The following is a 72089-nucleotide window of genomic DNA, read 5'->3' on the forward strand; positions in this document are numbered from 1 at the left end:
AAATGTCACTTTCCCAAACTGTACCTTTTTTTCTCTCTCTTATTTTTCTCATTTTTTCTCTGTCTACCTCAAATCATTATTCCTAGTGCTTTCTTGGCCCCAGCATCCGTGCCCCTGAATGAGGCTGGAGAAAAACACAGTAGTGTTGGTTGCTTTGGCTTTAAATTCATGGCACTTCTCTTTTGGGCCCTTCATGCTGCAGCATAACCTATGACATATCTCGTCTGTTCACTCGCCACTTTCTAAAATGGTTGTTGAATACATTTTCTTTTCTCCTCAAATCTGCAACAAATTTTTTGACCATTTTTACTCTCGATGGATGTCCAAGCTTGCTTATTTATTTAAAAAGTAGAAACAGCTAGAAAACAGCTTCCATAAGCTCCCACCACAATATCCATTTGCTTTCTTTTTTGCCTACTGACTCTGACTTCAATTGCTTTACTTTAGATGAATGTCCATGGTTTCAAGGCCAACCTTTCTGCTTGAGCTCTGTGTTACTCTACTGATACCAAACTCTTCTACATTATCAATTTCTCCCTCTTTTATTGAACTATGTCCTCAACATACAAACATCTTTAAATGTCTTGCAATAGATGAATAGTTAAATAAACTGTGATACGTCTATACCATGGATATATGTATTTATTAGAAACAAAATGAAAGAAACTACTGATACACTCAACAGCTAGGATGGACCTCAAGGGTACAATGCTAAGAGGCGGAAAAAAAACCCAATATCCAAGGGCCACATACTGTATGATTCCATTTATAGCATAAAATGAAACTAAGTGGTTAACTTGGAGTCATACCTTTGATCTTCCTTAGTAGGGAGATTTTCATGGAATCAGTGCCATTTCATTTTATAATATTACAAAACAAGCAAACCCTTTATTTTTCTTCACTGATGTCCTTTTTTTTTTTCTTTATTGTTAGATTTCATAGTTATCTTTATTTAGAAGACTGTGAATAAATTGTTGTTCGGTAGTTTGGATTTTCATTTGGAAGAAATACATCTTTGGCTTCTGTGCCATATTGCCCTGTTTATAAAAACTTAGTCTACTTAAAGAGAAAGGTTAAAAATAAAAAAAAAAGGAATAGCAACCGCAATCTGGATATGACTTCTTCTGACCTCTTCCTCAGCAGCTGGATCCGGTAATAACACTTTTAATTGAAATAAATGTGCTAAAAACAATCAAGGTCGCTCTGTTGCAATGGAGAAAACATGCAGTCTCCCCTCACATGATACAACTGGGACATCCTTAAGAGCACTGGTTACCAAGGGGAAAACAGTTACTATTTTTTTGTTTAAATTTCTTGTTTTGAATTTTTAACGCTTGTTTTCTAGTTAAGCTTCTTTCGTCTTCTTTTTGAGTTTAAAAAGAAAACACGCAGAGCATACAGTTCTTAAACTGACAATTATGGCCACAAATTTTATTAAGAACTTTTGCTGTAGTGGTTTCTTAAGGGAGTTTTCTTTCTGCAAGAAAATAATATTTGGCTGTGAAAAATTCTTGACCCAGTATTAATGGTACTTTGAGCACTAAATATGAAGGCAATTTTTCTGAATTTTTCTGGGATATCTTCCTATTGTTAAGGTTGGTTTGGCTAATCATTTAGGTCTAAGGGAGATTCCTTCTATCTTAACTATTCCATGGATACATATAGTTTACCTTGTTGTTGTTGTTTTTAATTTTCCAGATACATATGGGATAATCTGTGGGTGTTAACTGCAAGAACTTTGGCTGCTAGAACCAGAGTTGTAAAACATCAGCCTACTCTTGCAGTTGCTAAGAGATAAATCCAGTTAATAACTCACAAGGCCATAGAAAGAAGCTGCTAGCAGCATGGTTATTGCATGAAAAACACAAATCCAAGCTTTCTTACCCAGAATATGAAAGATGTTTTCTCAAATATTTTAAATATAAACACATCTCAATAGCTGCCCGAGGCAATGGGCCTGTATATTCCTGCAGCATAATTATGAGAACTGGTTGACAGCACACACATGGCAGGTGTGATAAGCAACGTGATAAGTAAAGAGAAAGAGGACACATTTGCATTGCTTGAGAGTGTAGTTTGCCTTTGATGCCTCACTGTTTCAACCAAGTGGAAAAACGACGCCAGACATGGCTATTAAAAAAACGCGTTTCAGGTTCCCTGACATGATGGACTTTTAAACTGGCTCTGCCTGAAGAGATGCTTAATTTGGTGAAAGTGGTTGACCACGTGAAATAGCAATCTTTACTGGTCTGTTTGACATTGAAACAGTGTAAGTGATGGATTCCTATCTTACTAGTGTAATCTGCATTCTGCATAGGTGTAAGAAAGACAAAGAGAATTGTAGTTCAGGGACAAATATTTTGTTGTGTTCCAATTCAGTGTACAAATTTTACCTCACAATTTATGGAAAACAATATTGAGGCATCAAATTGCAAACAGTTATATAATCTGCAATGAATTTGCATTTATTATATTGTTATCAACATTATCTTTACTTTTAGAGAAATAACTGAGCAATTCCTAGCCTATCTACCTGAGTACAAGAACATTTAGAAGGAAGGAATAGAAACAAACATAGTCTAATGTAGTCTACCCATTTTTTGTGTTTCCATTGTGGCTACAATTTTTTTAGGAGGCAGAAAGAGGCACGAACCAGGCCAGGCCTTTAATGTTCTGTATTACTTCTACTTCCCAAACTCTTCGTATGCTTCTTACTGTCCTACTCGCTACAGTAGTGATGATCATTGGTGACATCCAAACTACTTCCAAGTATCCTTACAGGTTTTATTCATTGGAGGATGATGTTAATAATTTTACAGTCTTTTTTTTGGTGGGGAAGATCTATAATTTTCCAAAGACAGTAAAACCAGGTTTATTGTCTTAACATAAGAGTTCAACTTCTAGTTCCATCATGGAGCAGGGATTTTCTTGTATGGAGGGAAGATGTTTTCTATTTTTTCTGGACCGTAAAGAACCATGAGGGCAGTGACTGGGTTATTTTCATTTTTGTGTTCCTAGAGCCTAGCAAAAAAGGTGTCGCTATTGCTTATTGATTGAAAGGAAGAAAAAAAAAAGAAGGATGTTATTTGTTTTATTATTGGCTTCTAACATCAAGTTGGCTACTTTATGTAAAATAGCCCACAGGTCATAAATTTGGGTACTACTCCCTACTTTTTATTAAAAGTATAAATAATATGTCTTAGAGCAAATCTTTGGACAATGACAATCCTTTTATTTCCCCCCAACATTCACTAAAAAAGAACTGTGTGGTATACCTACCTGCTGCTCACCTATATTTCTGATTCACCATGTGATGTGTTTGGCCAGTGAGATGTGAACATAATGGCCTGAATTATGTCTGGTAAAATTGTCTTCTTCTGGTTTTCCCTCTATAGCTTTTCTATCATGGTATCCAGTGATGTGCCATATGATGCATCTCAGGTCCTTAAATGAAGGTAACATGTAGCTGAGAACCTCACCAACCTATCAGGGACATACAGCAAGGAATAATTCTTTGTATTTTACCACTCAACATGATTTTTGTTATCAATATAGTTAAGGCTCTAATAATTGCTGCCGTTAACTCATTATATCTGTCATAAATTTTGCAAGTATAGTTTTACATCTAATACTTTAGGATTTTTTCTGTGGCAGAAAATGTATTACTATATTTCTTATGATTTACAAATAATGCATGTTTATTGACAAAAATTTAGAATGCACCTAGAAACACTACCTCAAAATTTATAATCCCAGTTTTCTAAGGCAACCGCCATTAAAATTTGTATATTTATTTTTTAAGCGTTATTTCTAAAAGCCGTGTTAAATAGTGATTATTATATGTATATGCCTACATGTTTTCCCATACAAAATAATTTTAAGTATATATTAAAAGCTAATGGAACAAATAGTCTGAATTATTAAATTCTAAATTTAAGGACTTCCTTTTCCTCTCAAAAAACACATCAGGCTTCCGTGTTGAATGATAACTATATCCTATTTTTAGAAAGAATGATGTGAGATGACACTGTGTTTTATTTTGCATTTACTATATTTTGTTTATTTCACACTGGCATATCCATAAAATAAAAACTTTTACTGATAAAGAACTTCATATTGTCACTGTGCTTTCTCATTTTCTTTCAGTTAAACCCTTTAATCTATCCGTGCAATAGATGGGGCTGGCACTCTTTCTATTGCACATATGTGAAGGTGTGATTTGGCAAAGTCTGAGAGCTGGTGCTAATTGAAAGTCCAATGCTCTTGTATTCATTTTACTTGTCCTGACAGTGCAGAGGTTTCCTGAAAAGAAACTAATGATTTTCACTTGTCTTGGTAGAGAATGATAGACATGCAAATCTGTATATCATGTATTGCAACATTTTGCAAAGAGAGACACTTGTACATCCCTAAAGTTCCAGTTGAATGCATACTGTTAATGCAAAAGCCATTGGATTTGGTGAACAAGCAATGGATTAGGAATCAGAAGATTTGATTTCCAGATCCACTGAGCTCTTAATTAATCTTTAGGCAGTCATTTAATCTTCATTTCTCCAAGGTCTCATGTATAGAAATGTGTAGAATGGGGACAATAATAATGTCTTATCAAGTTTTTGTCAGAACATACACACACACAGCACACAAGCACGCACACACACACGCAGAGGTAAGGCACAGTGATGGATAAACAGTCTGTATCTGATATATGGTAGATATCATTTGTAAGCAAGAATTCCATTTTAAAATCACATGCAGTTCTTTTATTTCCCTCAAGTGTTGGAAGATTAAGTTCAGGTATGGGACAGACTGCTCCTTTGTTTTGGAAAAAATCATGTTATGGTCAAAGATAAAACAAAGATCGTACTTTTAAAAATGGAGACGGTCACTGCTCTGCAATAATAGCACAAAAGTTTACTGTTATGGGCAGACTTCAATATCTATAGATTGTTTCTTCTAGGAAAAATATTTCTTTTCTGTATAGGTGTTTAGGCTGCATCTTCTTGGAAAATTCCCTTCTAAAGCAGTTTCAGAATAATGTTGATGTTAGGGCTCTTCAGAGGGACAGAATCAGTAGGAGATACATACATATATATGTATGTACACATATATACATATATACCATATACATATGGGCACACAATTGTATATGTGTATATGTGTGTTGTATTAGTACGTTCTCATTCTGCTATGAAGAAATATCAAAGACTGGGTAATTCATAAAGAAAAGAGATTTATTTGACTCACAGATCCACATAGCTGGGGAGGTCTCAGGAAACTTACAATAATGGTGGTAAGCGCTTCCTCACAGGGTGGCGGGAGAGAGAATGAGTGCCGAGTGAAGGGGGGAGCCCCTTATAAAACCATCAGATCTCCTGAGAACATACTCGCTATCACGAGAACAGCATGATGGAAACTGCCCCCATGATTCAGTTATCTCCACCTGTTCTCACCTTTGATACGTGGGGATTATCACAATTTAAGGTGAAATTTGGGTGGGGCAGAGAGCCAAACCATATCATATGTGTATATGTATGTATGTATATATGAAGGGGGGATTTATTAGGAAAATTGGCTCATTATGAAGGCTGAGAATTCTCACAATAGGTTGTGTGTAAGCTAGAGAACCAGGGATGCTAGTAGCAGAGCTCAGTTCAAGTCCAAACATCTGCAAACCTGGAGGGGTCACGGAAGTAAGGACTGGAGTCCACATACCAGAGAGCCTGATGTCCAAGGGCAGGTGAAGAGTATACCCCAGCCTCAAGAGAGAAAGTGACTAATTCACCTTTCCTCTTTTTGTTCTATCTGGCCCCTAGTCAATTGGATAGTGCCTGATCATGTTAAGGGTTGATCTTCCCCATTGAATCTACTCAGACCGCTCACACACCAATCTCCTCTGAAAACACTGTCACAGACACACCCAAAATAATGCTTTATCAGTTCTCTAGGTATTTTTTAATCCAGTCAACTTGATACTTAATCACCACAGCATTGAAGAGGGAAATCTCTGATTCTACCTTGACATGAATCCCAGATTCATTGATCACTAGTTACTAGAACTTGGACAGGATACATAACCTATCTTTGTCTATAGGTATAATAACCGTGCCCATTTCATGGTGTTGTCAGAGCAGAGACCTAAAGACAGCAGTCAGGATGTGGAGGCAAGTAGTTACATCACGTAATTATAAACCACAATTAAGGGCACAATTGGAGATTCTGCAGTTTATGCTGGGCTGCTGAAGTCATTTCTGAGACAGTATTTAAGAATGAATTCCTGGCTTAAGAAATAATGTTAGATTTAGTGAATTGTCCTAATGGAAACTTTAGGCAAGACTGATTCATGTAGTTTGAGGATTGTGAAACATATGCATTCATGTTGTCAGGCATCCAAAAAAGAAGCTAATCAAAAAAAAAACCAAAAAAACAAAAAACAAGTAATCCTAGCACTGGCAAAAGGTGCATGACAGACAAGCTTTAGACTGAAGTGATGGGGAAATGTTTTTCTTTTTCCAGGACTCAAGTAATTGAGCACTTACTCTAGAGAAGATATTAATGCAAATAATGGTGTCAAGTAGTAGAGGGAGTACCACTGAGGAGCAAATGCCCAATGGAGTGGCCTAAGTCTGTTGACCTGAGGATGCTATAGCTAGGGTCCAGGTTCAAGTCCTCGGTTTTGTAATTACTTTGTGTTATTACCAAGCCTCTGAAAAATACCTATATGAGTTGTGCCTGGTCATCTGTCACTCAGAATGAAAGAAAATGCCAGCACCAGTGAGAGGGACAATGTGATACAGAGAAAGCAGCATTGGTCTGTAGGGCCCCAGTCTCAAGAAAGTAGGAGGTGACTTGTGGAAAGGGGTGCTGGTGGTCACATCTGGCTGAGATGCTAGCAAAATAAGAGAGTAAATCTGAGGAATGTGCGAGGATTTCTTAGGTAGCCTCAAGAAGTCTTAGGGATTGGAATCTAGCGGAAGACTAGGAATCTGCTAGATTAGGTTATAAAAATTTGAACATTAAAGGGAAGTGTGAGCTTAGAAATTGTTAAAGTATGGAATATTTGTTTAACAGCCCTACCACTATCATCATCATCATCATTAGTGTAACCTGACTGCAGAAATCTGTTTTCTTTTTAGATTTTTAAACCTCATTTGTATGTTTATATTAAATTATATCAGTGCAAGCACCTGAATAATTGGCAGACATCACATCTATCCAAGAGTCTCAGCTATTTTGGTGGTTTTTCTCAGGTTTCTGACATTCACAGCTTCTCTCAGTTCTCCTGCTTCAGCCTCCTTGTCTTGACCCTATTGCCGCCTCTTCTGCCTGCAGTACTGCCGCTTTATTGGCAGAGTCATTTCCTGATGGTGAGTACTGCTGCCACCACCAATCTGGCTTCTAGGAGAAGAAATTGATTCTTCTAATCACCCAGAGCATAAGCAAGGCGAGGCTGTAGTATTTTACGACATTACTAAATGTTCCAAGTACAAACTGAAGCTGCTACTTACATGTGTTTATTATCCTTAAAGCCTCAGAATTCCAAATCATAATCCGAATCACTGCTTCATCCCTCACAAGCTGCAGATAGCAGAAGCACACCCACTTGCCCCATAGCAATGGGATTCTTCTGCCCCATAACAGTTGCCACGTCTCAACTGCACATGCCCATCCCTGTCCTGAGCCTCTGTGCTCCATCCTCCCAACTGAAAACAGATTTTCTTTTGTCTTTCATGTCACGTGTTGCTTCATGTATTAGCTCAGCATTAAACATGTTCTAACATAGTTGACAGTAAGAATATCCATTTCCTTCAGAAGAAAACCCCTGTTCCCTTTCCCAGCATGTGACTGGAATGAGACATCACAATAGTGGATGATAGGTTTCCAAAAGTCTGGCTTAATAAATCTGAAAAAGCATCGCATGGAGAATACAGTCCTGTTTGTAGTCTGCTGGGTACAGTCAAGCTCCTTCCCAAAGTCCATTTTTCAGTGTGAAAGAAAAAGAGGCTCAGCACTGCTTGAAAAATTAATCAATAATCTGATCTTGGAAAAAAGACAAACATATATATTAAGAACTAAATATCGTTTCTCTTACTCCTTTGCAGCTTATTATTGTGAAGCATCACTATCCTTTAAGGTAACTTCTCACCGAAGTAACTCCACTATTCATAGGACTCCTGGTATGGTGTGAATATACATGTCACTCCAAAATTCATATGTTGAAACATAATCACCAAGGTAATAGTATTAAGAAGTGGGGCCTTTTGGAGATGATTAGGTCACGAAGGCTCTACCCTCATGAATTGATTAGCATCACTATGAAAGGACTGGAGGGAACTAGCTAGTTCTTTTTGTCCCTTCATTCCTCCTGCCATGTGGAGACAGTGTTCCTCCCCCTCAGGCGGACGTAGCATTTAAGGAAACAGAGATTGATCCCTCATCAGACATTGAACACACTGGGGCCTTGATCATGGACTTCCCAGCATCTGTGATTAAGGGAAATACATATTTGTTCTTTATAAATTATCTAGTCTCAGGTATTTTGTTATAGCACAAGGAAACGACTAAGACAACTCCTCAAACAGTCCTTCTTAGTACAAAGGAAGGTAGAATCCCAAGACAAATTGCAGTCTCCACTGAAGAAAACATAAATTATGACCAATCCCCCAAATGGTAAATTTCCTTTTCAAAATCTCTAAATCTGGACTCTGCCAGGTGGGCTTGGTCCCAATATGTCTAAAAATCATAACTACATGAAACAGTCCAATTTGTATTTATATAAGAAAAAATATGCAAAGATTAGTGATTCACAGTTGGAAAAAATCACGAATCATTTACTTGTGTATTCTTTAGTAGAACTAGACAGAATTTACTTATGTTATGCTAATATAGATTTCTGTAAGGGATACTAAAATATTCTCGGTTTCAGATTCCAAAAAGAATTATTTTACCCAATAATTCAGAAATACTATAAAATGATTCATTGAGAGTGCCTTCTCCCTAATCCTGCGATGGAAGCTTCCGCTTCTGTCTCACCAACATCTGATAATAATGAAATCAATGGGATTAAAGGGACAGTTTTGACTGTGGTCCAGTTTGGGCTTCTCTTTTTGCTTTGCCCTAATTTTGATAATAAGTTTTGTTATGCCTTTCAAATCTTGTCTCATGATATTCTGAGCTGGGATATCTTTCTTCAGAGCCCTTAATAATGATGGCGGATATTCCCTAATCTTTACATTTGTGAGTGTTCAAAGAGTACTTTATGAAAGCTCAGTGAATATATTTGAAAAGCTTGCTTTGCTCCAGTGTGCAATAATAAATGGTTATGCATGGAGGATAAGAGTGTCTACTTTGAAGCCAAATTGTCGATTTTGTATCCTGACTCTGTCACTTGCAAGCTATGCAACCTTGAAAAACGTAACTTTTTTTGTGTTTCAGTTTCTTTATTTTGAAAATGGTGATAAAAATAATATCTACCTCATAGAGATATTATGAACATTAAACAGGTGTGTGTGTGTGTGTGTGTGTGTGTGTAAAACATTACAGTTATGAAGTAGATCTTATCATTTAAAATTTTGATCGCACACTGATTTCTCAATATACTGAATAAAAATATCGGTTGCATGCTGTATTTCTGCATGCGACTTCAACTCCCTATCTTTAATTTGGGTATTTTGTCCTGCATTTTTTCCCTGTAGCCATATTTACTATTCTATTCAGAGGTAGGAAAGAAACATTCTAAATGAGAACATTTCAATTAAAACCTGGAGCTCGAGTTGAAACCAGATCTCATTTGCATCAGGCCCCAACACTGTAATAACGTCAAACACCACTCCCTCTTCCACCTGCAGGGGTGTAGCAGATCTAAGAAAAGCGTTCTTTCATCATTTCATGCTCAATATCATGTAGGCTATAACTGCACACTGTATCCAGAAACATTGCCCTTTTACTAGTAGGATCTGGTAACTCACTAATTTTGAACATTTAATTATTTTTGGAAACACAATAAATCACAAAAATCAACATTATTGTGTAAAATATGGAAAAATTAAAGGTCTTTATATGAAAGTCTTCTATTTCAGACTACTCATGAAATCTGACATGTCCAACTTCCTGTAATTATGCTGTCCATTCTAGACTTCTGTTTCTAATTATATTTGGCAGCTTTTCATCTGTTTGGCATTGACAAGATTACAAGAAAAAGATAAGGATAAAATACAATTTTGACTGATGGTATTTTATAGGTTACAGTTTTTGGTGTCAAGTTTTGAAGCTGCACCTTAAAAAGGAGGAGCATTGTTCAAATGCTGTAACAGTCTTGGGAGAAAATCATATTTTTGTTAGCAAAATTACACTTGGTAATATTGATGTGTGGTCTTTCCTATAGAAATGGCAAGGGGCATTGTGTGTAGTGTCTGTAGGCATATGCCCTGGAGCCAGATCACCTGGATCCAAACCCCCATAGACACTTTCAAATTGTGTGGTTTTAGTCAGATGACTTAATCTCTCGCTGCTACAGATTTTCTAGCTTAAAAATAGTACAATCATGATATCTAACTCTAAGCATCATTGTGAAATTCAGGAAGGTCAAACACACGGTAAATAGTGGGCTGGAACTAGTTGTTACCAGTAATTCTCATTGAAACACACCACGTCTGAGTTGGCATTCATATGTTAAGATGGAATGAATGTATTTTGCATGTGAGAAGGATGTGAATTTTGGGGGGCTAGGGACAGTAAGTAATGGACACATTCATGTGTCCCCCCCAAGTTTATATGTTGAAACCTTAATTCCCGATGTGAGGATATTTGGAGTTTCAGAACTTGAGAGGTAATTAGTCATGAGGGTGGAGCCCCTGAATTAAATTAGTGCTGTTATGGAAGAGGCTTGGGGAATTTTCTAGCCCTCGTTCAGGTGTGTAAGGATACAAAAAGAAGTTTGTAGTCTATAGCCTGGAAGAGGGCCCTCACCAACACCTGACCATACTGGTATCCTGATTTTTGAAGGACTTCCAGCCTCCAGAAATGTGAGAAATACATTTATATTATTTATAAGCCACTCAGTCTATGTTACTTTGTTATAGCAGCTGAGACTAAAACATCACTTTAAGACTGTAACAGTCATCTTTGAATTTGAAATCTTTCTTTCCCTTCATATTTAATTAGCTTTTACAGTCATTGATTTAAAAAATAATTCTTTCAAAATATTCCATTTCTTTTCGTTCTGATGAATGTCATCCCTTTTTAGTTTCTTATATCTTTATTGAACTAATGGACTTGTCTTCCATTTGATTTCCATGTCTTCAGACTTTCCCTACTTCACTGCATCCTAAGCACCACTGCCAGATCAATCTTCCCAAACGTCAGATCGAGTACATCACCGTTCAGCTTTGGATATTTAGTAGTGCTCTATTTCTCACAGCATAAAATCCAGACCCTTTATCTTTGTATCCAATCTCCTTGGTTATACCTAGTCTCTAGTCTCAACCTTGACAACCCTTGAATCACACTGGTCTGCTCGGTAGTCCCTTAACGTGTTTTTCCTTATTTCTGTTGCAAGTGTTCTTTTTCTCATTCCTCCGAAGTATTATCTTCATTCCTTTCCATCTACAATTCAATTTTAAGTGTACATATCAAGATAAATTATACATGTTTTGAAGGAAAGGAGGTAATGCTAACAATTTTCCCATTCAAGATACTATTGTTTCAGTGTTCCCGTTTCAAAATTCAGATGTTGCTAATAATAGTATTAGGAGATGGGCCTTTAAGATGTGGTTAGGTCAAGAGAGCTCCTCCCCTTGTGAATGTGATTAAAGCCCATTAAAAGAGGGATCACGGCGGGGTGTGGTGGCTCACTCCTGTAATCCCGGCACTTTCGGAGGCCGAGGCGGGTGGCTCAAGAGGCCAAGAGTTGGAGACCAACCTGGTCAATATAGTGAAACCCTGTCTCTACTAAAAAATACAAAAAAGTTAGCTGGGCATGGTGGCATGCACCTGTAGTCTCAGCTACTTGGGAGACTGAGGCAGAAGAATCGCTTGAACTCAGGAGATGGAGGCTGCAGTGAGCCGAGATCGCACCACTGCACTCCAGCCTGGGCGACAGAGCAATACTCCATCTCAAAAAATATAATTAATGCAATGTAATATAATATAATATAATATAATATAATAGGGATCATGCAGTTTTAAGTTCTCCTGCCTTTCTGCCTTCTGCCATGTGAAGATGTTATAAATTACCCAGTCTGTAGTACTTTCTGATAGCAGCAAAATGATACACAAGACTATCCATTAAACATTCCTCCATCACTTTGATCTAAAGCTCGTACGTCATTGATTTACATTGATATACATTTAGTGGGGTTCTCCTTCTAAAGGGTAGTGGATCTGTCTTAGATTTCCTTAAATTACCACATGAGCTTATTGGGGACTATTTTTTTTTTGGTGCATTCAAATTGCTATCCTATTATGTTAAGTAACTTCATCCTAAAGACATGAAAATTCTATAATATTTTGAGATGTTACATTTATAACACATTTCGTGTAAATTAATAATGTGTTCCTATTCTGTGCTGCTCATTGCAGTAAGTATTCTATGTATAAAATTTCATTTAATTCTTAGAACAACCCTGAGAATCAAGACAACCTATTATTATAATCCTTATTTATGTAACCTGAGGTTCAAAGGTTAAGTTTTGTCAAGTTCTGTCAGGCTACATGTAACTGAGATTATGACTCTCAAGTTATACTGTTTCAATCTAATGAAAGTAAGCAGTAACTAGATTTCCATTAACAATGGTTTTGAGATTCACTTCCCAAGGGCTGACTAGGAAATTTAGCTGAGAAGCTGCTATAGTCTGCAAGCAGGAGAATCTGGCCCGGAACTCTCTGTAGCCCTGTGTCTGATTTCTCATCTTCAAGAAATTTAGTGTATTATTAATTTTGGAATTTTATCAAGATTTGGCACTAAAATGAAAGGAGTGTTTAATGTGCAAGCTTGATGTGACAAACAAATGACAGGTAACATGCAGGCGGTAGAGATCTCTAAAGGTAGATCAATCCCCTTGCAGATGATGCTCTAAGAATGGAGGACACAATAGGTACTGGTATCCTAATTTCATCTGCAGAATAAACATGCAGAGACACTTATAAACAGAGTGTATGTATGCAAACTCGCAATACATGGCTTGCAAAAATAAGGTACATATAGCCTGATATGTGCTAAAGATTTAAAGAAGAATGTCTTCTGTCCAAATTAGAACATTCATCTCTACTTGAAGAGAAAGTTTAAAGCATTAGTCATGTCCTTCTTCTCCCCCTAAAAGGGAGAGAGTGTGTGTATGTGTAGATAGAAAGGTACTTTCCAAATTTCATTGTATAACAATACATCAATTGTATTTTCCAAAACCCCAGCTGTATGCTGTGTTAAAAATCACCATCTTATCAAAAATCTGTATTTTATTTGAAACAAACTATGTTGTCCAGTATAATTTGTGTGTGTGTGCGTGTGTAAATTCTGAATATAGACTTACAGATACAAAAGAATCAAAAGCATTCCCTCAAAAACACAGGAAAAAGTAATTCTTACATTAGAAATTTAATCTTCATTTTATGCTTTTGGGTGAATTGTTTTCCTCCCCAAAGTTGTCAGGTTAGTACAATACTTAGATAAAATTTATTTGTGAGTTTAAGTACACTGAAAAACAAGGTGACTGACATGTTAAATGAAGTATAATTAAAAATGTTGAGTGAATTGTACATGTGAATATGCACAATTATTTTTCTTCTAAAAGATGGCTTTCGTGCTTCCTTGGAGCAGTTTACAGTTGCAAATACGTGATTTTTAAAAAGAACAAATCAAAAGCCACAGATCCACCAAGGAGCAGGGGTGTCCGGTATGCCCTTTGGGTAGGCCAGCCTGAACAGATGGACCTTCAGTCTGTATTAAAGGTCAATTGATTTGTGCCTTTGCCAAATGAGTTTGGAAAAGAAGTTTCAAATTCTGTCTCTCCAATAAGTGGCTCACCACATATTTTCTGAAAATTCAAATTTAATTGCACAGTTGTTTCCAACCCCTTTCAGAAAATCCTAGAGGTCAACCCTGAAGCTTAAACAAAGTTTAAATTTCTTAGCTTGGAATTTGACATTCAAAATTTTCATACTGACTATGGTCCATCATTTCAGCCTCAACTTTTATTATACCTCTGCACAAATCCCTCCACTCCTAAAAAATGAGTCTCCTAACCAAGTCACAAATCTGTTCGATTCTCCGAATCTGAAGCGGTGCTCTCTGTCATGCCACAAGAATACCTTTCCCCATGTTCTAGTTTGAGTTGTCGCTCATATACAAAGCTTTCTTTGATCACTCTAGGGAATAAAATTGTGTCTGTTTCTAAAGTTCTTTCTCCCTTGCTGTGTAGTTCATTAATTGATTTTTTAGCATTTTGATGATGTTAGTTCTCTTTTATGTAACTGCTGTGTCTCCTCGTGTGGTATGTTAGAATTAGGACTGCTGTAATTCCTGTACTAGATAGTACTTTAACAAGCATTATGATCAGAAGTTTTTTCTTCACCTATTGGAAGAAAAGACAGTTGTCCTGAGGCTTTATCCTTATTCCATCAGTTCTCACTCTTCTGGTGGCTTCCTTAACCACTGAGCTTTCAGGCATGCCTTCCTAAGTAAGTAATTAGAGAGGCACTAGGAAGTTATTCCTTGTTTTCCTGGGTTTTTTGTTATGTTTGTTTACAAACTGAGTTGGCAAGTTGGCAACCAAGGTGAACACATTCTTATCAGACTGGACCAACCTTTTTGATTTTGCCTAACTTATCAATTCTAATAGCTAACATCTGCCTAGTATCACTTTGAATAACAAGCACTGAGTACAGAAGGTACACATATCAATGGAAGTCAAGTTCTACTAAATGTTTGTATTCATACTGAAAGCTTTTCTGGTCTCTTGGACTTATACATCTGAAGCTGTGTCACAAAATTAATGTTAACTCTAGTCCCAGGTGGGAGAACCTGGAGAGAGTTACAAACTATCTTAAAAGAAGGAGAAATAGTGGACTCCATGCCTTCTTAGCTCTATAGTGCTGAGTTTGTTTTCTATTCTATTTCTCACTATATTCCTGAAGTTTCAGTTAGTTTCCCTCAAGGAAGAAAATGTTGTGATGGAATGAGAAAAAAAAAAAAAAAGTGTTAGTACTTGAAGAATTAGAGATGACAAGTTGGGAAGAATGTGAAGAGAGGGTCAGATTAAAAGCAGTGGTTCTCTCTTCTTTATGTTCTATGCATTCTCTAGATCACAGGGGCAAATTATATGTTCATAGACTTCAAGAAGTTTTCCTTCAGCTGGAACATGTGTTTTGCTTGGTTCCCATGATACTGTTCTGTACAGTGTTTCAAAAATTTTGAAGGATATTTTAACATTTCAAAATTAAAAATTTTATACAAACAATTGAAATTTTGGCTTCTTTTTTGGAAAAAATCTTAATGCCTAAACAGGAACAATCAGCTTTAGTTAGGTAGTGGCTTTCCTTTTAGCCGAGGCAAGAACATCCTCAGGTTGAGGAAGGTCTTATCCAGCATCATCCCACTTCCTTCCTTTACAAAGCTATGTTGACCTTTAGGCATTAAATTCCTAATCCATCCACCGCAGACTGAAGGAGATGATAAGGACCTAGAAGTCACATATGCTAGGACTAGGCCTTGTGTGGTGTAGATTATAAGTGGGTTTTAAATTTTTTGAAATCTTTAATTATTATGTATACCTAATAGTTGTACATATTTACAGGGTGCCTGTGATGTTTTCCATACAGGTATACAATGTATAATAATCAAATCAGGGTAATTGGAGTATCTATCCCCTCCAGTATTTTTTGTTGTATTCATTAATAATGATACAAATTAAAAAACCTATAAATATTATCTAAAGGAACATGAAATTTATAAATATTCGATATCATTAAGACATCAAATAAATTTTCCCCTACTTTTGTAAGAACAATTGTTGAAAATGTCTAAATACAAATATTTAGCAATATAATTGATCACAAAATTTGGAGTCATTTAAAAATGGAACTGACCTTTACTTTTAGCAATTTGGAAAGTAATATACCTGGTCGTTTAAGTCAAAATATATTTTGATACAAATTGATATTATAATTTTGTGTTTTTTTGAGGCCAAGGAAGAAGTGCTGTAGAAAACTCATTCCAAATAACTTGGTCATGGCTGCAAAAATCAGAGGGGGGCCTGCGAAGATACAAGTTGAATGCATTGCTGAAATAGGGATTATCTGCTCCCCGTTTGGCTTGGTTTTATTTCCCTAAGTAGCAGAGTAAATGACTTGGGAGACCCTCTATTTGTAGACCAATGATATAGAAAGGGTCATATAAAAACACTGTATTCTAGTCAATATTGTCATTGCAGTTAATGAACATTTCAAGAGTCAATACTAACTTACATGAGATCACTTCTTAATGGAAACATTACATGTTCTCTGTGTCCTTAGGAATCACAGAATTTATCAAATCTCTCATGAACTAGAAGTATAAATCACTTTAACATATTCTTTCTTTTTATCCAAAGCTATATGGTGAAATTGCAGCATTATTAGTCAATTAAACATTAGAAGAGACTACTTCTACATAGTAGTGAAAACCTAGCTTATTTCATATTATCCTAGAAATATTGACATTAAAATTATCTTGTTCAAGTGTCATCTCGTGCTTGTATCCTTTCTGTATAACCTATGACAAGCTAAAATCCTCTGGTTTGAAATCACTCTGATGATAAGAGTTTTCTGCCATGAGGCAATCTCTTTCATTTGTGAACATCTCTGACTGTTGTAAAAATCCTCTTTATATAGTGTTGCAATTTGTTTTCTTGTATTTGAATTCTTTTGTCTTAGTGATTCCCTCTGAAAAAGTTGCACATTCTTCAACATGATAGCATTTCAGAAGTCCGGAGATAGCTAACTAGTTCTTCCTAAGCCCTTCTATTTATGGCTAAGTATCCACAGTTCCTTCAACTACTCCAAAATTGATGTAACTTCGAGTTCTTTAACTACTTTGCTCATTCTCCCCTATGTAGATCCTGATTTTTCGATATTCCTCTTAAATTGTGATGTTCCCAAATTTACACAGATTCCAAGATTGGTTTCAATCTATATAGAAATATAATGTGATTTTTCACTCTATCATTGTAGATTTTCTGTGTTGGTTTATGCAATTAAAATCGCTTTACCTTGTTTAACAGTCCAATCACATTGTCGATTGATTGTTTTTCTTGTTAACTATAGCACCCTAAATATTACTCCTTGTAGAAGTTAGTATAGTCTTTTCCTACCTGGTTCTATATTCATATTAGTTCTTTTAAATTCAAGTTTAGATCCTTACTTTTATCTTATATACTAGTTTTTAAATTTCTATTTAACCAATCTTTAAATAGATTTTAACTATTATTCTAATTCATTATCGGCATTTGGAACTAGACTGTGTTATTTAACATCCTGCCTTTCTTTACAAGCTTTATGACTCCACTAAATATAATATTGAATCCTTATAAATGTTTTGAACAGGACAGAGCAATGATCTAAGAGACATTAGAGATCTTTTAATACATATTATGGCTATCTTTCCCCAAAATCCATTCTAATTTCCCTTTTACCTATAGCAACTATGAGGTTGGGGAGGGACTGACCCACATCATCTCCAGGCATGAACCCTGACTGGTTAAAAATAACCAGCATAACTTAACTATCTACACCACAGTGACTGGCTCATGAACATCCCAATGAGAGTAAAGGATAGAATGTTAGTTAGAACAGGAGGAGAAAATCTCTTGCTCTGGAGGATGAGATTGGAATGTGGGGCCTAGAACTGCTTATAGCTACTTTTGATGATGAGGAATGCCAGATTTTCTATTAAGTTCTACTCAAACAATGTTTCTCTTTCTCTAAATGTTTTAGTTATATAAGTAACTATATAGGGCTGCTGCCCTAAAATCCCATGAAATATGAGTAGCTTAACACAACAAAGATCTATCGGTTATCTACATAAAAACTGGTGTGAGTTGTCAAAGCTTGGCCTCATTGGTGATTCAGGAAAAAAGTCTCCTTTCTTGTTTCGATTGTACCATCACAACCTGTGTCAGGGAAAAGAGAAAATAATGAAAATGAAGAAGGCTGGCTTTCAATTGGTTTGGTCTAGAAATAAAATATATTACTTCCACTCATAATCCACTAATCTGGACTAGACATGCAGTCCAAAATTAATTGGCAGGGAGGCTAGGAATTGTAGAAGAATATTTGAAATATTTAGTGACCATCAATCGTATCTTCTGCCTAATATAATCTCTTTAAGGAACGTAGTTTTCACAACGGACTGAAGGTGCCATTGATCTTAAGTTGTCTGCTTTCCACTTGCAACCATCCCAGAGGCAAGACTGTATTAATGACTTGGCTACTGGCTTAGAATAGTGAGAACACACACAAATTGTAACAATAAATTCTTCCAAGACACATTCTTTTCCTCCTAGTTTGAAAATCAGTATTAAATGTTTCTAACTCTGGATTCCTGGTCACATCTCCTATTTCCCCCAGTGGCTGCAAGATAAGAAATTTTCATTCATGCAGTTCACTATCTCATCTGCAAGTTTTTACCATACTCTGGTATGCAATCTTCTTAGGCCTGGAGACTTGAAATCATTTAGAGAAGCTAAATGCTATCTTATCATCTCCTTACCTATCTCTGGGTTCAATTGCTTTTCACCAATATTTATTTTGCCTTCTCCAGGCTAAAAATTATTCTCCTAGTCAGAGAATATGGAAGTAAAATAGAATTTTTATGATTTCATTTTGTATCACTTGGTCAATTTATAAAATCTTACCAAACATAGTACAGGTAAAATCTTTGTTCTTGCTCTGAATATAATTGTAACTTAGAAAGATTTTAGTTTCTTACACAGTTTTTTCACAAACCTTAACTCATTTTAGGTTTTCTGGTACTGTCCTCTTAGGCTCATGCTCCTTTAATATTTGTCTTTGGGTGTATGTTTCTGCATCCTTTTTCAATATATAAATTTAAAGTTAGAACCATCTAAGTGGTCCTTATGAAGCCACTATGAATGTTTAGACGCTATACTCCATGAGTTTTTAAATAATTTCATAGGTAGAAATTCAATTTCAAGTGATTTCTTAACTCTCTGAACTTTTCCATTTTAGAGTCTGAAACTTTATGACCATTTATATTTTTCACTTAAGCTCTTCAGTATCTTCCTACCTGAGGTTTAGGGTAGAATTTTCCCCTGGTCATCATGATCACCAAGTGTTTAAAATATCTTTGGTGCTAAATAAATTATTTTTGAATAAATTCATTTGAAATACACAAGGAAAGATTCCATTTCTATGAGAATCCTATCAGTTTTAAAATCTACTTTTAATCAAAACTGAATCTTTTTATCAGTTTTTAGGCAATGTTGATGATTCAGTTAAACTGTTCTTTTTTTAAAATAGAAATTTCAAACTTTTTAAAAATAACTTCTGACAAGCTTTCTATTCATGGAGGTTAAATTTTGGCTAAACTGTTTTGAATGAGTATTACACTATAACACTAGCAGAGTCAAAATTACAGGTTTAATATCCATAGAAGACAGTTATCATCCCACATACAATTATATGTCATTTTACATTCTTATCAACAGTCTTCATTGATTATCCAAGAGGTCAAATGGATATAAAAAGCTCAGTGTAATTCCATTACCATTGCTAAGGGTACACAATCTTTAATATATCTTTGATACCTGTTTTCCTAAGATTATGTAAGAAAAACCTAGTCTATATTCAATATTCTACAACTTTTAAAAAGTTTTACTCAAGATTTTTTCAAGAGTACTTCAGAATAAAGGAACACAGTGTATGTTAAGTTTAAGTGAATGTCATTAACATCAACATCACCATCAACAAAAAAGCAGATATTCATAAATCATAATCACAGAGATGTTACAATAAATAGAATAATTTTAAAGTTTAGAAACAAGAGTTTGCTCGATTCACAGCCTTCTACCATACATTTCTTTATAAAACCCAGGATGAATAGTTCTTACAATACTTCTAGAAATGGGAATCCTCTTTTGGTAATTCCTTTTTAAATCAGTCGTACTAGAACTTACCTTCCTAAGTGATCTTTTCTTTCTTGAATTTCAGGTCTTTTCTAGAGATCTGTTAAAGGTTATAAAATTACAGGTAAATAGAAGGAATAAATTATTGTGTTGTATATCACTGTAGGCTGACTGTAGTTAACAGTGTTATATGGTTTCAAAGAGCTAGAAGGAGGATACTGAATGTTCTTAATGCAAAGAAACTCATATTTGAAATGATGGATATATCTACTACACTAACATGGTCACTATATACTGTATGTATCAAAACATCACTATATATCCCATGAATATGTACAATGATTTGTAAATTAAAGAAACAAACTTAAAATAAAAATGATCCCAGCTCGCAGCTATCCCTTGGATAGGAAAAGAGTAGATCCATGCATTCGGTACCCCCAACTTCTCTGGGGCTGCCCCAAAACTAACATCTGTTTTACCAGTATTGGAGATCTGATTGGTCTGGCACAGCCTAGCCACCCAGAGAAGAACAGAGATAGTGATTTGGATTAGTGGACACCATAGATCCTCCCTCCTGCTCAGCCTAGAGTAAGTAGACAAAAACTTCAGCTCTCAGCTTCCCCCAGGGAAGGAAATAGTTGATATATGCATCTAATGTATGAACTTCTTCAGGGCTACTCACAGAACCGAAATTTGTTTTGACAGTCCTTAAGCGCTGATCAATATGATGCAGTCTAGCCACCTGGGAGAGAATAAAGATGGCAGTATGGACTGATAGATGCCATTACCCCTCATCCCCCAGCTCAGCATAAAACAAACTGAAAAGAAAGCCTATTATGTGCTAGACACTACACTATGTGATACAAATACCTTACCTTTAGTCCATTTATGCTGTTATAACAAAATACCATATACAAGATGATTGGTGAACAGTAGGAATTTATTTCTCACAGTCCTGGAGGCTGGGAAGTCCAAGATCTAGGCAGTGACAGAATTGATGTCTGTTAAGAATCTGTATTCTGGTTCACAAATGATCATCTTCTAGTGTGTCCTCATACAGTGGAAAGAGTGAGGGGGCACTCTGGGATTCTTTTGCAAGGGCACTAATTCCATTCATGAGGGCTTCACCCTTATGATTTAATAACCTCCCAAAGACTCCACCTCAAAACATCATTATATTGGTCCTCGTCATTTCCCTACTTATTTCATCCTTCTACTACATGCCAAAACCAGATGGTTCAGGTAAGTTACTTTAATGTAAGCAGGTGGGAGCTTTAATCACAGTTGCCTGGAAGAGCCTGGCTATTGTCAGATTTACTGGGTCACAAATTCAGGTATGAATACCACAACCCTTTAGGTAATAGAAATTGCACATTTGAGATTGGGCTGGGTTAGATCCAGAAGCCATGAATAATTATGTGAATATGTGGTCCAGACTCCCTTGGAACCTACCTCTGTTTCACTTCAGCTCCTACTTATAGCCTCATGGGCATTAACTGAAAGAGAAGTAAAACACTTGAATTTGATTCCAAAATGCCAGAACAAGATGGTGCTCACCTACCTTGCTCCATTATAGCCCCACTAGGAGCAGTGGTGAAGGGAAATCCACCCTCCTAATGGACAGAAATGAGAGCAGTTCATTCCATCATTCACCTCATGGAGGAAGTTGGGAAGAAGTGGTCTAAGGCGTGTGTGTGTGTATCCACACACATACATACCTTAGTGGTGGAAATAAAATAGCCTGATTGACCGAACAGATATATAAATGAACAAGACTAGAAGATCAGGACCAGGAGATCTGGAGAAGAGGGTGGTAGAAGGACCTATGGGGAAGGGCAGACAGAATGCAGACTTTTTAAATGTCCACCATTGCAGATGAGAATCTCACAAATCAATGGACAGAATGACATGATCTGGATGTCATTTGGTCTCTTAGTAACTTTAGTTCTTGTGTAATGGGTTCATAAAAAGAGTAGCTATGGTAGCAGGGATGAAGGTTATGCATAGACTCAATTGCATAGTCTTCCTTTTGCCAGAGTTTGCATAGTCTCCATTCTACCAAAAGCTACTGCTTCTTCTGACTGTCTAATCTGGCAGCATAAGAGACTGATGGTAAGCTCCTAAAATGGAACTATTCCCTGAGAAAACCAACTAGCTACTGATGACAGGGTTATTACACTTCACTTCTGTCCTGGAGGAGGTAGCATTTTTTTTCTTATTACAATCAATAAATACTTATACTAGATATGAGTTGGTGTTTCTTATCCACAGTGATGATGCCTCCATCATCACTACTATCTGATTGCTTATAGAGTGTCTTATTTATAAACTTGTTATCCTACAAGCCGTTGCCTCAAACCCAGGGTACTATTTGATGGAAAAAGAGGCACAAAAATCAAAAACATTGTTATAACATCCACTAGTCTTAAACATCCACCAGAAGCAATCAACTTACTAGAATGATGAAATGGGCTATTTAGCAAAGGAATTTGCTTTGAGACAAACGCTTCAAGGCTAGGACACTGATCTCTAGTAGGTTATATGTTTACTGAACAGTCGATTTTCTAGAGGGGCATCCTTCAAAGCTAAATTCTGTAATTTCTGGCATTCAGTGTGGGATAGAGAATAGGCTCCTGTCAACATCTCACTATCTTTGAAAATTGAAAATCCTGGTTTGCAGGGAAGTCACATTTTACATGGCTGGGGTTTATAAAATTTCACTAAACTGGATTCCATGAATAACATCAAACTGCTTTGAACACCTCATGAGAGCAGGCCAGCAAGCAAAATAAATAAAAAAAAAAAAATAAATAAATAAATAAATAAATAAATAAATAATAAAATGGAGGCACTGCATTACCTGGGTTGATGTCAGGCAGTGAGAGCGAAAAAGAGTCTCTAGAGCTGACGGGTTTCAGTAGGTTATCTCTTGGTGTTTTAACATTTCTGTGAAAAAGGTTAATAGTAAATAGCCATTGCATTAACTATGCCCTGTCAGGGGCAAGACAACCAAAGACTCAGAATCTTTGGGGAGGAGGTCTGAAAACCTCCATTCCAATTAATTTTAAAAATACACCAACAAATTTGCTATCTTGAGATTTTACGCATGAGTTGGTTTACTTCCAAGCTTCATTTAGACTCCAAGTTAGATTGTTTTTACATGTATTAGCTTTATTTATATGCCTTTATTTTCCTCCCTTTTCTTCCCATGCTGCTCTTAGAATACCTTCCCATATATGTTTACATTTCTTTGTGAAGATAATTTAAAAATGTTTAAATTAAAAAGTCTGAGTTTTCTTTATTAATAAAAGTATGGCAAGTTTATATTTTCTTCCTAAGTTCACCATCAGTATTATCAAATGATAGAAACATAGTCTTTGTATTTCTTTTAAATCCTTTAAAATACATTTCTAAACATTTTTCAAAGAAATGGGGCCTTTCCATTGTTGTTCTTATTATTTCTGTGTGGAATCTTCAGAAGCAAAAAATGTCCTATAGTTAAGTGAGTGAATCCTTTTCTCCTTAATATCCCTTCCTTCCAAATAGGGTTAATAACACCTATAACATCATGGAGGAAGCTCTATGGAACATTATAGCTATATTACAAATAATTTTGGGACTTTTTTATATGTGTTGAACATAGAGATATATAGAAGAATGTCAGAGATAGGAAAAAAGGCATTATATCTGCTATCATGGCCATGAAAATAACAGCTGGTTATGTTTACCAGGCATCTGAGAAATAGGCGACAGTTTCAAAGCTGGTCTAGATTTGCTTTGACAAATTTTAGAAGTTATAAACATGGATTCACAGTAATTGGGAAATTGGAAAACTATTTTCCAATATTAATCAGTGTGTTCCACATTGAATAATTTAGTCACATAATGCAGTGTATCCACAGGCAAACTGCTATGCAATGTAGAAATATATTTTAAATAATATTTTATTATTTGAGAGGACAAATTTTGTTGGCATAGAAATAAATGAGAAGTTTAGGTTAATAACTTAATAATTCTATTGTATTTTAATAGCCTATTCTCTGGGTCTGAACGAGAAAATATTTTAGAATTTAGATGCTTTTAAACATTTTATTCTAGCTCTGAAGATGAAGTAATCTGAGATCTTGTTACCTTCATGTCCTCACAAGTTTACGGTACCCACAACTTCATAAGTACCATAAAGGCCTTGTTTAATGTGTTGTGTCAAATGGTTAAGAATATTACTTTCTAATCCATTATGAATAACCTGGCATGACCTTCTAACACACCTATCAGTTTGACGCCTCTTAGAAGAACTTCATTCTAAAACTAAACCTCTCATTAAAGCCTTCAAGTCAAATTTTTGGTACTAGAAATAAGTGAAATAAAAGTATTTTCTTGAACAAATTTGTGGGATCTGATGATATTCTCTGAAGAACCCTCAGGACGTTAAGTAGTTGACCTTGACATCTCATTATGTCCTCAAGGAGGCAAACATCCAAATTTCTAACCACAGGAAACATTAAATGTAAACAAATCGAATTCAGAACCATTTCTTAGTAACAAATCTGTTACACACTTTTGCAACCTCTCATTTTCCCACATTACTATTTTTATTATTTTCAGCAATGGTTAAGCCTTTCTAAAAGCACAATTCTGGATAACAGGCAGAGTGTGAAAGTTCACTTCTGAGCAGGTGAAAGGGATAGGGAAACCACACAAAAATGATCTCTAAAATTGCACGTAAGGATTACCTGCTATTCTATACACAGGTCCTAGGGATTTGTTTTGAGCTCTAGGGCTAGAGAGCAGCTCTGGCTCTTCACACCTGAAGGAGAATAGAGCCAGGACATGACAATCGGCAGAGCTAAGTGCCACGTGTGTGTGTGTGTATGCACGTTCGTGAGAGCCAAGGGTTTCACTGTTTGGAGGTCAGCAATTTACCTCATGGCAGGCATTCTATCAGTCTTTACTAGGGTGTAGGAAGTTTAAGCGCAGGAGCAAGCTTTGCATAGTCTCTCTTATGTTGTTGCCTTGCCCAGCTGCATAATCTATATTACATGCACGTTATAAGATAAATAACTTTTATAAATGAATAAATAAACTTTAATTTGCCATGTCATGATCAATGAGACTATCATTTTTCTCTTTCCTTAAAATTATGTTGAAAGTGAATTTAAAAAAGCAATAATTACCGCTTTTTCTATGCTTAGCTATGCTTTTCTTTGGAACAAATAGAGGGCTTTTCTAGTGGATTCATAAGTTAGAAGGGAGATTTTAAAATAATCTGTCTATGGACAGATATGTCCCTTTTAGTGGTCTTGAGAATCTTAATATTTATTTTTTCCATTGACTTCGAATCTGTAAAATATCTATTTTCTTATCAAAGTAAATGAATGCAGATTTTAGATAAATTTGGTTATGATCTTTATCAGAGAGGTCTTAAAGTCTTTTAATAATCAGAAATAAACTAGGATACTTATTTACACAGTTGTTAATTATAAGAGATAAATGTTAAGACGAACAGAAGTAGACATGAGCATTAAAAGACTTGGGTCATTTAAATCACCAGGTTGTCTGGGATGCTGGCTCATTAGCAAACACACTCCCTGTATACTGTATTGTAAAAGGAAGCTGAAGAGTTGGCAGCCCTCTGACAAGACAGTAAACTTACACTGTTGTCTCTGACACATAAATGCAAACTGTTTGTGATTTTCATTACTGAATTTTGTAGAAAATAAATTATTTGTTACATACGAGGTGCTAAAACTTGTTTTGAGTTGTGTCCTTGAAGATACCCCACATGCAGCCATAGCTGTGATGGGCATTGCTATCTGATTAAGTTTTCAACATAATCCACTGTCATTCTCTATGATCCTTCAGGCTTTTGCACTGACCGGACAGGCTAGTTACTTGGTAGTGTGCTGGAAAACATGATCCTTGCATCTCTTAAATTTTGACGGTGGCACTAATCTCTGTCCTCCAGGGATGTGGCATTTTGGTTTACTGTCTTCAAGAAGGGAACATCTGTTCCTTGTTCCACATATTAGGGAATCAACATCAAAATTCTGCCATTAAATTTACCCTATTTCTACTGGATGTTTGAAACCACTCCTGGAACAGCTCAAGGCTAACTCTGACTAGTGAAACTCTACGGTATTTTGAGTCTCTGAGTATAAGCATGAATTCAAAACCACTAATTAATAACCACTAAGAAATTCTGAAGTATGGACATTTCCCATTCTATAGTTATGTTGTTAACTGGTAAGGGGTATATTTGGGGAACCCAATGCAGTTTTTTTTTTTTTTTTTTCCCAAACCTATCAGACTCAACCTTTATTATGGGATGGGCTCTGAGTCTTAAAATGCCTTAGGTGAGATATCTAAGCTGTGAATCTCTCTAAAATGGCAACTGGGGTTAGATTTTTGGCCACCAAATCTAGACTTTATAATCCTATGTATTTCAAGAATCACTTTACTGGATGTCTAGGGATGAATTTATTTCATTTCTGGGACTCTGAGTAATTAGCAATAGTCACAGATTTCCATGAGTCAGGACACTATGGCAACCATTTTCTCTCTTTGGTTTATTGTATAATGACACACACCTTTTCTCTAATAGTTAAATGTCTCCTCCTGCATTCAACCACCCTAGAAGCCCATTATTACCACTGAGATCACAGAGACAACTTACATTACAGCATCTCATGTTGGTGTCTCTGGCCCACAAAGTATAATCACCAGAGAGGTCATCAAGAATATTCATGCCTCCCTTATGCAGACATCTCTTAATATCTTGTTGAGGGAATGTCTTTCCAGATATTCCAGGATGATGAGGCTAAGCAGTGACTGAGAGGATTCCACATAATAAATCCATTCCAACTCTATTACCTTACAATTTAAGACTTCTTCCTTTAAAGTACAATAAGGGAGCTTTTGCCTTTCAACTTCATTAATTACAACTCTTTGTTGAGGAAAATCTTAGATTAGCCAAACTAATAGAATATTAGTGCCATGTATGAGTGCTCAAGTGTACAACATTGAAACCAGCATGAATATACCTATGCTGATTAATGATGGCATGCATATGCCTAATGAATCTTAAATTATATCTGTGATCTAATACACTTAGAACCAAACACACACATATTTCCCCGTCTCCCATCAATTTAGACTTGTGAGGGCTTTTTAACTCATTTGGTGTAGAGACTATCTCCTCTTTGAACAGATCTTGTGCCTCAGTGTCTGGACTAGGTTGAAATATAACACTTGTTACAGATCTGAAAGGAAGGAAAGGAAGAGGAGGTAATTTTGTAAATAATTTTATCATCTTATGAAGCTAATTGTTCCAGGTGCAACTAGGTGTTTAGAATGGACTGATTTTTTTTTTTTTTTTTCCAGATGGAAGAAAGAGTAGGGAAATTAGAAGTCTCAAAATCTTTAGCCTTTTTCACAAATTGCTCCCCTTCCATGTTAAATGATCCTTCTCCTTTCCCACCAGTTTCATTAGCATGACAGGCCTGGGGTGTTGAGTGTTTAATTGGTGCTGCAACTTTGTCCCTTATTAAGAAGTCCTGTACATGGCCCTCAGCCATGGGTGCCCTATGATTAGCCACCACATGCCATAAGTTACTTGTGTCTCATTTTTCCCAGCGTAGATGTTATCTGTGAGCTCCTGGACTACTGTATATTACCAACTAAATCCTATAATGCCATTTTGAGGATAAGTTACGAGGATACTCCGGGCCTCAATTACTGTAGTAGACAACAGAAAGTAGATGGCACACTGAAATTAGGACAATATTTGATGAGGGTTTGTTAATAAAAAGCCTAATTTAAAAAAAAAGTCTGGAGTCTTGCAAAACTACCAAAAATGGTACAGAATCTCAGAACCTTGCTACCAGAAGAAAATGTTAACCTCTCTAGGTATAAACGTGATGAGAAATAGGGAAGATTTTCAGAACCAGAAGGAATGGTGTAGAATAGGCCACCTTGAGAACAGCAGTTCACTTTTATCCAGTGGTATATTTACCTTGCCTGAGGTGACTTCAAAGGAAGGGCACCAGGGCAATTAAAGCTCTGACTCTCTTTCATTCCCTTCTCTTAAATTCCCCTGGGTCTCCCTGCTACAAGCAGAGGGCATAGGAGATCTGATGTATTTCAACAGGTCGGCTTCTTGCGGCAAAGTGTAGGACGGAAAAGGGTAAAGAGTGGATCTGGAGGGGTTAATGAAGATTCCAAGTTGATTTTTTCCCCTGGAATCCTGAATATAACCAGGAGTTTCACTCTTTCTTGGTTGGGCATATTGGCACTTATTGGAAGTCTAATATGACAATAACTGAATTTCCTAAGAATGCTATCCACAGATGAAAAAAACTTGTAGTATGTTTTGCATAACCACTGTGTATTTGATGTAGTAACTGTGTAATTTTTATAAATACCTGCATAGAAGATTTGGTCTTGAATAATTGGTATTTGGGTTTATGCAGCTCAATTTGACCAATTAATTCACCTTTGCCAGCATAGAACTTGGAATTCAGACATGAACATATATGCTTCAGTCCTGTAGGCAATCTGTAGCTCTATCAGAGCCTGGAGGTACTTTTCTCAGATTAAAGAGTAGTTTGATCTTTATAGTCATTATGTATTTCTCCTTCAAAAATAGTATCATAGACTGACAAATTATATTGCAGTGTAGTTACACATCTACTTTCAAATTAAAATATGTGAATAAATAATACATGAGATTTATAAAATAATATTATCATTAAATAAAATGAGTTATTTAACTGACAGTTAAATTATAAGACAATTTGTATAAATTTAAGGTCAAATATTGTTGACAGCTCAGTATGAGGCAGTCCTTTTCGTTATGGCACCAAAAGAATTTATAGTTTACCATTCTTTTCATCTACTACAGAACTACTTAAAAGTCAAAAGATCTGGAGAAATTTGGGACCTGTTTCAGGGAAATTTTTTTGATTTTCATAGCTCTACTGTAAGCAGTAATGATAAATGTATAGCTTAAATAAAATATGTAGCGGAAACATTTCCAACAGTTCCATCTGTTGTTACCTTTTAGTTTAATATGTACATTAAAACAGGAGGTTCAACCTGTAAGCCACACTTACTTTGTAGTGATAAATACCACCGATCTGGAACATTTAAAATTTAGTATCTCTGTGGAAATGATGAAGTGTAACAAGAAGAGAATTTCTATTTAAACTAATGCTGTTTAATAACAAAAAGGCCAGTGACAAGTCAAGCTCAGACTTTTTTTTTTCAATATGGTGTAATATGAGATATCAGGATTATGAATGTTTAGAAGAAAATAAAAATATCTTTATAGAAAAAAATACATGCATTGGGGATAGTGTGTATATGTGTGTATGAATTAGTTTCTTATTTATACTGATATTTGAGGCTGAAAATAAGAACACTTTCTCAGCCCTTACTCTGTGTTCCTCTGGAAGAAAATGTGAATATTTGATGTTAAAAGACTCCATTGATGGACAAAATATACCATTAAAAAGAATAATTAGGGATTCCTCCTGAGGAATAACATTTAAAGGTAAGGGCAATATAGCTAAAACCACTAGGAGTAAAGCCAGAGTTTTAAAGTTGTACTGATGCCAATTATTTTGTTATCTAATAGGCTTCAATGAATCAGGTCATAGAAGACACAGGAAGAGAAATTATTCGATTTAATTTTAGAGGTTTGAAGTAATCGTACTTCTTTTTAATTCTCATAATAGCAAAACATTGAAGTTCTTAGCATTTGACCTCAGAAAATTGGCATTAAAGATTTGTTCTTATTTACTGAGGCCAGGAAATAAACTATTGTTTGTGTTCTGGAATGCATCATATAAGCAGACACAAATTGCTTAAAAATGTCTCAAAAGTCCAAACACGTTAAAACCATTGTTTGCAAATTGTTTATTTTTACCTTAATTGTCAGCATAACATCAGAACACAGACTGAGGTTTTGCAAGTGCTACTTGCCAAGTTCTTATTGATTGACTGAAGAAAAAGTGGACAGAGTAAATTCCTGACAGCTTGACCCATTTTGTTTTCCTAGGCAGATTACAAAAATCAAGCAATTATTACAAGTTTAAAACTCTGGTGGATATATGAGAAATACAGAAGAATCAGAAATGTATAAACGCGACTTTAGAATTTGAAGGAGTCCAGATTTATTATAAAGTTTTTTTTTAAAGGCAGAAATAACAGATCGATCACCATTTTCTAACAATATTATGAACTGGTCCATCAAAGTGCAAACATTTAATAAAAATGACTCAGGCTTTCACTTGATTTACTATTGTGGTTATTCATATTCATTAATTCACCAAAAATACATTTCATCCCTTTAAGAATGAGAGACTACACTAGTTTCTGAAGATTTAATAACAAAAAAGTATTTAGCTTGTAATAACTGTCAGGCCTCTGAGCCCAAGCTAAGCCATCATATCCCCAGCGACCTGCACATATACCTCCAGAGGGCCTGAAGCAACTGAAGATCCACAGAAGTGAAAATAGCTTAACTGATGACATTCCACCATTGTGATTTGTTTCTGCCCCACCCTAACTGATCAATGTACTTTGCAATCTCCCCCACCCTTAAGAAGGTTCCTTATAATTCTCCCCACTCTTGAGAATGTACTTTGTGAGATTCACCTCTTGCCCCCAAAACATTGCTCTTAACTCCACCACCTATCCCAAAACCTATAAGAACTAATGATAATCCACCACCCTTTGCTGACTCCTTTTTCAGACTCAGCTCGTCTGCAGCCAGGTGGAATAAACAGCCTTGTTGCTCACACAAAGCCTGTTTGGAGGTCTCTTCACACGGTCACGTGAAACAATAGCATGATGTTTAATTTTTTGACACTCAGTTCACGAGTTTGATTGTATCGACTGTATTATATTCAAGAAGGTTGCTTTTTACTTTCAGAGTATTTGAAAGTATACTCTATTTTTAGTACTTGCAATAATTTGTTAGCATTTTTCTTAGCAGATAATGGTTGATTAGGGAGTTAAAGTACTGAACTTCACTTTCAGACTGTATATCTTTTCAATGTGTATAATATAGTTTGCATTTGTGTCGCTTCCCAAATCTCATGTTGAATTAGAGGAGGGGACTTGTGGGAGATGACTGAATCATGGTGATGGTATCCCCCTTGCTGTTCTCATGATGTTGAGTGAGGTCTCTAAAGATCTGAAGGTTTAAAAGTGTGTGGGACTTTCCCCTTTCTCTCTCTCTGTTCCGCCATGGTAAGACGTGCATGCTTTCCCTTCACCTTCTACCATGAGTATAAGTTTCCTGGAGCCTCCTAGCTATGCTTCCTCTACAGCCTATGGAACTGTGAGTCAATTACATCTCTTTTCTTCATACATTACCCAGTCCAGGTAGTTCTTAACAGCAGTGTAAGAATAAACAAGAACAGGAAATTGGTACCAGAAAAGTGTGGCACTGCCATAAAGATACCTGAAAATGTGGAAGAAGTTTTGGAACTGGGTAACAGACAGAGGCTGGAATAGTTTGGAGGCTTCAGAAGAAGAAAAGAAGATGTGGTAAAGTTTGGAACTTCCTAGAGACTTGTTGAATGGTTTTGACCAAAATGCTGATAGTGATATGGACAGTGAAGTCCAGACTGAGGTAGTCTCAGATTGAGATTAGAAATTTATTGGGAACTGGAGTAAAGATCATTCATGTTATGCTTTAGCAAAGAGACTTGGCATTTTGCCCCTGCCTTATGGAACTTTGAACTTGAGATAGATGATTTAGGGTATATGGTTGAAGAAATTTCTAATCAGTAAAGCATTCAAGAAGTTATCTGGCTGTTTCTAAAAGTACACTCATATGCATGAACAAAGAGATTATCTGAAACTGTAACTTATATTTAAAAGGGAAACAACATAAAAGTTTGGAAAATTTGCAACCCCACCAGGCAGTAAAAAAGAAAAACCCATTTTCTGGGGAGGAATTCAAGGTTGCAGAAATTGGCATAAGTAAAGAAGAACTGAATGTTAATAGCCAAGACAAGGGGATTGGGGATGCCTTATGGTATTTCAGAGACCTTGGGGCAGGCCTTCCCATCACAGGCCTAGAAGCCTGGGGAAAAAAAAAAATAGTTTCATGGGCCAGGCCCAGGGCTCCACTGCTCTTTGTAGCCTCAGGACAGCCTGAGTCCCAGATGCTTCAGCTCCAGCCATGGCTAAAAAGGGCCAAGTTACAGCTCTGGCCATGACTGACATCAGAGGGTGAAAGCCCCAGGCCTTGGCAGCTTCCATATGTTGTTGATCCTGTGAGTTCACAGAAGGCAAGAGTTGAGGTTTGGGAACTTCTGCGTAGATTTCAGAGGATGTAGGAAAATTCCTGAATGTCCAGGCAGAAGTCTGCTGCAGGGACAGTGCCCTCATGGAGAACCTCTTCTAGAGCAGTACAGAGGGTAAATGTAGGGTTGGAGACCCCACAAATAGTTCTCATTGGGGTACTGCCTAGTGGAGCTGTGAGAAGAGGATCACTGTCCTCTAGACCCCAGAATGGTGGATCTACCAACAGCTTGCACTGTGCACTTGGAAAAAGCTGCAAGCACTCAATGCCAGCCTATGAAAGCAGCACCAAGGGCTACACCCTGCAAAACCACAGGGGTGGAGCTGCCCAAGGCCAAGGGAGCCCACCCCTTGCATTAGCATGCCCCGGATGTCAGACATGGGGTCGAAGATAATATTTTGGAAATTTAAAGTTTAATAACTGCCCTGCCTGAGTGCCTTTGCTATACCCTGCAAAGCCACAGGGGTAGAGCTCCCAGGTCCATGAGAGCTCACCCCTTGTATTAGCGTGCCCTGGAGGTGAGACATGGAGTCAAAGGGGATTATTTTGGAGCCTTAAGATTTAATGACTTTCTTGTTAGGTTTTGGACTTGCATGGGACCTGTAACCCCTCTGTTTGGCCAATTTGTCCATTTTGGGATGGGAGTATTTACCCAATGCCTGTAGCTTTATTGTGTCTTTAGAGTAATGAACTTGTTTTTTTATTTTACAGGCTTATAGGCAAAAGGTACCTGCCTTGTCTCAGATGAGACTTGAGCTGTGGACTTTTGCATTTATGCTGAAATCTGTTAAGACAGGGGTACTGATGAGAAGGGATAATTGTATTTTGCAATGTGACAAGGACATGAGATTTGGGAGGGGCCAGGGGCAGAATGATATGGTTTGGATTTGTGTCCCTGCCCAAAAATCATGTTGAACTGGAGGAGGAGCCTGGTGGGAGGTGACTGTATTATGGAGGTGGATCACGGTTCTCATAATAGTGAGTTTCACAAGATCTGATGGTGTAAAAGTGTGTGGCACTTTTTTTCCCTTCTTCTCTCTCTCTCTCCTGCTTTGCTTTTGTAAGATGTGCCTGCTTCCCTTTCATGTTCCACCATAATTATAAGTTTTCTGGGGTCTCCTAGCTATGCTTCCTGCATAGCCTATGGAACTGTTAGCCAATTAAATCTCTTTTCTTCGTAAATTACCAGTCTCAGGTAGTTCTTTATAGCAGTGTGAGAACAGACTAATATAGTGTCTGTTCTAGACTCAGAGTAGATACTCAATCTTTCTTCAGTGGATGAATCAGTCAAAATATGTTGTCATTTAACAGCTCTATTTGTCTTTGAAATTGAAAAAGAAGGAAGATATGTTAGAAACTTAATAATCACCGATAAGACATTCTTTTAGGTTTGACTACGTGTATCCATGTCACTTTACACTAAAACAAAATAACAAAAATAAATCCAGAAAATAGATGCTGAAAGCCTCACAATTTCAGGAAAGTTAAATTATTTGCTTCTCATCAGTAGGTCAGGGATTCCTTGAGAGGTATAAACGCAAAATTCTTTGCAAATGATTTATGGGAAGACTGTTATCAGAATGAAATCTTTGGCTTGAATATAGTTCATTTGTACAAAATATTTATTGTAGTAAGGGAAGAATGAGTTCAGTTCTTCGTAAAAAAGATAATTAGAATATAGTTTTAAAATACACTTGGTTACTTGAAAAAAACAGTGAGTACTCTGTAACTGCATCAACAAAACACTATTTTTTTATTATTATACTTTAAGTATCGTATACTTTAAGTATAATAAGAGTATATGTGCACAACCTGCAGGTTTGTTACATATGTATACATGAGCAAAGCACTATTTTTTAAAGCACGTTAGATGTGTATTACTGGACATTTTCTGTTACTGATCTTATGTCTTTTATGGATTTTAACTTTACTCTCTGAATCTACGAAGCAGTTTTTTATTGATTTATTAAATTTTAACTAGCATTTATTAGGCATCCATTTTGTGTATAATAATGGGAGATATAAAATTAGTATTAAAATGTAATTGTCTCTGAAGGAACAGATTGAGAAAGAATGCATTATATAGAGAAGTCTGCAAAATATTTAAATAAATGTGTCATATAAAATGATCACTACATGGTAATGTAAATCAATAAAAAATAAAAATTTGAATATCCAAAATTTGGTTATTTACTGATAGGAGAAGCCCAGAGACAAGAAGACAAGGAATTCTTTGAACAGTTCAGGCTAAAGTAAGTATCGTCAGAGAATAAAGAGTAGGGGCCTAGGAGACACCAGAAGCTGTTCACAGTGCTGAAAGCTTACATAGTACACACACGAATATTTCTTCCCTGGACTCTGCTAATATTTATAATTTTTCTCCTCCACTACACATGTTATACTTCTTTTTTCATCAGTCAGCATCGCAGCTGGTAGGATTCTTTATCCATATTCATGAGGGATCTGACCCTTTGTAGTTCTGTATGCATAGGGTTAGCATAGTGTTCCATTAAATTGTAACACTGCACGTGTTAGTACAAGGAAAAGTCTTATGGATCACTTGGGTTCCATCTATACTCCTCTGTGTCCCCACTGTATTAAAACAGAGATTTTTCTCTTTATGGTCAAAGTGAATTATCAAACCAAATACAATAACCTAAGTTTTTCACCCCAATACACTCAATGGAAAGAAGAGCCCTGAAAGGTAAAATAAGTGTCTGCTTCCAATTCGTGGGAACCACTGATATCTCTCTTGATGGAAGGATACGTTCCCTGAGCATCAAACTTCCTAAGCAGCAGGTTTCAGAAAAGTTAAACTGGAAAAGAGTAATGTGAGTAAATATTTAGATTTATTATATACAACGTCATATTAGTTCTATCACAATTTTGAGATAAATAGTTCCACATGTTAGCTACTGGCTTAGAGCTCACAGTATTCTGTACCATAGCACTATAATGGTTGATACTATAACCATTATAAGTTATATAATGCCAGTCTTTTCTAAGGTCAGCCACTTTTGTGTGATGTAGGACAGGGTGAGACTTTGAACATGAAGGCATTGCCTAACTTCTTGCAATAGAGAGTTGCTTGCTTAGAATCGATGTATGTTATACTATAATTGTTTATAAAGCATTTACTTGATCTAGGGTAAATAGTTAAAAAAGAAGAATGAGAGGCAAATAATGCAATAGTATAATTAGAATAAATTGTAACACTGTACAATTTGAATAAATTGTAGAATTTTATTTTTTACCTGTCATTCTTCTTTTATAAAGACAGTAGACCAAGTAACCCTTGTAGTAACCCTTGGTCTAGGGTTAATAGTTACAAAAGAAGAATGTAACCCCTCTTTTATAACTATTAATTATTCATTGTCAATAGAATAAGTCTATTCCAGCAACTAAAAGTGTTCATGCAAGCTTCATGGATAGAGTTCTAACGTAATCAATCTGCCATCAAGTTACTATGCAGCTTTTCCAACACTACAATTTTGAGAAGGCCTGTAGGGGTTACATTATTGATAGCTGCCAAGAAAAAAACTCGACACTCAGTATTAGCAACTGGTTGGATTCATAAGGGCATGTCTATTGTATGGGCCCATGCATAGGTTCTGTTCCTATTACTAGGGATACTTTCTTCCATGAGCTCACTGAGAATGCACTATTGTGACTAAGGATGTATGAGGATGAACATGCACAGAGTGGTTTTTCTTTACATTTTATCATTACAATCCTCAGAAAAAATGCAACTTATTGGTGAACATACACATATGATCTAAATATATATTTTTAAAATGGACCAACCTATTGTGAGAAATCTACAAAGAATTCCTTTTTTCCAACCACCATGTCAACAATCTTTTAACATTTTTTAAAAAATGCCTAAAGATTTAGCCAAAATATGAATCATTACTTGCGGGCTACTGTAGAGCATAACCACAGGCCATTTCTTCGTATAAGGAAAGTGGATAATCAGATATCTAGCTTGTAGTTCTTCCTGATGTGATAATTACCTTCTTTATCATTAGTGAGGCTGTAATGTCTCAGCAGTCCACATTTGAATGGGTGATGCCAGAATTTCATGCACTCATGTGAAAATCAGGTTTGATTTATTTCTTCTTTGGGCAAATAATCACACAGAATCTTTATAAGCCCACTTGCTTGTGTTTATGGAAGCTTGAATTATGGCTGGGATACGTACTTTGGTATTCTAATGCAACCGATGTGTAGTTTCTGAGCCAGACTACAACTTGTTCCATATGTACTATTTCTGCTTTATAATGAAGTAGTATTTTGCACAACTAAAATGTATGTCTTCATGGATATGGCGATGTCTAAGTCTTGATTACAGGCTTGAGTGTAATGGTCATCTTGGTCTGTGGAGAGTTGCTCAGGCTCCACTAGGGTTCCTCATCAAACCAAACACCGTTTTGCCAAAGATAGTTTGTTAAAGAGGATATAACCTGGTTTCAAAATCTTAGGAGATCTCGATTGCCTCATCACAGGCACCATACAACTTTCTGATATACCAAAAGTCTTAACCACTGACTTCTGTTAAATCTTGTATCTAGAGGCAGAGCTGTTTGCGTGGTAATCTGTATTAACCACAGAACAGTCTTTTCTTTGGGGAGGGGGAAGTATTTAATTCAAAGGTGACAGGTTTTTAGGACATCTGTAAATAGATCTTAATGGGTTACCCAATGTAGCTTATGCTGTTGGAAAATGCAAAAATGTGAAATCGCTCACCAAATATTTTCTCTTTCTCAATTGTACAAGGTGAGGGTGCAGTAACTTACCCTTCACTTTAGAGTAGATGTCCTAATGTATGCATCATGAGTCATATATTTTTTGTAAGATTTGATTTTAACTCTTTCTCATTCATATGTCTTCCTAAGGAATATAAAGAATTCCTGAGCTGAATTAAATTGCTCTAGTAATGAGACTATAACTATATCTGGAAGAGTAATTATAATTTGGAGTCATGTCCTGATTAAGCTTATAAAAATTTACTCTCCAAATACTCATTGAGCTAATTGGGTAAAATGGTTAAGATAAATTCATCTTTCAAGTCTCTATGGTGCTACTCATCTCTTTCATTTCCCTAGTGATGTGGACATACAATCTGATTTATTATTTTGGCAGAAAGAGGGAGTTCTAGGAATATTATCTTTGCTATTTTCACCATAATTATTTTTTAAAGGGCAAGAAGACAACTAGGGTTTTTCTTTCAGTTGGTAAGCACCTTCTTCAAGAATTGGAAATATAAAAAACATGAGCTTAGAATCTCCTGACGCCAACATAAGGGCTACTGAGAATGAGCACCAAATGCTTTTCAAATGCTGTTGGAGATTCCTTTTAACTTATTTCTCATATTATACATTCCTTGAACATATCATCAAGTTCTTAGATTAATTTAGTGCATAAGTCAGTTAACCTTGGTGCGATCTTGCTGTTGAACTCAATCCCATTCCAGTTATGCTGGAATCAAATTCTAGTTATAGTTCTGAAATCAACAAGAGATGGGGGCAGGGGACAAGACTAAAGAGTTCTTTTCTGATGCAATTTTAAAACAAGGGAAGAATAGCTTTTTATAGAAGGGGCTGCTTTGACTGCTGGGGAAATATTAAAAAGTATCTCATGTCATTCAGATGTGCAAGCATATACTTTCAGGTTCTTAGAATCCCAGTTCTTATTTTCAGAGCAATGCCATATCTTGTACCAAATGACAGAGTATAGCAGCAAATTCAAACACCATTATAAATTAGCAACCTACAGGATTAATCATTGCATTTAGTTTTTGACTACCTGTCTGTGTCTGTAGATGATAATAGATATTTTAACACATCATAGAAAGTCCCTAGATTTTAAGTACATTACTTGAAATAAAAACTTGATTTTGTACTATTCTTAATCTGTCAAAGGATTATCAAGAGCAATCACAATGCTCCACAGTTCTTGAGTCTCTACTTTTTTCTTTAAAGTTCTGTGTTAGCTTCCTAGGGCTGCTATAACAAAGTATCACAAAGCCAAAATGATGTAAAACAACATTTGTCGTATCACAGATCTGGAGGCCAGAAGTCCAAAACCAGCTTTGGCAAGGGATGCTCCTGCTGAAACGTGCAGGGGACTCTTTCATTGCTTCTTAATAGATTCTGGTTGTTTGGGGGCAATCTTCAGTGTTTTTTGACTTATCAGTTGAAAAAAATCTCATGTCTGCCTTTATTGTCATGTGGCATTCTCCCTCAATGTGTCTCTGTCTTCACATCTTCACATGGCTATTTTCTTATGAAGATACTAGTCATATTGGACTAGTGGTCCACCCTATTCCAGTATGATGTCATCTTGACTTAACTAATTCCATATCCAATAACCCTGTTTCTAAGACAGTTCACATTCTGAGGTACTGTGAGTAAAGATTTCAACATATCTTTTCTTGGAGTATACAACTCAAACCATAGCATATTCTTCTCTACAGGTGTAACTACAGTCCCATAGTCTTGTCTTCAAGTAAACCTCAGTGAATAACTTAGTTAATGGTTTTTCCTTCACATGCAAGTTATTTTTTATTACAGAATACTGAAATCTTCACTGACTTTAGTTTCATGTAACAGATACTACATCCTATATTTTTTCCATTTCTATAAGAGTCTGAGTCCTGAGTCCCATTCTTGGTATTGGTTTTTGAGACAGTAAGATTTATTCGTTACAAACGACTGGGGTCAATTTAGGCTTTTTAAAGAAAAAAAATGGATTTATTGTGAAGATACCTATAAGCTCGCAAAATATATGGGACGGCTAGATCACAATGCTTAATAACAGCAAGCAAAAAATCATTAAGATTCCAGAAGTGGTTACACAAGAGAAGCATCCATTTAAGATGCTGTTTCAGTTGCCTCTGCCACTGAATCTTTGAAGCTATTAATTGTGCCATAAATATATTCACACTGTCTAGCAATTTGTGTCACTTCCTTAAGATTCAAGTCCTAAACAGAAGTCCAACTAGATGGGTCTGACTTTTGTGCCATGTTTTAGCTGCTCGGGAGAAGGTAGGGAGAGGGGAATACCTGCCTGTGCTTTTTGGCCATCTTAAATCTCTCTGTTTCCTCCTCCCCACTGCGCTTTCTCTCTGTTTGTTCTCACTTTTCACTTCACCTGCATCACTGAGTGCAGTGCACTCTCTCAACTGAGGAAACTGATTTCTTCTTAATGTTGTTGGTTCAGCAGTGTGGTCCACCCCAAATTCTCCTTTCTAGATTCCTGTAGTGGCTTATAATGTGGAAAATATAAACCAAAGATGGACAGATTTTTTTTTTTTGGTTGTTATTGTTATCTAGTTTTTTTCTTTCTGCTATATTCTTTCTTTTAGACAATAAAAAAAGAAACCAATAAAATAGTTAGATGTACTGGAGGATGAAAGAGTGTGAAAAGAAGTGGAAAATGATAGCATTGATGATTACCTATCACAGATATTTTACAGATAAAGTAACAGAGGTTCAAGGAGGATAAGTGATGTGCTCAGTCATACTTGTTAAAGTAAATGATGAATCTGGAACATGAATCCATTTTTGGGGGGGCCATAATTTAGAATTCTTTTAGTAAACCACGCTCAGTGTTTAGCAAAGTGAGTAAATTTCAGGTTGACACTTAAAGTGATGCAACAATAAAACATATATTAATATTGTCAAGATGCGAGTTTCTCCCCACTTGATCTATACAATGAATACAATCCCCATCAAAATTTTAGCAAATTGTTTTGTGGATGTTGATAAACTGATTCTAAAGTTTACGGAAATACATAAGACCCAAAATAGTGAACACAATATTGAAGGAGAAGAACGAAGTTGGAGGACTGATACTACCTGACTTCAAGGCTTACTATAATGCTACAGTAATCAAGACAGTGTGATTGGTATAAGAATAGACAAATAGGTCAATAGAATAGAATAAAGGGTACGTAAATAGACCCATACAAATACAGTCAGTGGATTTTTGACAAAGGAGCAAAGGCAATACAATGGAGCAAAAATCATGTTTTCAACAAATGATGCTGAAACAACTAGACATTCACACGCAAAAAAATTAAAAAAAAAAGAAAAAAGAATAAAAAAGAATCTAGACAAAGACCTTTCACAAAAATTAACTTAAAATGGATTATAAGCCCAAGTATAAAATACAAAGCTATAAAATTCCAAGACTTTGATGTAGGAGAAAATCTAGGTGGTCTTAGATAAAGTGAAGACTTTCTAGATATGACATCAAAAAGCAATATCCAGAAAGAAAAAATGATAAGTTGGACTTCATCAAAATTAAAAAGCTACTCTGAGAAGTCGCTTTTAAGGGAATGAAAATATCACTGAATGGTAGAAAATTTTTGCAAAACACATGTCTGCCAAGGCACTGGTGTGGAAAATAAACACAAAACTCTTAAAACTCTATAAAAAGAAAACAAACAACCCAATTAAAAACTGAGCAAAGGATCTGAACAGACACTTTGCCTGATGATACACATTTAGCAAGTAAGCATGTGAAAAGATGGTCAACATTGTATGTCATAAGGCAATTTCAAATTGAAACAACGAGATATCACTGAACATCTATTAGAATGGTCAAACTCCCAAACACTGACAATAACAGGAACTCTCATTCATTGCTGGTGGGGCAGCAAAATGGTGCAGCCACTTTGGAAGATATTTTGGCAGTTTTTTACCAAGCTAAACATATTCTTAAGATATCGTCCAGCAATCTCACTCTTTGATATCTACCAAAGTGAGTTGAAAATTTATGTTCATGAAAACACTTTCACGTAAGTGTTTATAGTAGCTCTATTTATAATTTCAAAAACTTGAAAACAACCAAGATGCCCTCCAACAGGTGAATAAACAGGCCATGTTATATTCATACAATGGAAATTATTCAGCAACAAAAAGAAATGAGCTATCAAGCCATGACAAAAGAAACCTTCACCATGGAGACATATAGGGGAGCCTTAAACACATATTAAAGTGTAATGAAGCCAATCTTAAAAGTGTACATACCGTATGATTCTAACTATTTGACATCCTCAAAAAGACAAAACTATAGAGACAGTATAAAAAATCTGATTACCAGGAGATTGGGTGGAGATAGGGAGGGATGAATAGGTGGAGTAAGGGGTTATTTATGACAATGAAATTACTCGGCATGAAATTTTAGTTGTATAAATATGTAATTATACAATTATTAAAACCCATAGAATGTACAATGCAAAGAGTGAAATTTAATGTAAAAATGTGGACTTTTGCTATAACAATGAATTGGCTCACCAATTGTGACTAATTTACCACACTAATGTAAGATGTTAATAATAGGAGAACAAAGTTTTTATGATCCTAAAACTGCTCTAAAAAGGTATTCTATTTAAAATACATGTATTGATAGAAAAAAATAGCAAGAGCATGTCAAGACAGTAAAACAATACGGATGTTTATATGCAGAGTACACGAAGGTGACTGCTCTAGGTGAAATACTCCACTGCGTTCGAGTCAAGTAAAAGGTGAGTTTTCAGAGAAGAGATAGACTGAGCAGCCCTAATCAGAGGCACAAACATCTTTAAACAGACAAGAGAAATGTTACAGCGAGGTGTCAGAAACATGCATTTTAGAACAGACTTAGGAAATCCCTAAGGCTTTCTAAATATGCAGAAATTTCATAACTTAAGATGACAAGCAGGCTACTTGAGAGGCCCTGGACCAGAGCACGGCAATATACACGAACAAGAACCAATTTCTACGGAGAGGTCTCCTGTGGAAAAGTGTTTTAAACATGGTGATTAGATGCATACTTTCTTTCTGTCCATCTCCACTGGCTTCCTAGGCTAAGCTACAGATTTGCTTCAGTTATCTTCATTTGTAAACAAGACACTTCCTATGTTTCCTTACCATTTTTTAACTTACCTATCCTTTCTTAATGCCTTTATGTTACTACACATACTTATTAAAGGAGTAATGGTACTCATTATAGTCACATTTGCGTAGACCATTCTCTTCCCAGCATAATCATTTATTTCCCTAATTCTCTTCCTATTTTGGATTTTCTTTCATTCTCAGCTGTTTTTGCTGGTTAGTGTTCCTAAGCTCGTTTGTTAGTGTTGAGATTCCCTAGAGTGGCGTCTGTCATTTCAGGGGAAAAAGAGCTTTGAACTCAGCCTTCTTTCCTGCACCATATCTACGTTCTCTGTCAGCAGCCTCATTAGCACCTTGGATTTTTATTGTTGGATACACACTGAGGTCTTCTACCTCACATGCTCCACCCCAGATGCCACTTCTCAAATCTAGAGATGTATTTTTATTTTTATTTCAATTTCCACAGTCAATAAAACTCAAAATGTTTATAACAAAATATTTGTATTCACTATAAGCTGCCCATTCACCACCTCTAATAACTAAATATTGAAATTATAATGTATTTAGCTCTTCTTCCTGACAAGTCATCCTTCCCAATCCATGCCATTTATCAAGTTCATTAACTTCTGCCTCTAAAATGGTTTCCCAAATTTACTCTTTTCTTTCTATCTGCACTTCCCCAAGATTTCATTATTAGTTTATATCAAATGTTTCTGCCACCACTGTCTCTTTCCTTTGGTATCACATTGTTGCCACAATTATCTCTATCACACGGAAATGTGTCTATTTTAATTTAAAAAAACTTGTAATAAACTAAAATTCAAACAACTTAGCATGCCATGCAATCCTTTTTACAATACGGTTTTCACACTACTCTTTAGGACAGTGCTTCTTCTCTGGAGAGAAGATCCTTTGAATTATTTTAATCCATTGTGAGCAACACTTTTTATAAATCCAGTAAACATTCTTTGTCAGAATAATTCTCACTGGCTAGGAAGTTGTAGTAATGTCAAATTTCTACAAAAGCGTCTAGACAGTTAATCATATTTTCTCTACTGTCAGACTATTAATAGCTTGTAATCTATCCAGTATTTTGCCTTTGCTCATAAGACCCATATAAAGTTTGTAGTAATCACATCAACTCTTTGGGTAGTTATTGATCTGTTCAGGTTTTCTATTTTATTCTTGGTTCAGTCCTGGTAGGTTGTGTATTTCTAGAAATTTATCCATTTATTCTAGGTTATGAAATTTGTTGGCATACTATTGTTCATGATAGTCCCTTTTGTTTCTTTTTGTTTTTGTGGTATTTGTAATGTCTCCTCAATATCTTGTTTTATTTAGGTCTTCTCCCTCTTTTTTTAGCCTAGCTAAGCATTTGTTGATTTTGTTTATCTTTTCAAAAGACCAACTCTTAGTGTTACTGATTGTTATTGACACAAATTTTGTACACCCAACAAATATATTATGCCAGCACTCTTCATAGTCATCCCAAACTGGAAACTATCCAAATATCCACCCACCATAAAATAGACTTAAAAAGTTGTTATAGTCATACAATGGAATATTAGCAATAAGTATGAACACATTTCAGCTATATTCAACAACATAATGGACATAAACATAATGGTGAGTGAAAGGAGATAGTTACATAGGAGTATACTTTATGATTTCAGTTAAATCAAATACAAATGGAGGAAAAAGTGTACATGTTAGAAATCAGGATAATGATTACTGTGAGAATGTACTAACAGTGAGTGAAACAGGGACTTCTAGAGTGCTAATTATATAGATACATAGATAGATATAGATAGATTAGATAGATAGATAGATAGATAGATATATCTGTGTGCTCCACAGACCTTCATACTCAGCTTATGGAAATTCCTTAAATTATACAATTATGATTTTTGTAATTTTTGGTATGTATGTTTAGTAAAATGTTTACTTGAAAAATAGTTCTACATTGAGTTTCTTATTATGATATATGAGAAAGGATGAGCTGTATGTGGATGATAATAAAGAACTAAGATATGAGAATTTAGATGCTAGAATAAAGAAAAGAGATGACCACTAAAACCATTCCAATAGAAGAACTGCCATTTCAGATGGATATGTGTATAGTTAGAAGCTGGAAGTCAAATCATCAACTTTAAGGCACACAGAGTTTGCATATCAGGAAGAGAAAATGGTTAACAAAAGACTCAAAAAAAAAATGGTAGAGGGAAAATCGGAGAAAACTATTCTCATGGAAGTTGAAGAAACAATAATTTATTTTAAGAATATAGCCAATTGTTCAGTCATAATAGGAAAAAATACAAAGAGAGCAAAAATCAGTAGTAGACTAGTGGACTAGCTTACATGGAATCACTCGTCACTTTAAAGAAATGTCAATGACTTACCTATAATTTAAATCAGAATGTCAGACTTAATGATGAAATAAGCAGGAGGAATGGAAGCAGAAATCATTGCACAGATTTTGAATAGTTTTACTAAGAAATATGAAAAAAATAACTTCGCAAAAGGCACTTACAAAATTTTTATCACAAAAATACATATCCTGAAAATGTGAACTAATCATCTGTCTTCAACTTCATTTCTCTTAGAGACCTTGCTAACAGAAATTCTAAAAGGAAAACATATATAAATCACTTTCTTATCTATATGATTCTGTCCTAAGTTGTATATTTTACATCCATGAACATACGTAATTTCTATGGTGGCTATAGATGACAGATGCAACATAAAACACCAAAAATCAATTTTAATTCCTTATTAAAACTACAAACACATACAAGCATTTTCAAAATAGACAAAATAAAAGCTGAAGTATGTAATTATGAATTGAGTTATCAATGCTCTGAAAGCATAACTGATTCAATGAAACATGACTCCATGCACTTCATATTTGTGAGAGTTTATTACCTTTATTACAAACTAATTAGCATCGCAATGTAATAGTATAACCTAAGGGGTTTGACTTCAGTCGTTCTGACGGTAATGGAGGTTGAAAGCTTGTCTGTTCTGGTAAATAGTCCTTCTCACTCATGAAATTCTTAATATGATTTATAAAGTAAAACATGATACACTGTAAACTTGAGTACTTTAAAGTACATGAGATTAAAATGTAGAAAGGATGTTTTGAAAATAAAACATAGGCTATTAAGAAAACAGTGATGTGGGTCGATGTTCCTAGGTCATGTATCTATCAATGGAGTAAAATAGTAGCTAGAAAACCAACACCGAAGCATTCCTGTCTTCACTCCAGTCCCCTTACAGGAGGAGAGTGGCCTTTCTCTTGAAATTAATTGCCCATCTAGAAAGTATTTAGAAAGCATTTCAATGACAGTAATAGTGTTGCATGATAGTTAACTAGCATCATTCTTCCGGGGTTCAAATCCTAGTTCTACTATTTTCTTGTTGTATTATTTAGACAGGTTCCTCAATCTCCACGTTCCATAGTTTCTTCAATTACAAAATGGAGTATAGTAACAGTCATCATAGATGGGTGGTGAGAATGAAATTACATAATTAATGTAAGAGAATTTAGAATGGAATCTAGAAAACAGTAAGAGCTAAATATTAGCTCTTATTTATACTGCTCAAACTAAGTTTTTGGATATTTAAAGAGAGATTTGAGCTTAGAGGTAAAGACTGAAGAGATCTATGTTGTTTTTCTTAATAATATGCAAACATTTGTGTAGATTTTTGGCTCTAGTTGTTGTTCCTGGAGAAGGGAGAAAAGAGAGCGAAGTAATGGCAAAAGAAAGAAGAGAGAGAGAGAAAGAACAGGTCCAGAAATGTGAGGAAACTAGAATTCGAGTGGAGAAACCATGTAAGGTTTATTTAAATTTTATTAAGAAATATTTTCACTCTCATGTTCATTTCACTGTTATTCACAATAGCCAAGTTACAAAAACAACTAAAAAGTCCATTGATGGATGAATGGATAAAGATAATATAGGAAAGAAAATATTATTCCACATGAAAAAGAGGGAAATCCTGTAATTTTTGACAACACGGATGAAACTAGAGGACAAGTGAAACAAGCTAGATTTAGAAAAATACTACATGATCTTACTTATTTAAAGCGGAAATTGAAGCAGTCAAACATAAAAATAGAGTATTTAATAGCAGTTACCTGGGACTAGAAAATGGGGAGATGTTGGTCAGATGGTACACAGTTCTAATTATGCAGGATGAATACATTCTGAAGATCTATGTACAACAATGTGAATACAGTTAACAATACCATACTGTAGATTTGAAATTTGCTAAGATAGTAGATGAAGTGTTCTCACTCCCCACCACAAACATGGAAAAAGAACACAATAACTACGTGAAGTTTACTTAGCTCGTTTATGGCAATTATTTTGCAGTGTGTAACAATACATCAAAATGTATAAAATTTTTGTCAATTATACCTCAATAAAGCTGAGGAAAAAAATTAAAAACATTAAATAATGTAAGCTTTTTATCTGAGACCGTGATGGCCCAAAGGCAATAGAAGAATATCTTTAAGGTAGTGACCAAAATAAAAACTGTACTATATTCTTAATTTATAGCCGTTCAGGGGCCACATTGCCCATGACATGCTTCCAGCTAATGACTGTGTGCAGGATGAATTCCAAGGCAGGCCTGTTTCTGTGAAATGTGAGCTTTCTCTGACTAGTGACTTCAGCTCCAGGACCCCTCATTGACTTTGTCAAAATTTCTTAGAACTACGATATAGTTTAAGACTCTTTCTACGCCATCTCTATCCACCATCACTTTTTTCCCCCACTACTTCACAGGGATCAGACCTGCATCCTGATTTGACAGTTCTCGCTTTCTCTTTCTTATCCTTTCTTTTCTGTCATGGATATTTCCATCAAAAATCTCTTGTACACCTAATTTTATCTTGATAACTCCTTCTTGGAGGACCAGAATTAATGCCATAGGCAACACTCCTCTAATTTTTCTGAAGCTAATGAAAAAGCACTCTGTTTTATAAAAGATAGTCTTTGGGAAATACTAGAGAAAAAATAAGTTAGGAAAATTTTTATATTAATTTTTATTACTTTATAGGTTTAGGGCACAGGTGCTCATTCTTTTGGCTCCTCTGGGTCACATTGGAAGAGGAATTGTCTTGGGCCACACATAAAATACACTAGCACTAATGATAGCTGATGAGCTAAAAAAAATCGCAAAAATATCTCCTAATGTTTTAAGAAAGTTTATGAATTTGTATTGGGCCACATGAGCTATCCTGAGTCGCATGCAGCCTGTGGGCCGTCGGTTGGACAAGCTTCATTTAGGGAGTTAAAAGTCATTGAAATATACTGCCTCTCTGTCATTCTAGGCATAAATTTGAGGGATGTATTTTCTGCTCTGGAGCTTCTATTCTGAAGCATTCACCTTAGTAATGCATTCCTTCACAACAAATATTGGAAAAGACAGAATGAGAGAGTTGAATTAGGCCAATAACATAAACAAAATATTGAGTTGATGGCAGATGAAAATATTCTGTACTATTTTATTAGAAAATATAGCCATTGTATTAAGAAAGGAGATAGATTTTACACAGAACATTCTAAGACTTTTAGTGTTTTACTGTGTATTTATAGTTCATTAATAGAACTATGCATTGGATGTTCAACAGTTTTGAATTAAGTGATCATTTATAATGTTATTAATGATAATTTTACTTTCTGCATTATAGCTTTAAGTTATTTTAACAACTCATTCTCCTCCTTTATTGTTTATAGTCCATAACTTAAAACTTTTAACTTTATCCTATTACAGTTCACCCTTTTCACTGCCATCATTCTAATACAGGTCTTCATCATTTTATGTCCAGATTGCTGACATAGCTTTCTAGCTACTTTCTCTGAAGAAACTGTGGTAAATAACAGTCTTTGGAATTGGAACTCTCCTGTGTGAGGTGTCTGTTGACCACTACTGGGAGCTATCTCCCAGTCAGGAGCATGGGGGTCAGGGACCCACTTGAGGAGGCAGTCTGTCCCTTAGCAGAGCTTGAGCACTGCGCTGGGAGATCTGCTGCTGTCTTCAGAGCTGGCAGGCAGGGATGTTTAAGTCTGCTGAAACTGAAGTCACAGCCGCCCCTCCACCAGATGCTCTGTCCCAGGGAGATGGGAGTTTTATCTATAAGCCCCTGACTGGGACTGAAGTCTAAATAATTAAATGAGGTATAGCTCATGGGTTTTCCTCTAATAATCTGGTAATGTAGATAGTGATTAAGGCCAAGGAAGTTAAACAGTAACTCAGGAAGAGGCTACTGAGAGAAACAAGATGATGAGAAGAAATGACGTAACTTTAGGGTTGTGTCTCAAAGACATGTTGGCAATCAATATGGTTGTTGAATTATCAGAAAAGAGAGGAGGGAAACTAGAAATATAGTGCCACGGAAGACAAAGAAAGACAAAGCTTCATAAATAAAGATTATTTGCAGTGCCAAAAGCTACTAGGAAGTCATGTAAGAGAAGTATTACTAAGTTTCCTTAAAAAAGAAGTCATTGGTTACCATGATAAAAGTAGCTTCTGTGGAGTAGTAGAAAAGGGAAACTGTCTTTAGAGTTACTCTGCAGGGGATGAAGTAGAAACACAAATGTAGAAAATAGATTTTAAAGTTTTAAAGAAATTGAGCATAAAATGGAATTTGTAAAATGTTTATGTGTTTGGTATTCGTAAAAAAAAATAGTGTTAATCATGTGTAGGCTCTGATAGGAGCCAAGTGAAGGAAGAGCAGGCTTAAATGGTGCGTGTGTGTGTAGGAGGGTAGTTGGGGACTGCATAGTGCATGAGGACTTTAATAACAAAAAGGTGCAAAGCCTGTATGAATATAAAATGTAGGAAGGTGGCAAGAAATAAAAAAATGTCATTTTTGATAGCTTAAACTTTCTTTGTGGAGTAGAAGGTAAGTTCATCTTTTGAAGGTAAAGGCAGGTATTTGGGAAGTAGAAAGATGAGAAGAAACAGAGAGAGACCTGAGACACAGGATCACCTGGTTTCGCTTTCTGCCATCCCTTGACACTTGGTAGAAAAATATACATGCAGTTGATAAGTTCAGGCAAACAAAATCGCCATGTACTACACGGTGCTGTTCCCAAACACAAACGCCGAAATTTAGTGAGTTAAGGGAGACTTGTAGTTAAATAATTTTGCCCACACTGGAGTTTGTAGGGTGACAATATTAAAATAAGAGAAAGAAAAAGAGGCTGTTATAATAGAAAGATATTAATCTCAAGAAGTGGAAGTTTTTAATATGAGGATGAAATAATCATCTGGAAGCAGTACTAGAGAGCATAAGGAAGCCAACTCCACTTTCCACTTCCAAATGCGTGGAGTGTCAAAGAAGAGAAGTTTCAAATTGAAAGATGTATTAATCAGGGTTCTTCAGAGAAACAGAATCAATTAGGGGTGTGTGTGTGTGTAAAGAGATTTATTATCAGGAATTAGTTCATGCAATTACGGAGGCTGAGAAGTCTCGAGATATGCAGTTGGCAAGCTGGAGACCTGGGAGAGCCAATGGTGTGGCTCCAGGGCTACAGTGTGTGTGCACACTGATGTACCAGCTCAACAGTCAGTGAAAGAGAGCAAATTCTCACTCACTTAGCCTTTTTTTGTTTGGGTTTGGTTTGTTCAGACCTCCAACAAATTTGATGAGGCCCACGCACATTGAGGAGGGATATCTGATTTACTTAGCCTACTGACTCAAATGTTAATGTCATCCAGAAATATTCTTAAGACATACCCACAACAATGTTTAGCCAAATATCTGAGCACCCTATAGTCCAGTCAAGTTGACACATAAAATTAACCATCACAAATGGTTGCAGGGGAAGCTGTGTCTTCAGAGGAAAGTAGTATTGCCTCAAGACAAGTAGGTTAAGGGAGTTTTCAGTGAAGAAATTGAGGATGCAGAGAAATCTTTTTTTTTTCTGGTTTTTGAAATGTGAAATTCTGTTCTTTGGCAAATACCAAACCAAGTGTGAGTTCGGTTTGGGAAATTATGAGAGTTTCTCTATATCAGGATTAAACACTATAATGGAGAAAATAGCAGCCTGGAAAGATGGTTGCAAGATAAAAAGAGAGATTAATAGATAAATACAAAAGTGTCTGAAAGATCACCAACACAAAAAAAGAGAAGATACTACCAGAATAAATTTGTAAACAACTTGTAAGAATATCCTGGTCACACTCAGTGATTATAATAACAGGAGCTCCTATAAAAGAAAAATGACATTTCTGCCACTACATAGGATTAAGATTCAAACGAAATGAAGACATGCAAGCACTCTTCATTTGGTTGAGTAAATTCTCCATCCTCTCTTTAAGTTAAAAACATTCCTTTCATAGACACTGCTAGTATGTGGAACAACAAATTCTAAGTAGAGGTAAATTTCATTTTTTTTAAGGACATGATCATTCTTTTTTTATTTTGCCCATAGACCTCTAGCAAAAGTTTGAATAGTGCCATATCTAAGAAACTCTGAATCTTGCGACTTTTGAGATACATTTTATTACATCTTGTCAGAAAATTTTATCATGGCAATTTTTCTTCTGCTGTGGAGAAGTCAACTGTGATTTTTTTCAATAACCATTTACAGGGCACCAGGTGCCAACAGGGCATTATGCCAGCTATCATGTCTGATGTAGAGTTGTTTAAAATACTGTTTTTGCCCTTGAGAAGCTAATAGTTAGTTAAATAGATAAAGAATTTAAGTTTATATGACTGAGAGCAATATGTACTAAGTATCATTTGACTGTTATAAACAAAGATTTATAGGGATAGAGAAAACAAAAGAGTATTCTGAAAGAAAATATGGAAGACTTTGAAAAAATTATTAAGATGTAATAGGTGGGAATAGTGTTGTGATTTCCTTTTGTAGCTGTAATACATTGCAACTAACTTCATGGCTTAAAATAATATGTATATATTATAGTCCTGGAGGTCAGAAGTCCGAAATAGGTGTCAATGGGCCAAAATCAATTTATCAGCAGGACTGTTACTTTTGGAGGCCTTGAAGCTAATCTCTTCTTATCTTTTCCAGTTTCTAGAGGCTGACAACATTTCTTGGCCCATGGCACCCTTCTATCATCAAAGCCAGCAATGGCTGGTCAAGTGTTTCTCACTTTGAATCACTTTGACACCAATCCCCCAGCTTTCTTTCTCATATTTAAGGAAACCATGTGATTACATTGGGTCCACTGGATAATCCAAAATAATTTCCTTAAAGTCAGTCAAGTAATAACCTTAATTCTATCTGCAAACTTAACTCACCTCTGTCATGTAATATAGCATATTTAGAGGTTCCAGGGATTAGGATACAGACATCATTGGGTGGAGCATTAACCTGCCTTTCACAAGTGACAAAAATTATTAAGACTGGAAAGAGAGCATTGCTGAGGAAATGAGTTTACATTAAATAATGTATAGAATTTTCAGATTGTTTTGAAAGAGATAAGATTGGAAAGGTAGACATGGATTTGGAAACAGATTTATAGGCAATTGAAATGACATTAAAATTGTATGAGGAACACAATGTTACAATCATAGATCACCTCTAGGTAGATTAACTAGAAATGTGGCATAATTTGAATGAGAAAGTCCAGAGGCGAAAGACCCTGCCTGGATTGCTCATCACTGTAGCCCCAGGGTCAAAGACAGTGCTGACAAATAAATATTTGATGGCCTGCTCTGCTTACCACAGAGACACGCCATTAGCATTAAAGAGATTATATAAATATAATAAAACTTTAAAATTTTTATGATAAAAATAATGTGATTACTGTTGGCAAGGTATTTATCTTCTTCAAACTTTGATTTTTACATTAATGAAACATAGATAAAATAATAAATACCTTGTAGGAATGCTGAAAGACTTATAAGATGTTTTACAGTCAAACACATGCACAGCAACTGCCATGTGGGATGCACTCAACAAATCTTGAATGTTTTAGTTAATCTATGCATAAGTCTTGTCATCTCCTCTTCATTATTTTAAAAAGCACATGTGTATCAACCTTTTCTGGCTAAGATTTGTTATTTAAGTTAGTAGTTTCCCATAACATCACTTTCAGTCTGTCCCAATAGGCCAGGTTACATGTTTTCATCCCACCTTCAATTTCATTTATGACTCTTGCATTAGAGACAGAAAAGTAACTTTGAAAGGCTGAAAAATGAAGACTATGGGACCATGATTGGCAGAATAATAAGATGATCCACAGTAATTCCTCCAACCTTATATCCACTCATTGGAATAATTTCCTCTTCTAGAGTACAGATAGAGCCTGTGACTTGCTTCTAACCCACAGAATATGGCAAAGGTGATGCCATTCTCTTGATTACATTATTGTTAGTTTTCTATTGCTATGTAACAAATTACCCCAAAATTGTAGACTTATAATAACATATATTTATTATCTCAGCTTATAGGTTAAGAGTCTGGACAGACTCAATTGACTTACAAGCTTAGAGCCATACATGGCCAAAATCAAGTGTTAGCCCAGCTAGGGTATTATTGGAGGCTCTGGGAAAGTGTACGCTTCCAAGCTCACTGTGACTATTAAAGGAATTTTGTTCTTTGCAGTTGCTGGACTGAGGTCTCTGTTTCCCTGTTAGCATCAGCCTGATCTTGGTCTTTGCTCTTAGAGGCTTCCATTATTCTTCCTCTTGGACTGATTTATCTTCAAACCACCAATGGCATATCAAAGTTCCTTCTTGTGCTTCCATATCTCTTACTTCTTGTTCTACTATCTGCCATAAAAAAGTTTGTTTTTAGTGTGGTCTATATGATGTAGATTAGGTCTATATAAGTAATCTCCTTATCTTAAGATCAAATGTGTCATACAAAATAACAGTTATGGAAGTGACATCTTAACATGTTTATAGACACTAGGGATTGGAGTATAAAATCTTTGAAGCCATTTTTAGAATTATGGCTCAAAATTAAATATTTATAATTTAGACCCCATCTTAGCAAATTAGTGAGAGAGATTTTCCTACTGGACTGTTAGAAGCAAAGTCATATTGTGTCAATTCTCTTTTGTGGCAAAGAATTGACTCTGGGAACTGAAGGTAGCCTCAGTCAACAGCCAGTGATAGACTGGGATCCTCACTCTTACAAGCGGAACTGCAGGAATCTGAATTCTGCCGACAACCATGTGAGCCTGGGAGAAGACCATGAGCTTCAGAGAGGAAAATAGTCTGGCTCACACCTTTATTTCAGCCTTGTGAGATCCTGAGCAGTGTCCTCCACTCATGAACCACAGAAACTATAGAAAACAATTGTTCTGTTTTAAGTGACTAAGTTGTGTAATTTGTTACCCAGCAGTAGAAAACAGATACACAGGATTTGCCTTTAGCGATCCTGGTTCAACAAGTCTGAGGTCAGAATCAGAAATCTATAGTTTAACAAATAGCGCAGGTACATTTGATGCAGATAGTCTCTGAACTAGTTTGAAAAGCCTAAATTTATTTCTTATAATTTCCATCTCTCAGTAAGAGGGAGGAAAAGCTCATCACTGCGATTTGGTGCCTGGGAGACCTGCATGCAGCCAGAGTTTTCATTCCTTCATTTCCTTCAGGAAAACATTACTCAGTGAAAGCCGCTTAAAATCTGTAATAACCTGAGAAAGACCCCAGAGCAAGAGCATCTACAAAATCCATGGCGCTTGAGACATAAAACAGCTTGTTTCTTCCAAAGATTGGGTAATTCAATCATCTTCCAGAAGGCCACCAGCAGGAGAATGATAGAAATGACATATTTGCTGTTCATGGAAGAAAAAAAATGTAATTGGAAGGAAATAAGACAAGATGTTCACAGATAAAGGAGGAAGTATCTGCTGGTTTTAAAAACTGTGTGCTAGTTTACTCATCTGCCAACAATAAATCTCTACTTCCATCTTCACAATCAAAGTTTTGTTAGAATTAAATGTGAAAAGTTTTTGCATTCAGCAGGACAGTGGTGTTATTTTTTTTTTCTCTTAATGCCTAGAGATAGATCTATAAACAATAAAGGTTAGTCACTTTATTAGAACAAGGAGCTGTTTATCACTTCACAAACCTAGTAACTGATTTCCTGAGAAACAGTGCTGAACACTAGGGCTGCAATTATAACTCCAGCACACACATTCCGGCATTTAAGAACAAATTTGATTTTGTGATTAGCAAGCAAACCGCCTAGCCTGTGCTTATTGGACTATATATTTTTGAAGTGGCTTTGGTGCTTTGGTCTGTAAAATCATTTACAGGCTATATTAATCACAATTTCTTAGTCAAAATACATTTTGACATCACTGAGAAATCAATGTACGTAATTCTCCATTGAGGGCAATGCTGAGCGCTGTGTTGATATTCAATTCACCAAATCATTGCATTTTGGGGTAACTAGGACCAACTGCCAAACTTAAATTTTTCTCTAAACAGATATAGACAAAATTTCCTGTTAGTCAGTGATATCAGTAGAAATTAGAACCTAATATTGAAGTATTTGTTTTAAAAATTAAGTTTCATAGTTGATAAAAGTTAGAGAAAATAACTTCAGGCCCTACCACCAGCTTTCGGGAGTGAAAAGAACGGGGTTGATTAAAAATGACATTTTACTAAAAAAAAATTTAATTGAAATGGACTCGTGCATTTTGTAATGTGCATTTGCATAGCATTTTAGAATTTGTCAACAAGATCCTAAAAACCTTACTTGTGACAAAAGACTCTCTCTTTGTTCTGAGGGTTGACAGACTAAAGCCTGTGGGTCAACCCAGGCCACAACTCTTTTTTTTTTTTTTTACAGCCAGCAAGGTAAGAATAATTTTTAAATTTTAAAAGGATTAAAATAGAATATGCAAAAGAAACTTAGTTACCCATAAAGCCTAAATTCTGGCCCTTTACAACAAAAATAGTATACTGACCTCTGCTTTAGAAATTGGTAGAACAATTTCCTGAGAACTACATGGCTCAGATAAAATTTATAAAGATCTCTCTTTACCAGGACTGCTTTCAGCTTCCATAACTAAAGGCCACACACTAGTTTGACTCCACTAGAAATTTATTTTCTCACAGTTTTAGAATTTGAAGTCCAAAATCAAGCTGTCAGCAGGCTTGGTTCCTTCTGAGGGCTGGTGAGAGAAGGATGTGTTCCAAGCCTCTCTTCTTGGCTTATAAATGACTGTCTTCTCCCTATGTCTCTTCATTTCATCTTCCCTCTGCAGGTGTCTCTTTGTTCAAATTTCCCCTTTTGTAAAGATATCCATTATCTTGAATTATGGCCTACCCTAATGTTCTTGTTTTAACTTGATTACCTCTGCAAACACCCCATCTCCAAATAATGTTACATTCTGAAAAAATGAGAGTTAGGAACCCAAAACATGAATTTTGCAGAGACTGAATCCAACCTAAAACAGTAGAATTCTTTAATATCCTCTACATCACTCAAATACAAATTTCACTTGTGATAGACCTAAATAGATTCTATGGCACACTCTTGGTCAAATGGCTAATAAACACAAAAATAAGACAGAAATCCAGGTTTTTGGACTCCAAGTCAAATATGCTTTTTGTTCCCCTCAGTTGCTGTAAGGAATAAAATTAAAGCCATACCACACATTACTCATTCATTCAATTAGTCCATTCTATATATATGGGTATCATATGCTTACTACATGTCATACATTCTTACATAAATAAGATGGTATCTGTGTCTGTGTGAATGGATAAAGTGCTTGTGCAGATATTTGTAATAGAAGGCAAAAAGTGATGAGGGCCACTACAAGATATCAGTAATTCAAAAAAGGTATTTTATTTCCTTCATAAGCACAGTTTCAGTGCAAGTAGCCTGCATCTTACAGTGCGTGTAGCCTCAAGATTCTGTTAAGAGGGAAACTCCCCTCTCTTCCCACTCTGAACGAGAATATCAAAAGCCATTAGCAGTCAGGATCTATCTTTTTTTGATATCTTTTTTTTTTGTAGTATCTGATACGATTTTTAAAATTGGGACGTTATAAAAATAACACATAGAAAAAGTTTAATAACTGAATCTTTACCATGAAATGAAAAAAAAATGTACAACAAAACTGTTAATAGAAGCTTATGCAACAAAATAAAATTAATAATACCATGATAATCCTAAGCGAATAAATGTAGGAACAGAAAACCAAATACCACATTTACTCAGTTGTAAGTGGGAGCTAAACATCGAGCACACATGGACACAAATATAGGAACAATAGACACTGTGGACTACTAAACTGCTCCGCCTCAGATCATCAGAGATTTGTTAGAGTCTTTTCAGGGGGATGCAACCCAGATCCCTCACATGTGCGGTTTACAATAGGCTTCTCCTTCCTATGAGAATCTAGTGCCGCTGCTGCTGATCTGACAGGAGGCGGAGCTCTGGCAGTAATGCTCACTCTCCACTGCTACTTCTCCCCCACTGCCCACCTACTGCTGCTCCACTGCTCACCTCCCGGGCAATGGGAACCTCTGTACTAGAGGGTGGAGAAGGGTATGTTAAAAAACTATCAGGTACTATGCTCACTATGAGTGACGAGATCTGTACCCCCAACCTCAGCGTCATGCAATATTCCCATGTAACAAATCTGCACATGTACCAACTCTATCTAAAATAAAATTTGAAATTAGATATATATATGTGTGTGTGTATATGTGTATATATGTGTGTATACATATGTGTGTATATGTGTGTGTATATATACATATATATACACACATATATATGTAAGAAAAGAGTGGAAATTAATACTAAAATCTCGTGTGTGTATGTTATATATATAAATACTTAAATCTCATAGTGTGTGTATATATATGTATACATATATACACATATATTATTAATATTAATATTATTACATATATATGTACACACACACACATACACACTATGAGATCTGAGTATTAATTTCTACTCTTTTCTTATAACTTCTTATAATTAGGGAAACCCTTAGTAACCATGTAGCCTAATTCACATAAGCCTCTTTTGGTTTTTTGTGTGCTTTGTTTTTGTTTCATTTACTTTAATATTGTTTGTGTGACTGCTGCTGTTGTTATTGTCATTCTGACCTTCCAGTTCTGAGTCATTGAGGCCTCTTTTTCTCTCACTTCTAATTTTTGCAGGAGCTTGCTAGATGATCAGTTTCTTTTATCAAGGTACTTCATATCAATATCAGGGAATTTACAGCATCACTATAAACAATTTCTAAAGGTTTACATTATTTATATTCTCTCCTGAATCTATTTAAGCAGGCTAGATTTCATCCAAAGCATGATCTCTAGAAAATACTTTCTTCTGGGCTCCTTCCTCATTTCTCTCCTCTGAGACACGGGCTTGGCCTCCCACTGAGTTAAGCTATATGGTAGAAAGGTTTTTATAGCTCCTTAATTTTGGCAAAAAGAGAACGGCTTCCAAGTTAAATCTAAACTGAGAAAGTCTCTTGCACTGCACAGATGTCATTGACTTAATTATATATCCTGTGATAAAATATTGAATTTCTCCTCTAGCCATTACCACATAGAGTTTTATTGTTTAACTACAGCATGCCTATTTTTGAAACATCCGACTCTGATATATGAGTTCAGCATATTTTTAAATGCATTATCTAAGTAGAGGCCGAAGAAGAGCCACACTTGATTGTTTCATCTAAGCTGGGCAGTCATTTTCTGCACTATGGTTTAACCAGAGAGATAAATATTAGTCTTTCTGTGGTTAGGCTTACAGAGTCACAGGTGTCTAAACAACTTAAGCAAAATACTTACATTGCATTATATAACTGGGATTATGTAGGTTCTTGACCCAGACTGCTCCAAGAAATGCCAAGACTCCATGTTACTTTGTAGACATAAGACTTTCTTTTCTGTCTGAGAAAATGTGTTTCTGCAGGCATGTAATCATTTTATTCATGGCTCCCTCTCTCTTCTATCTCAATAAAACATTAAATTGATTTGTTTAAAAATATATTATTAATTTCACATATAACAAAACTTTGGTTAGATTCATATATAACATGGATATTATATAATTATGGTTATTTACACTAATTACTATCTTATTTTTTGTATTACAAATTCAACAGCACAAAATCAAAGTGTGCATGCAGTGTCTGACTTCTTTGAAGGAAAGAGGAAAGGGTTGTGTAGAAAGAGTCTCAGACTGCGATACATTTCTAAAACATTTTTGACCAGGCCCATGGGAAATCCTTGAGTTAAAGTCACCTGACACAAGAGTCCTACCTCTCATAGGAATGGGTCTGTTTAGCACCCCAGTAATTTGCTGGTAGCAGCTGTGAAAAGCATGGTCTCAGTACAGCTTCAATAGATTCATAACACCCTAATTGAGGCTGGCAATTATGTTCCCTATAGCAGATTGGAGGTGTTCTATTTTCATGGCCACCACAAATACTTGTGCAAAAAAAATCCTAGAAAAAAATGAAAATTGTTTCAACAAATAAAGATATATTTAATGCATACAAATGAATTTCATATTATTTAATTTGAACACTATATTTTGTGCACATTGCATGTGATTTGTTACATCTGTGATTCTGGAAGACCATGTTGATTTGCTATTTTGTTTTGGTTATGGAAATTTAGAATGATATTTAGGTAAGGGGCAGGGTTGGAGATATACCAACAGGTGAAGGTCAAACACTGTGTGAAGATGAACTTCCCAGATAAAAAGCTCAGGACTGGAGAGGATGAGAGAATATAAGATGGGGCTTTATTATCTAATTTCCATGCTAACATTGTAAAAGTGTCTCAAAATGTAAAATATCATCAACAATAAAATCCTAATTATCCAGGAAGGGGCTATTTCCTAGGAAGGCTCTGCTGTCTTGATGTTTCTGACTCTGGTTACTTGGGTCCTCTTTCACCCTTTTCTTCATATCCATATATATCTATTTATCATTAAAAAATTTCTCTCATTCTTATGTGGATTATTTTTCTCCTTCTCCCTTCTTAACTTCTCTCTTCCTTTCTCCTGTGCCTTTAATTTTTTTCTCTCCTTTAAGGTGATATTTGAACCATTACATAACAATCATAATTAAGTGAAAAAGAAGAGATTGGTAAAGCTGACCAAAAATAAGCAATCAATCAGAAAGGTTATAAGAGAACTGGTAATAATAAATGAATTTAAATTTTACTACAGAGTGAAATATAAAAAGATAGCCAGTAAACATGAAGAAAATCTGAATACGAATCAGATTTTAATTAGTTCCCCATATTGTCAAGGAGGTTTTAGCACTCTCCTGCTACTAAACTCATCTGGAAGAATCTTTCCGTTTAAATTAAAGCAACGGAAATAAAGCTTACTGTTAACTGAGAATTTGTATTTTAATTAGCAGACTGGTCAAGTTGTATGACACTATATGGAAAAATACCAAAATTTATGTGCTGTCTCATAATTACATTGTAAACCACTAAGAAATAAAATTTGAAATGAAGAAAAATATTGTAAGCATTTCCAGAAGTAAGCTGATGATGGCTCAACAAGACACAACCTAAAGAACATTAATCTGTTGCAGTCTAAACTTTCAAAAATGATTTGTTTTGATAGACATTATCACTGTATCTTTGGTTTTCATTAAACTCTGAAGCCCTATTGATGTTCTTAGTGGTTCTTACGGACTCCTCCTTTTCTTCATAAAACACAAATAAAATTAGTTTGTAATCTTAAATTGATTCTTACTCAGTTTTTTGGCCCTCTTCAGCATTAAGCACACTGCTTGAGATTGAATTCACCTCAGCAAAAGTTGTGAAATGTCTTCTTGAGACAGTTTACATGCAACAAATTGTGGGAAACTGAATGTATTTAATAATATCTTATGCAAAGTAAGAAGCTATTTAGCTGATTGAGAGAGGGAGTTTTTTTTTTTTTTTTTTAATCAACAAGTGGGTATTCTTTGTCCAGTGTTTGATATCTCCTGGACAATGTAAAATAAGTAACTGAGATCCTTACAGGTTTTTCTTGGTTGAGTTAAGTCTTGAGGATAATATGAGTAAAATATGAAGCTATCACTATCCTAGGCTAAGAATTTCTCCTAAGGTAAGGACAGCATCTTGTCTCTGCTCAAGAATCAGCCACTGATTTTACCTCCTTGGTGTGCCTTTGGGAACACTGGCTAAGCTGTGCTTCTGTCACCAGTCCCTCTTAATGCTGCTGTTGCTGCTACTCCCTGTCCTTCTGCCTTCAGAAATTTTGTAGGGACTGCCATGTCAGTTTCTGCCAAACCTAAAATTCAAAGCTACACTTTTGTGGGTTTTGTCTTTGAACGTTTGTCACAGGAATCACTTTGAAAGTAACTCTAGAATTTTCTTTTTTTAAAAACATTATTTATTAAATGCAATATGATCTTATAATTTGAACACTTTTGAAGGTAGTACACAGTGCACTGAAATAACTTGTGAGGAGATAATTCAGACAAAATTTTGAAAGTAGCCTACAGGTTTTAAAATTATTTACATTAATTGAAGCTACTCTAGAAACTGCTCAGATTCTATCAATGATTTTCATTCACTGATTATTTTAGAATTTAATATTACATTAGTTTTTGTAATTGAAATTGAAATTGAAATTGAAATTGAAATTAGTAATTGAAATTGAGCGTTAAAGTTGTTGGTATAATGATTGTAAAGATTTGTTTCAAACTAAAAAAGGAAATCTGTTATAGAGGGGTTTATTTTGTGCAGAAAGTTAATATGCCGAGACATGAAATGTAACACACAAGGTAGTTGCTTTTGTTGGTGAAACAGATGACTAGTGTGCAGATAGAATGATAATTATAGTAAGAATATCTATTGGGAAACTAAAACATAAACCTAGCTAAAGCTGAGGAAAATATTCAATGGTGAATTTTGGCCATTTTTAATCTTTTAAAGTGAGAGACACATTTTGAAGTCATTATCCTGATGAAATAAGAAAAAGAATGCAGACTGAGCAAATTATTTTTTCACTGACATTTCAGTACTATATTGTCTATTTAGGCCATCCATTTTGGCATTAAATAGCTCTATGGTGATTAGTTATGAACTTCTGAAAGAGCCCAGAAATAATTTAGAAATGCAAAGTATTATTTTTTAAAATTTTCTCCTCATTTGGCTTATAGATTCCTAGAGGGCAGGTTATCTGACTTAACTCATTGTTTTTCCTCCTTTATTCTTTGCCACTTCTCACTCCTCTTCCACTGACCTCATACCCTGCATTTAGCAGAGTGTTTCATACAGAGCAAGATTATCCAGTTCCTCATTTTGTGGTTGTTTTAGGCATTACTTACTTAATTATACAAGTTCAGATATGGCTCGCAAAGAAAATACCAAACAAGTTGGAAAGCTTATAACTCGTTTTTTATAACATTTTTTCCCCGCAGTGTAGTATTAATGAGGTAACCTACTAAAAAAATCTAGCATATTTTTTATCTCCTGTAGTATTTAATAAATACTATCCTATGCAGTGTTGTGCTGATAAATGTTTAATAGCTACCTCTCAAAATAAAGAAAAAAGAAAGATTGATTTGTTGTGTTTGCTGATTTCCATGTCGTAAATCCTTCCGTGGCAGTTGACTTCTAGCTACCACGTAGTGTCACTGAATGGAGACTTGGGGAGAGATGTACACAACCAGTTCTTGAGAATAAAAACAAGATGGGTCATTACACCATTGTTTCCCTAGCAGAAGATATTGTTGCCTTGCCCATGTTCCTTATAACTGTACCATTTCATTACACTCTGCCTTAAATTCCAGCTGCGAGTTTATGCATCTCTGTGCCTGAGGGTCCTCCTCTGTGGATGTCGGTTCGGTTTTTGCCTGAGCCACAAATGCCAAGGAATGATTTCCGTTGGCAGCAGCAATCAAACAATTACTGACAGTAGTTGGTGCATAAATTCACCAGCTCCCTTAGCTCTCTAATTGGATCAATCTGAGGTCTATGTTCTAAAATAGCTCCCATTGTTTTCCAGCAAGCTTAACTTCCAGTTGTCCATAGCAGTGAGTTTCAAGGAAACACATCCTATATTGGTTCTCTCCTCTTCTCTTTGTCACTTTCCTACTTCTTTACAGGTGTTTCCTGGAATAATCTCCTGAAAAAGCTACTTGCATTGAATCCTGTCTCAAGATCTATTTCTGCTGGAACTCAAACCAATTCAAACTTCTGTACACTTCAAGTTCCACCTTTTGCAGATGTCTTTGAGTATGAATTGGAGTATGAATGTCTATTCAAACCCATTGAACTATTCAGTATCTCCCACGCTTACTGTAATAAAGGTGTGATGCTTCAGGAACTTTTCGTTCTGTCTGGTGAAAAATATCGACGTCTCATAGCATTGCACCATTAAATACTTGTAACAGAGAAAATATGGCTATCAAGTTTAACCTACTTGCACACCTAGGAAAGACAGGTTCTGACTCTTTTGCTGTCACTTTTTTTTTTTGAGATGGAGTTTCATTCTTGTTGCCCTGGCTGGAGTGCAGTGGCGTGATCTCGGCTCACTGCAAACTCTATCTCCTGGGTTCAAGGGATTCTCCTGCCTCAGCCTCCTGAGTAGCTGGGATTATAGAAGTCCACCACCATGAACAGCTAATTTTTGTATTTTTAGTAGAGATGAGGTTTCACCATGTTGGCCAGGCTTGTCTCAAACTCCTGACCTCAGGTGATCTGCTTGCCTCGGCCTCCCAAAGTGCTGGGATTACAGGTGTGAGCCTCTCCGCCCAGCCTGTCACGTATTATTAGAGGAATTGTGAAGAACTGAGGCTGAGCAAAAGGACTGCCCCTGGAAGGACGAAGGCTAAAGAACAGAACAAGAGAGGCATGGAAAACATTTTATTGATATAAATGGAACCGTATTTTTTGAGGTGTTTTTAGACATACTTTCCATATTCTTATTTTTGGTTCCTGCTTTTTTTTCTTTTTGTCTTCTACACACAATTATTTCCCTAAACTACTCATATGTATGATTTCATTTCATTTTGTTTAACTTTTCTGCTCAAGTTTTTTAAAATGTAAAACCTAGACAGAAATATATATATGTGTATATATATATGCTCACAAAATATAATTTTAATGTCCATCTCCATGTTCAAAATGGGAGAAAATATTCACCATGAAACTGAAGAAAAAATCTGGAAGTGTTTGACTTACAAAAATATACCACTCATCTTTCAACTTATCCCTAATAATTATTGCCTTCTCCCCAACTGGTGATGTAAATAAAATAATAATAGGAGAAAAAATTCAAGGGAGAATAAGCAAATAAATATTGTTAAGATTTTCTTCGTCTTGTGATGTGCATGATGCTTGAGTATGATAGAAGAGATGCCATCTGTGTGGTGACATTAGAGTGCTGGCTCAGAATTGCCTTGATTCCTCTCATGTGTTATGGGAGCTATAAATCCAACAGTGAATAGCAGCGACAAGAAGTGACAAGTGCAGTTCAGCTTCCAAGACTGGTTTTCAGTGCTGTTCCTGGTATTAAGTTCTGGATTCACCAGGAACCTGAATGTCACCATGTATCTTGTGAAATCAGTTTACTGATGCACAAAGTGAGGACCCTTCCTAAGGCACTAGGAAAAATCAGACAACTGTATATTTTTGAGGTCAAAATTAAATCTTGAAATAAAGTACTTTTATTAAGGCACAATTTTCTCTGACATGTTAGCTATTCTAATTACAAGTAAAATTAAAATAGCGTTGTTTTTTTTTTTCCACTCAGAGCTCTTGAGGCAGCTTTCAAGAGCACTTAGGCTCTGGCAGAATAAGGGCTCGGCTGCTGTGAGAATATATGTTTAATTAGTGAATATTGGATTAAAGGAGAAATTGGCCAAGAAGTACATGAAAGAGTCAGGAACCATATGAATTAGTCAGGTTATTTTTGATATTTTGAGTTGCTGAATAAGCAAGCCATTCAATGCCATCATTTTTATTCTTTTGGCAAAATTACCCAAAACAGAAAATGGCCAATAGATGATATTGTTGGAACTGAAGGTTTGTAATGGAATTAGAGTAACAGAAAATAAAATCAACTTCTTTTAGGGAATTTTTATTTATGTTTTCTACATTATGAAGGATGACACTGTTTAGGATTATGTCAGCTGAAATTAAATGCCATTTTATCATTAGATGTTTACCACCAATCCTCATTTATAAATGATGACTAAAGTGGCTCTTGTTTCTTAGGAAATTGTTCTTTTCTATGACTGCAATTATGACCAATTGCCAAATAAAAGGAAGCAGCAGATAATTTATTAGTTGATAGAAAAACAAAAGAAGTTTTCTGCAAGTAGTAAGAGTAAGTATTATGTTATGATGTGGCACTGAGTAAGTAACCCAATTTAATTTTCTACTATTGGATATATTTTGTTATTTAAGTGTAGTTCGGTATCCAGATGTATTTTAGAAGAGATGTTTTTTAGAGTGGCAAAATGACAAATGTTCATGAAAAAGTATAACCATATATATGGTATGTATATTGTACCATATACATACGTGTGAGTGTATGTGTATGTGTATGTGTGTGTGTGTATATATATACATGTATATATTACATATATATATATATATTTATATATGAAAAACCCCAGCATAGTACTGTGTCAACTTTGGGATCCTTCAACTGAAGACAGATGTAGAGCACTTTGAAGATATACAGAAAAGAAGTATCATTAGCGGATTGGCACATTAGGTGACAGTATTGGTCTAGGCAGATTTTTTTCCTTTGGTTCCTTTCCAGTTTCTAGATTTCCCCCGCTTCATCCCATACCTAGCCCCTTGTGCCTTTTTTCTATACAACTATTAACTCCTATTTCCACAACTTAGACATCTCCCAATAGAATTTTAATATCTCTAAAGAAATATTTGTTAGTTGGATATTTGGAAGCATGAGTGTCACATGACCTGAAACTTTGTGAGTAGGAATTTTATTTTCAAATGTATTCAGATCAGTCTCTGATTAGCCAAGTTCAGACAGTCATAGGGAGATCATTCGAGAGTGAGAGGCCCATAAACAATCTCCCAGCCCACTATTATATTTTCATCAAGCCAACATTTGTAGTTTAACCATCCATGAGGAAAGAACCCTGAGGAGTCATAGAAAGGAGAGATTGAGCTCATGGAATTGCTGAATGGTGAAAAACTGATTTTCATTTCTAATGAAGACACAAAAACACAGGGGTTTAAAACTAATACCTGAGAGTTCTGAGATTTAAGTTATACGTAGTAAAGGCTTAGAAGAGCCACTTAGAAGTCAACATTCCTAAAATGTATTCTCCTTCTTTTCTTTAGTTTTCCAACCTTATTTATTAGCCTTTAGTCTTTTCTCTTTTGTTCATTTTGAAACCTTGTTCCAAGTAATCACCATCCAGATAATTGCCAATATAGCTCTTGCTCAAATATTTTCTCTCTTTAAACAGGTGGCTTGCCAACCAATTTGCTATAGACTTATTTATTTTTTCTGATTTTCTTTCCTTTTTCTTCTCTCTGCCTTACAGCTACAGAAACTTGAAAGGGTCAGAGTTTATGCCTAGTTTTTCCCTTCCATTTCCTTTTTACAAAATTTCATTTCTTTAAACTCATTCTACAAGACATTTCTGTCTTGAAAAATGAGACAGACTGTGTTAAGCACTGTCCATTACTACTGTATTCTTCTGTTTCAGCATTGTAAAATATACTGAATGCCATGTTCTATTGTGGATATGTCAAAACAAAGAGAGATAGCAGTTTAAGCCCTCTGTTCATTTCCTTTCTATTATACTTTGAAGTATTCTATATTTTGAAATAGTTTTCAATTCATGAAAGAAAATTAAAAACCCTTATCCTTTTTTCCCTTTCAGCAAAACAAGGCAGTCACTTTTCGTTTAACCATCTTTACTATAAATAAAAAACCCTAAAAATAAAAGCTCTTTGTGTGTGTGTGTGTACGTGTGTGTTTGTGTATGTGTTAAAGACCAAACAAACATGGTACAATGCCTGCTATTATCTTGGGAAATTAGCTGTACAGCATTCAAAGGCTTTCTTCCAAGTTCTCCAAATTCATTTATTTGGGTTTTGAATAGAAATTTGTCTGGCCAAACAACTGTATGAATCAGAGAGGATTTTTTTTTTCCCCCTCAGAAATGACCCTTGACATCCCCAGTCCTGCTGTCTATCTATACATGTCTGTCTGTGTAACCCTATAGAGACTGGCTTCATGGGACCCAAGTTTTTGTAACAAAGAAAACAATCTAGTTTTATCTTTGGAATCTCATCAAGAACCGTAAAGAAACCACATATTCAGGCAAAACGCAGTTCGTTGGGAAAAGGGTTTTAGGGAATGTTTTCGGCAAGGACGGTCTTATTAATAATGTGAATAGCAACTTAGACATGATGTTGTGGTCCACAATAAATCAACGAAAGGGGTTCAAGCATGGCCACTGGCAATGTATTTCAGGGTTATTATGCACAGAATGAGTCAGAGCAATGCTCATGGCTACTTTCAAACTTATCCTAGCCTTGGAAGGGAGCTGATGTAATGAGCAAATCCAAAGACTTTTTCGATTTTCAGGATGAATGATAAAAAGAGTTTATAGAACAGGCAAAGTGATATATAAGGAGAAAATCTGGCATAGGGTGGGCATCTGCTGATGGAATAGAAAAGATAATTGGGAAACTCCTGAGCATCTCAGATAGTGTAGCGGAAAGTATGCTGATTCAAGCATCAGACAGACAAGATTCTGATGCAGTCTAGCTGTACAGTTTTGGTCAAGTTGCTTAACATCTGTGAATCACAGTTTTCTCAACTGTAATATTAATTTGAGGTAGAATTATCTGCTTTTTGTGCTGAATTGGATGTGAAAAGTAGAATAGAAAGGCATAAAAAGGTTTGCGTTTGAGTAACTGTAAACATAAAAGTATCTGTTGGTTAGAATGAAGAACTCTGGAGGAAGACTAGGTTTGATGTGAGAATATTTTGGTACACCGTCCATCTTGTAGTTGGATGACATTGCATCACCCAACTAGAGATATAAAGTCAGTCATTGAATATATAAGTCCCAGACTCAGAGGAGTGGTCAGAGCAGGGCATAAGTATTTGGAAGCCATTGTATTGGTAGTGACTGTAGCTACAGTACAGATGAATGCTCTTTGGAGGAGAGTATAGAATGAGAAGAAAAGACCTTGAGGACTTTGATATTCAAAGGCTAAGTAAAAGAGACTGAGCCAGAAGACAGACTGTCAAAGTTTGGCCAAGAAAGTAGAGTAAACTCAGGAGAAGGACATAAAACTCAAAGGAAGAGAAAACTTTAAGAAAAAGACTGTGCTCAACTGTATCTCAATCAATTTATTTCCATGTCTTCCATGAACACATATTAGAAGCTAACACCACTTATCACATGAGCTATTGCAGTAACTTCCCAAATTATATACTTACTTACAATCAATTTTCCACAACATGGCCAATAACACTACATTCTGAATTCCAAATTTTGTCATGTTATTTATCTGCCTAAAATGCTATAATGCCTCACACTTCTTACAGAACAAAAGTAAATCCTTAATAGGTTCCACCAGGCCCTGCAAGATCTGGCCCCTGATCATTTCTACAGACCTGTCTCGTACTGCTCTGTTCTCCCCGTGTCAGCCTGGCCCTCCTTCAATTTCTTAAGTGTTCTGTGCTCTCCTCTGCATACTGGCTTTTCACATGCACTTTCCTGGCCTAGAACGCTAGTCATTTCCCCCCGGGCTTTGGTCTAGGATATCTTACTTACCCTTTAGAATTCAGGCAGAAAGTCATTTTTACAGGAATCCTTCCCTGACCTCCAAATTACAAAGCTCCTTGTTTTTTGTTTTTGTTTTCTTTTTTTCTTAACCTTGTAGCCTTTTTTTTTCATAGAATATGGGTAATATCTGACTCTTAAGTCAGGATCTAAAGTCCATTAGGACAAGGACATTGTATTGTCGACGACTGTATCCTCAGTTCCTAGCATAGTGCATGGCAAATGCCAGGTTGTTAATAAGTAATAGTTGCACTAATGCTTAAAAGGATATTTCACATTCTATTTATATTTAAGCATTAAATATGTATTTATTAATGCTTAAATATAGTTACTATGCATTTATTAATGCTTAAATATAGTTAGAATGTGAAATATCCTGTTAATCATTGATTTTTTTTCATCTACTGTTACACGTTGGAAAAACCTAGAAGATATGTGAAATAATTATTTTTAATGAAGTGCTAGGATGTTATAACTTATTGATACTAAATGAACACATGCATAGGGAAATGGCTATTTATGTACACAGGGATTACTCTGACATTTTAAATACTTCCAACATAGTTTGTTACAGAGAAAATAAGGAGGTCAATAAAAGGTCTAATCAAGTTTTCTTATTTATTTTCTTTACTTTGTATTCCTTCCTTTCTTTTCTTTCCTTCTTTTTTTTTTCTTTTGTTGGTAGAGAAGGATAGAGTACTATATTTCCCATTATATGGGTGGTATAGACTAGCTATTAATATTACCACTATATTTTAATATTAAAATGTGGAGGAATTAGAAATATTCAAAGTATAGATATTTAGGGTGCTTATGTGTATGTTCGTACATACTATACGTTGTTCACCAAATCATCTTATTTATTCTTAATTAATTGCTTTATTTCCTAGAGTAATAGGAAATGTTGAACACATAACTAAATCCTGTTGCAACAAGCTGAGTTTCAGGGGTCACTAGTCCTGTTATGCAGGCAAGAACAGGCCTTGATTGGATCTGGCAGGCCATCTGTTATAACTCAGGTGTCCTAGCAGCCTCATTTCCTGTTTAGGTGAGTCAACAGATCTAGCATATGTGTCATACTTTTGAGAAATCAGTTTCCTTTATTAATGACTAGAAGGACATAATTAGTGAATGCTCTACTGGAGAAAAATCACTGACACTAAAATAATATCTTGATTAAAACTTATTATTAATACCTGTTTCTTTTGTCTCTTTGGTTGTCCTGTTTCTTTTGTTTTGTTTTGTTTTAATACCTTAAATCCTAGTGGCATGAAGCAACGACAACTTTATTATACTCACAATTTGGGGAGTCATGAATTTGGGCTGAGAACCAGCAAGAGCAGCGTGTGTGTGTTCCACAATGGTTGAGGAATCAAGTGCTGGCATCTCTCTCTCCATCCAGTCTCCTCTCATGACTGACATGGGAACCTGTCAGGGAGGTAGTAGAGTAAGTGGAGTAAACTCTGGAGAATGGCCCTGGCTTTCTCCTGTGAAATCCTTCCAAGAGACCAGAGGAGAAGCTTCAAAGCTTCTTATGACTTTGCAAGTCACACTGCGTCACTTCCACTTTCATATTATGGATACAGGGGTATCCCATTTTCAATGTGGTAGGGTCTGAATACCAGGAGGTGTGATTTTAAAAGGCATCACTTTTGGGACTAAGATACTTTAGTCACATCAATATCTTTGAATTACTACTTTTCTCTCTGTGTGTCTTCATGCATATTAATCCTTACATTTTGCTTGAGATGCAAGGAACAAGGCAATTACTTTGTTTTGCTTGATTTCCACTATTAAAACAATGAATGAATTTAAGGTGCTTCTTTGAAGAAAGCCATAACAATACTGAAAAACTCTGAAATAAAACCAATTACTTATATACTCTTATCTGCTCTCCTGAGAGCTAGATAATCTTTTCCTTTTGATTTAAGTATTATATAGTCTAAGGAGAAACATTAATATTTTACATACTACATACAGTGTTACTACCAAGTTTAGAATTGTTACCAGGCTGAGAAAACCATGATAATATAATTCTGAAATGATTCTGATATGCCATGTAAACAATACCCTACTGTTGAACATAACCAAGGGCAGCATATTTCCCCAAAATCTTTGTTCTTTCTTATATTCCGAGTGAGCTACAGAATAAAAATAAACATTTTATTTTTTTTCTATTTTCTTACAAGAAATAGTGCATGAATGAAATCAGCAATTAGAATCAATGAATTTATTGTAACATCCTTTTCAGATGTATAAATGAGGAATTTTATAGGTTATAAATTTTGTATAGAATGTCTTAGAAAAAAGTAGAGGTTTAGCTTTCCTTCACTGGTCACAGTTTTTGCCTTTTTCTTCCCCTGAAACATTATAACAAATTTAAACTTAGACTGTGTTTGCACAACATAAAGACTATGCTTATAATGCAAAACAGAAGAGTTGCCATGGTAATTTCTTCACTGTATGTACCAAATCAAAACAGATATATCAGGCCTCACTGTGTAGACTTACTCTAACAGAACTCAACAAGTATTATTGAGTGCTCACTATGCGTCAGGAACATTTCAAGGCCTGGAAATATTTAGATAAATATGACATAATCCCTTCCATCAAACAACTTATATTCCAGGACAGACAGTCATGTAGACAAATAAATACAATATGCTGTATTAGGTACTCAACAAATGCCATAGCAAACAAGACAAAGGAGTCTTTTTTTTTAGCTGGTTGTAGGAGGTGAGGAGGAGTTACAGAAAGGAGGAAACATTTTGGCCTGCGTTTTTATCCCCAAAAGACATTTACAAATGTATAAGCAAACAGAAAAGTTGTTTTAGATTTAAACAGATTTAAGACTTTTTCTGATATTAGGTTTTAAAATGCAACACTAACTTCTATCTAAATTAGAACTCATAATATATCTAAAAGCAGTTGTGCTATCTCAAAGATAGTGATGAAGTGAATGATAAATGGGGCAATGATAGATCTTCTAATACATTACATATCTTTCCATATGCCAAAAAAATAAAAATTCAATAGTCAGCATAAGAGCAGGATCACAATATTCATGAACTGAGAAAACACACCTTGTTAAATATTATCTAGCTTTGATTCAAGAATGTCCACCTAGTATTGATTTAAATTTTCACTTTTATATGAAGATTACTGGATATTTTGAATTTTCAAAAAGTCTTACATAAGATTTTTAATGTATGTAAAATTTAGATGTTTTTGTTTCAGAGAAAAGAACATTCAACTACTTAGTTATTTAGAATGGAACCCATTTTCTTTCTTGCTATTTTCTCTCCCTCTCTTCCTCTCTCACTCTCTCTCTCTTTCTACAAAATTCTGTCACTCTACTTTATACCAAGTCTGGATCTTTTTGTAGTCTTAAACACCTTCTAAAAGTTCCTGGACTATTTGATTTCTCCTTATATATTTTTAGGAAAGAGAAGGCATTTTTTTTTTCCTCCAGTATTTCCAGGCAACATCATAAATTTTCAACTGAGTGAATAGGATTCAATCTCATGCTTATCCTTGACCCAATCAAGATGGACAGAGGAAGGGAATGTCCAGTTGACTTAGCACAAGTCTAATCTGCCACTGCAGGATTTGGTGGAAATTTATCTTCCCTAAATGGAAATCAGGGTTATTTTAAAAAGAATGTGGGGAATGAGTCTGAGGAGGCAATCAATAATCATCCACTATACATACATATACACTATCAAACTTTATATATATATTATATATATGTAATACATAATACTATATATAATATGTAATATAATACATAATACTATATATAAAATATATTTTTTATATATAAAGTTTGATAATTTGAAAGGCTTAAACTTTTTTGATTCTTGGTACAAGCAAAAACTAAAGGTTCCATCTTATGTGGGTTGTCCCAATGCAATAGTGATGTAACTGATGGAAAGATATGAACACTCAGCCAAAAGATACACAGTCACTTACATTGAGAAAGGATTAACAACAACGACAACAACAAAATCTCACTGAGACAGCTGTACAGAG

The sequence above is a fragment of the Papio anubis genome, chromosome 2, assembly GCF_008728515.1.
Source record: "Papio anubis isolate 15944 chromosome 2, Panubis1.0, whole genome shotgun sequence".
In the NCBI taxonomy this organism is placed as follows: Eukaryota; Metazoa; Chordata; class Mammalia; order Primates; family Cercopithecidae; genus Papio; species Papio anubis.